Here is a 72,089-nt window from a genome sequence, read left to right as displayed (position 1 = left end):
TTAGAGGCCAAGATTAATTTTTCCTATCAACAGATTGAAAGTTTCTTTCAAATGAGTTGTTTCATGGCACCAACTGGAAAATGGAGTGTGGAAAACCCCTTCTTCTCTCACGTCCAGATATATTTTCCCAGCAATATTAGTGCCAATTTAGTTTTCTACCTCTTGATCCTTTTTTTTTTTTAAGTTTCTTAATTGCTTCAGAAATTAGGTGGGGAAGAGAGGTGCTATTTATTGGCCCCCTTGAGAGCTCCAAGAAACCAGTTAATTATGGACTGGATTGATGAAAAGGGGACTGTGCTCTGACTTGATAATAATGAATGTTTATGTGATGATCACAAATTATTTTCATTTTATTTTTTCAAACTGCCAGAACCAATTATTCCTCTGCCTTGTGCACTTCCCTGAGACACTGCCCTATTATTGTTGAGGAGGCCTTGATAAACATCAGATTTAGAGATAGCACCCTGATTAACCATGCCCTACAGTTATTATTGTTTCCAAGACTTTCCTTTGATGTGCATTGTACCAGGAACAGATGAACAAACCACATTTGGAATTGTTAAACTATTTCTCAAAATATTTTTCAAATTTTTAAAAACCAAAGTGCATTCTCATAAACACTCTTCCCATTAAAGCAGTGTGTGTTGTAAGAAAAAGTCTTTCCATATGGTTCTGATTCATTTACACTTAACTCATCAAAAAGTTGTTTGGGGAAAAAAAAAATACTTGATTGCCCAGTAAATTGTTTTGATCTTTTTATTTTAAAAACAGGATATAGTATCCAAAGTAAACAAAATCCAAAGTGGACAGTTAGTTGTCTGAATTCTTTTCTGTTGCTCTAGGCTTCAGTGTTCTATATTCAAGCATTTATGTTGACATCTATAAGCTAAACAATTACCAAAATCTTTATATATGTTCATTGCTCTCTAGAAAAATGTGAAGATGTTCTTCTTTATACCTCTGATATATAACTCCATGCTGAAAGTTTAGGTCAATCAATAAGCTAAATAGTTCAATTTATGAGGATGAACAAAGCCCTGGATCAGATAAATCCATTGCTAAAACATATGTTTTGATCAAAAAGCCATTGATGCATAGATTCTATAGAGTTTTACAGATGGAAACATAGTAATTTAGTCCAAAATTGCACTTATTTTGTCCTTAAGACTGAATTCAGGTTAACTAGTGAGTAGAATATCCCATGAGGACTTTATTTAACTTCCTTGAATAACTCATAACTTGGGAATGTAAATGTTATTGAGTCAGAAACATATTTTGCAAACTTGGAAAGATAACCAAAACTGTGATATTAAACTACACATCCAGAATTAATGATGACTTTAATACATTTCTGAAGTTTGATGTCTTCCAACTAAATAGGTCTCATTTCAGCTTTGCTATCTCGTGAGTTATCACAAAGAGATGTACTTTGTCATTACTGTAATATTCCATGTATGGATCAAATTACAATGAGTTATAAGCTTTAATATTTAGTAATAATTTAATAAGCATATGAGTATATTACTATTAACTTTTAAATATATAATGAATATATGAATTGATTCAATTTATAAGGTAAAATAATCTGTAATATCCAAGTGATTACCATGATACAGGCATATTACTAGTGGGCTATTAAAATTTCTTATATTCAGGTTGTTAAACATTATATTTCTCCAGATTACTTCTATCTTTAAAGAACACTCAGAAAAATGATATAGAAGTTGATAATAAAAATTATTTTCTCACCTAACTATAGATCAGTAATTTCCATGAAACAGGTCTGTAAAAATTTGCCTTCTAACAGATTTTTACTATAATTTAAAAATAATTGTTATGATAGCTATGAACTATTGAATGACTCTACATTTTTTTTAAATTCTCACAGTTACCTTACATTTTAGAAATACTGTCTTCATATTTTAGATGACAAAACAGAGGATCAGAGAGGTGGCACAACTTTCAAAGCTAGTAAGAAACCAGGTTCACATTTAAACCGAGTGACTTTTTCTAATGACCGAGTTTTTTCCATTGTAATATTCTCTCAAATTTCTTAAAATGAATCTGCAATAATGTTTTCTCTTGCAGAAACTATTACCTATTTTTACAAGTTACTCATGGCTAAAATTGAGTAACACAAAAATCTTTATAAATATTGAATCAAAAATTTGATTTCTTTCTTCAAAGATTTAGTTTCAGATTACTTATTATTAAAATACAATTAGATTACGGAAGTACCTCAGATTTTCTATAGAATGCCTTGCACTCACATAAAAAAAGCAGTAGAAAAGAAAACTACTGTTAAAAGGATTTAAAATGTGTGACATGATTTAGCTTTTGCAGATAAAATTATATGTAGGAAAATAAACAGAAATCAAATATGTGAAATTAATGGGAAAAATATAAAAGAACTACATTAGTTAGGAAATATTCCAGTTAGAAAATAAACACTATAGCCTCATGTTGCTCTTCTAGTATAAAATATGAGTTATGGCAGTAGGTCATCTTGCAAAAATAAAAATCACTTATTTTAATAGAAATTTTCTTTGGTCAGAACAGAATGCACAGCTCCTTTTGATTACAATGATATACTACCGTAGAAATAATGGATACCATATAATACTTGGCACGAAACTGTCAACTTTCATCCTCTAACTTTTATTTAGAAACCACAAACATTTAGAGTCAAAATGTATGAACTGATAGAAAAATCTGCTGTTGTGATTTATCAAAAAGTCTAGAATGAGGCAAACTTACAAAGCTAATGGTATCAATGGAGCATCTTAACTGTATTTCCTAGGGTTACCTGTGTATCTAACAGGAATCTACAAAAAGAGGAATCATGTGTGTACTGTCACCTTCACATTCACCTGATTCCAATGTTTGTCAGTCATCTGTTTCAATAGGAGGCTAATGATTCTTTTCATCCTCTTTTTTTTAAAAGGCTTATGAGCATTTATACCAACTGAACCATAGGCAAATAGGATTGTGATTGTATTGGATAAAAAAAAAAAGTGGTCAAGATAAACTACGATATCACATCTATACAATCAAGCTGTACAGAGAGAAATCTAAAACTATTATTTTAAATTAAAATAAATAAAAATACATTGTTAGTACCAATGAGTGTATTCCATAATTTATTGTATTTGCCTATGTGTAGAACATGCCACAGTACTAGAGAATCCCATTTTGCATACAAATTTGGCGGGGGGGGAGGGAGATTATCTCATCACCGAATTACTGAAAGCAATTTTGAGGTTTTTTGCGTTTTTTTCAATGTGTACCATTTTTTTGTGTGTTAATTCATTCTATGCTATACCTCTGCAAGAAATAATTTCCAGATATGTGATATCATCTAATAATCCTAAGCAAAAGTATAACATCATATGCCTAAAAGCAAACATTATTAATGCATATATATAACAAATACCAGAAAAAGCATGCTGACAATGGAATTCTCCTCGTACCTATAGTGTTCAAAACAATTATTGGCATTATTTACAGTAAATACATGCAGCAAAAAAAAAAACTATAAAACAACTAAATATGAAAACTAAAGAAGAATAGAAAGAAACAGTGAATATATCAGTAAAAGTGGTCAAAAGCAATAAAATAAATTAAACTTGAATGGACTTCTTTATAGAACATAAACAACATATGTAGACAAACATATCGGTAAAATAAATACGCACCGCATAAAGTAGTAATTGTGAACATTTTCAAATAACATGGTGATGCATAAAGTAAAAATGAATATTTCATTAAATGCCCACAGCAAGAAAGGATAAAATATAGAAACTAATTTAAGCCTAATGTTAGCTCATTGCTGCCATTATTTCACACAATGGATTATAATTATAGTCAATTTAAATCTAAATGAGATGGGTCAGGTAAACAGCATAGAATCTACCTCTCATCAGCTGTATGGCTCTTGGCTTGGTATTTTGTTAAACTAATCAGGACATAAAGTTCATGTCTTTACTGTGATTTTTTTATTTCTTTTTTTTTTTTACCATCTTCATCCTAAAAACATATGACCACTCTGTTCATTCAGGCCACACAAACGGTCACTCTTAAAACTTGGTATTCATTCTTAATATGGGTATACTATACGAATGACAATTTATGAAATAGTGTGAGAACAGCAGAGGAAAATGTAGAGAGGAAAATGTGTTTAATATGGCAGCAAATATAGATGTAGACACAGAATTAAATACTCAAATCTATGTAAAGAGTGTAACATCACAGCTGAATAATATTCCATGGTATGGCTATACGGCTGAGCCTTGAACAACATGCGAGTTAGGGATGCCAACCTTTACACAGTCAAAAATTCATGTTTAAATTTTGACTGCCCAAAAACTTAACTAACAGCCTGCTGTTGACCAAAAGCCTTATCAGTAACATACATAGTCGATGAACACATATTTTGTATGTGATATGTATTATGTACTGTATTCTTACAATAAAGTAAGCTAGACAACAGAAAATGTTTTTAAGAAATTCATAAAGAGAAAATACACTTATAACACTGTACTGTGTTTTTAAAAATCTGCATATAAGTAGACCCATAGAGTTCAAACTTGTGCTGTTCAAGATCCAACTGAACACCTTTTTTCAGTTTCAACTTTTTATGTAAATTTTAGTTAGTTAACATACAGTGTAGTATTAGTTTCAGGTGTAGAACTTAGTGACTCATCACTTACATATGACATCCAGTGCTCATCACAACCAGTGCCCTCCTTAATACCCTCATCCAGTTAGCCCATCCCCCTGCCCACCTCTCCTGCAGCAATACGTAGTTTGTTCTCTACAGTTAAGAGTCTATTTTGTGCGGGTGCCTGGGGGCTCAGTCAGTTAAGTGTCTGACTTTGGTTCAGGTTATGATCTCATGGGTTTGTGAGTTCAAGCCCCACACTGGGCTCTGTACTGACAACTCAGAGCCTAGAGCCTGCTTCTGATTCTGTATCTCCCCCTCTGTCTGCCCCTCCCCTACTCTCACTCTGTCTCTCTCTCTTAAAAATAATTAAAAAAAGGGGCGCCTGGGTGGCGCAGTTGGTTAAGCGTCCGACTTCAGCCAGGTCACGATCTCGCGGTCCGTGAGTTCGAGCCCCGCGTCGGGCTCTGGGCTGATGGCTCAGAGCCTGGAGCCTGTTTCCGATTCTGTGTCTCCCTCTCTCTGACCCTTCCCCGTTCATGCTTTGTCTCTCTCTGTCCCAAAAATAAATAAACGTTGAAAAAAAAATTTTATAAAAAAAAATAATAATAATTAAAAAAAAAAAGTCGATTTTGTGGTTTGCCTCTCTCTCTTTTCTTCCACTATGTTCATTTGTTTTTAAACACTCTTTTTATCTATTAACTTATTGAAGGACATCTTAGTTACTTCTAGTTTTTTGGTGATTATGAATAATGCTGCCATAAACATTCTTGTACCAGTTTTGGTATGGATGTAAGTTTTCAATCTATTTGGGTAAATACCAAGGAATGCTGGAACTGCTGGATTATATGGTAAAAGTAGGTTTAGCTATTTATGTCTTTCAAAGTGACTCTGTCATATTGCATTCCCACCAGCAATGAGAATTATTATTGTTCTGCATCTTCTCCAGCATTTGTATTGTTACCTTTTTAGAATTCAGTCATTCTCATAAGTATGGAGTAGAATTCTTCTCATTAGTTTAGTTTGATATGAAGTTGGTTTTATCTGAAATTAACATAACTACTCCAGCTTTCTTTAGACTAGTTATCATGCTATATCTTTCTCCATCTTTTTAACTTATCTGAGACTTTATTTAAAGTGGGTTTCTTGTAGAAAATAAATAGTTGGAACTTGTTTGCTTTTCTAAAATTCACTCTGACAAATCTGCCAATGAATTTATGTACTAACATTAATTCACATGTAAAGTATTGATACACTGAATTAATATATTTTATGTTTGCAACAATTTTCTATTCATTTCTAATTTTTATTTATTTTTCTTTTTTTGTTTGCTTTCTTTTTCTGGCATTTTAATTTTAATTGATAAATTTATGTGATTCCATTTTACCCCTCCTCTTAAAATGGCAATTACGCTTCTTTTAAAAAAATTCTGTAGTATCCCTAGAAAAGGTAATCGATATTTTTTTTTCAACGTTTATTTATTTTTTGGGACAGAGAGAGACAGAGCATGAACGGGGGAGGGGCAGAGAAAGAGGGAGGCACAGAATCGGAAACAGGCTCCAGGCTCTGAGCCATCAGCCCAGAGCATGACGCAGGGCTCGAACTCCCGGACCGCGAGATCGTGACCTGGCTGAAGTCGGACGCTTAACCGACTGCACCACCCAGGCGCCCCTGTAATCGATATTTTTAACTAATCTAACTAATTAAACTAATTTTTAACTAATCTAAGTCCTCTTTCAATAAACATTATGTCACTTCAAGTGTGGTACATGTACTTTTTAACAAAGTATTGCCAGGTTTTTCCTCTTCTCCCTTATTATCCTCACTTATCCATATTCTGTAATAATGTAATGTCATATTACTTTAAACTGTTATATTTTAGATTAATAACAAAATCAAAGATTTTATCTTCAATTATTACTTATTTGAGATTATTCCTTTCATTATGTAGATGTGACCTATAATTCTCAGTTTTCGTTTGTCTGAGAAAGTCTTCTCCTTTACTTTTAAAAGGATACTTTTGCTGGGTATAGAATTCTAGGTTTGTGATTTTTTTTTCTTTCAACACTGAGTTAAAGGGGAAATATTTCACTCTTTTCTTGTTTGCATGGCTTCTGAAAAGAAGTTCACTGTAATTCTTATTATTTTTCTCTTATATGTAAGGTGTGTTATTCCTCAGACTTCTTTAAAAATTTTCCCTTCAGTTTTGGTTTTCTGCAGTTTGGATATGATGTGCTGAGGTATAGATTCCTTTGCTACTTATCCTGCTTTGTGCTCTCTTAAATTTCAGGGTCTGGAATTTGGTGTATTTCATCAAGTTTGGAAATTTTCTGCTATTATTTTTTTCAAATATTTATTCTGTTTCTTTATTTCCTCTGCTGGTATCCCAATTATCCATGTTACATCTTTGGAAATTGTCACACAGTTCTTTGATGTTCTGTTCTGTTTTTATATTTCATTTTTTTCCTCTTTACATTTCATTTTGGAAAATTCCTATTGACCTAACTTTAAGTTCAGTGATTCAAGTAATAAGAACTTTGTTGAGTATCTGTTCACTTGTCTCTTCAGATTTGAGGGTGGCAGTTTGCCCTGCAAACAGTTCTCTGACAGGTCCAAGAAAAGTCATTTATGTTCAGTTTGTTTAGCTTTTTCTTATTCTAAGAAAGGAGGTGTTTTTTCTAAGCTTTTTACATTATGAAGCTGAAAGCAGAACTGATCTATTTTTTTTAATTTTTTAAAATTTTATTTATTTTTTAAAGAGATAGAGACAGAGTGCAAGCAGGGGAGGGGCAGAGACAGAGGGAGACAGAGAATCCAAAGCAGGCTCCAGGCTCTGAGCTGTCAGCACAGAGCCCAACACAGGGCTTGAACTCATGAAAGCAAGTTCATGACCTAAGCCAAAGTCCAACACTTAACCAACTGAGCCACCCAGGTGCCCCAGAACTGATTTATTTTTAAAGACAAGTAGATTGACCAAGTTGTCCATAATTGACCCTATCTACTCAGTCTTCCTAGATTCAAGAAATTCTTTGTTCTCCCAAATGTAAACATTTTTAGAATATAAAAATCAGGATCATTTCCTAACTGCCACTAATAGAGTTTTAAGTTTCAAAACAGGAGTCTTTTCTTGCCCTTTCAAATACATAAAATTATTTTGAGAAATGTTTATGTAATCTGGATAAATGACCTATATAGTATTCATAAGTAGAAAGAACTACAATAAAATATGCCTGAAGTAAAAAAGTCTTTGCATTTATTTCACTCTAGCAGCCAAGAGCAAATTATTTTAAAAACAGTATTTTAAATTTCAACTGGAGCCACTTGATGAATATCAACAGAGATACAAGTAACATAGCAAAGCAAAAGTCCATAAATCCAGCTTTCATCTATCAATTTCTTTTTTTTTAATTTTTTTTAACGTATGTTTATTTTTGAAGGAGAGAGAGACAGAGTGTGAGCAAGGGAGAGGCAGATGGAGAGGGAGACACAGAATCCAAAATGGGTTCCAAGCTCTGAGCTGTCCGCACAGAGCTCAACAGGGGGCTCAAACTCACAAACTGCGAGATCCATGACCTGAGCTAAAGTCGGTCACTTAACCGACCTAGCCACCCAGGTGCCCCTCATCCATCAATTTCTTATTCTTCTGTATTTCTTAAATCTACCCCCCAAAGATTTTTACCTTAAAAAAAAACCCTTGTCCTTTCCAGTCATAGAGAAGCTTCTTTTTCCTCCTCCCCATCCCATCCTTTGACTTATGTGTCTTTTACACCTTAGCCTCATCCAGTAATTATTGTCCAATAAAAAATAATACTACTTTCCCATTTTTATTTCTTCCAATTCTTGGGGTAGGAAGGAGCAGAAAGGAAAAAATAATATGCTGTGTATTTTTTTACTCCATTGCATATTTATAATGTTTTTCCCTCTAAAAACAATATTTTATTTTTTCAACTTACATTCTTCAAGGAAGTCAATTATCTCCCTTAAATAACTAGAACATAATTTTGCTATCATGAATCAGTATATAATATTCCAATGATAACATCAGCCGTTCATCCTAAAAATCAGTTTGACCTTACAATACTAAATTGTACCTTGCAGTAAGTCAATTCATCTAGTTACCTGGGAGTACATTTCAAGGACCTCACCATGATAGACCTGTCAAGAAGAATGTAGGTCAGATCAGATAATCCACAGAAACTACAAGGTGTTCTCTTATAGTCCAATGGGACAACAGGGAACTCTTTCTTCCATTTTCAATATAAAATTGACAATGTATTTTTTGTTTATCTTGTATCTTTGCCTCTGGCTTCTTAGACCTACATTCTCCAGTGCCCCCAAGGGCTCAGGCTCTCCAAATTTCTCCTACAGTCTCTGACAGAAGCAAATGTATGGCAATTGTCTCTGCCTTGTTGGGATCCATCAATCCCTGCCACAATTTCTATAATGGTGCCACACAATTCTCCTCAGGATTGAATAAGCCTTAGATGACTGCATAGTCCTTAAACGGGCCTTGAATACACTTTACATTTTTGTCCAAAACCCAGAGTTGAGTTTCTGTTTACATTTTTTTGTCCATAGTATCACAGAGGTTCTCTTCTACCTGTATACCTAAAATCCTTTCCTCAGATCCCACCAATATTTGAATCCTTGGCGCCCCTTGTATCGCCTACTTGACTTGGCCAATTCTTTTTCCTGGAAATAGAACTGGTTCTGAGGCAAGAGACATCTTACCAACTTTTTGCATATCTACTTTGATCCATTCCCCAATTCATGAGTATAAGTTCTGGAAGCTCCATCATGCTTTGAACTATGATAGAAATCATTTCTACAATGTTCATTTTGTTGTACTCTATGGCCTTAGGCAAAGTTCTTTTAGTGTTAGAGGTTAATGTGAAGTCCTTTTATAAATATAATATTGATTCTACTCAAAAACACTGTAATCATTTCACTGCCTTCTTTACTTTTCTTCATAAACAGTTTTGTTTTCACTTTCTCATATTCAAAGCATATGGATTATCTTAAGCATTATAACTAATAATATGCACTTGATGTTTTCATCACCAACATTAACTTGGCACAGCTTGCTGTCAGGACTCTTTTAAACTCCAATTTAGAGAATTAACATCTAAAAAAATATACATTATCTAAGAACATTCTATCATCTCATTTGTCTAGGTATGCTAAATTCTATTTTGCAAGCAGTTTATATGACCAGAAAGCTGTATACCTGGAACTCATTAACTTTCCTTGAGATATAAAACACCTTCAACAATCCAGATTACAGTGTTATATTCTCAGGTTTCATTGAAAGTCAATATAGAAAATAGTCCCCAAAATAATGTTTTGTATCTGCTTTAAAAGCATTCCTGATTAGGGGTGCCTGGGTGGCTCAGTCGGTTGGGTGACCAACTTTGGCTCAGGTCATGATCTCGTGGTCTGTGAGTTTGAGCCCTGCGTCAGGCTCTGTGCTGACAGCTCAGAGCTCAGAGCCTGGAGCCTGTTTCGGATTCTGTGTCTCCCTCTCTCTCTGACCCTCCCCCGTTCATGCTCTGTCTCTCTCTGTCTCAAAAATAAATAAACATTAAAAAAAAAAAGCATTCCTGATTTATTTAAATTAACAATTACTAGACATCTAGCAGGAACCAGATACTATTTAGGCATCAGTGATACAAAATAGTTAAAGTTCATTATTTACCTGTAAGGCATTAACAGCCAGAAAAGTAGTAGGGAGAGGGTGGGTGGGATAAAGGAGAAGAGAAAAGGTATTTAAACAAGTAGGTATAGGGGCGCCTGGGTGGCGCAGTCGGTTAAGCGTCCGACTTCAGCCAGGTCACGATCTCGCGGTCCGTGAGTTCGAGCCCCGCGTCAGGCTCTGGGCTGATGGCTCAGAGCCTGGAGCCTGTTTCCGATTCTGTGTCTCCCTCTCTCTCTGCCCCTCCCCCATTCATGCTCTGTCTCTCTCTGTCCCAAAAATAAATAAATGTTGAAAAAAAAATTAAAAAAAAAAAAAAAAAATAGGTATATTATACAATCTCCCTTCAATGATAGTTTATATGCTAAATAAGCTTTATTAATAATTTACTACATCCAATAAATTTGTTAAATTAATGAATATTCTCCCTTTCATTTAATAATGAGAAACTTATGCTCTCTGCCAGAAATCAGGTATCAGAGAATAGAACTTAATCACAAATCCAATGTATTTATTAGCCTCAGGATAATGAGTTTAAATTCCTCTTCATATACATTTACCATATATTTTATATAGCCTTATTTATATATATGATTAATCATATCATTTCTTAACCATAAAAAATACAAATAAATGGATATTTTTAGGCTTTCATTTAAATTCCAGTTAGTTAACATACACTATAGTAGCAGTTACAGTTGTACCATGTAGTGATTCAACACTTCTATACAACACCTAGTACTCACCACAAGTGAAAAATAATGGATGCCTAAAATTTATTCACAACTTTGATTTTAAATGTTATAAATTGCTCATTCTAACACACATGTAAATTGAAATGAGGGGTTCTAATTAATTACATATGTAACAAGACACAATTTGCATATCAGTTAAAAATTTTTTTAGGTTCTGTTTTAAACAAACCCTTCATTTGATATTAGCTCAAAATGGTAACTTCAACCTTGTCTTATAGTTTTTACTGATGTAGGACATCTTTCATTTAAAAGAACTTTGTAAACTAACTTCAGATAAATGTCCCAGAAATTAAGGATAGCTTATTATCACACATCAGATTCACATATCAATGTAATCATTATATTGTTTCCAATTTCACACAGTCAACCAGCCTCCAGAAAAAACAAAACCAAAAACATATTGGGGCAAATTTTAGGCAGTCCCCCCTTTTTAAAAGAATTCTACTGTCTGAGAAAATGTCAATTATATAATATAGTATAATCAACTGCAGTCACCATATTATACATTAGATCCTCAGACCTTAGTCATCTTATAATGGAAAATATGTGTATCCTTTTACCAACCTTTCCCCATTCCCCACACTCCCAGTCCCTAGCAACCATCATTCTACTATTTCTGTATTTGACATTTCTTTCTAGATCTCACATAAAAGCCATACCATGAGGTACTGGTCTTTCTCTGTCTTATTTATTTCACTTAGCCTAACACCTCTGGATTCATCCATGTTGTCACAAATAGTAGGATTCTCTTTTTTAAGGCTTAATAATTTCCAGACGTGAAGTGATATCTCATTGAGGTTTTGATTTGCATTTGAATTTGCCTGATGGCTTTTTCACACATCTGATGAGGAAGCCTGGGGCAAGCTGAGGGCAAAATACAGGCTAAGGGCACCACCACCACCCCGGCCCCGCCCCCCCAGAGGTGGATATATTCCTGGGACACTCCTGGCTACCCAAGAACAAAGGAAAGGGGTTTAAGTGCTTGCCATGGTAATGTGGTAAACTAAGGCAAATGAAAAATTAAATTCCCTTACTTCCTACAGCCCATTGACAAGTCCTTGAAACAGTCAGAGTGACCTCCCACTAGGAGCTCAGATGCCTGGATGATGAAACTTTGCTAGAGGCAAAAGAGAGTCTTAGTTTAACATTATCCCAATCTCAAGGATCCTGTAAATCTACTTCCTTTATCTCAATTGCCCCAAGATATATCGTGGCAATTATACTCCAAGCTTATGGCCCCCCAATATATATCTGAAGGGTCTCATGACTGAGGTTTTATTAAATGGTAATAAATGGTGTTTCCCTAGTAACAGCTAGCCCTTCAAGGTCCTGGAAACCTTGCTTCCAAAATACCTTAGAGATTTACTCTATCCCTGACCCCCTTCCAACCTGAGAGTACATAATGAGTTACCCATTATGACCCCAGTGTAGCTCATCCTGCCCAAGGGTTCTGTCCCTGTGCTTTAATAAAATCACCTTTTTGCATCAAAGACATCTTCAAGAATTCTTTCTTGGCCATCAACTCCAGATCACCCCACCAACACCCCAAAAATTCATCATATCTGTTGGCCATTTGTATGTCTTCTTTGGAAAAAAAAAAAAGTTATTCAGGTCCTTTGCTCATTTTTCAATTAAGTTTGTCTCTGTGTTGTTTTGTTTTGGTTTGTTTGCCATGAGCTATATGAGTTATATGCCATGACTTATATGAGTACCCTGTATGTTTTGGATATTAACTCCTCACTGAACCTGTGGTTTGCAAATATTTTCTCCTATTCTATAGGTTGACTCTTCCATATGTTGATGGTTTCCTTTGCTATACAGAAGTAAACCAGTGACTCATGAAAATTTCAACTATGTCAATTATCCATTATCTATGTTCTGTTCATTCGTTTTTAAAGTGGGCATTATATAAAAAAAAAAAACGTTGAAAAAAAAATTAAAAAAAAATAATAAAGTGGGCATTATATAGATATCATATAGGTATTTTATAAAGTTAAAAAAAGTATGGTAGGCATAATATTGGGAAAGAAAAATGATGGGCAAAAAAGTTCACTTTTCCTCTTGACCTTCAAATCCTTTCACTTTTACTAATGAAATGTAAAGAATGCTGTTCCTTTAGTCCATCTAAATAACAAAAGGAGGAAGTAAAGAAACAATGTACAGCTGTCTTTAAGGGAGTGTAATGAAGCCAAGGTACATTTACAATTTAATGTACTCCCTCCCTTTCCTTCAAAGATATTTAAAAACCACAAAAAGTTATTTTGCTTATTTATACTTAACAAATTCAATTACTATGTTTATTTACACAAAATGGATAAATGAATGCATAGAGTAACAGTGCATTCAGAAACAAGTCCACAGAATCACCTGCCACAACTCTTATTCAAAATGTAGCCCTGAATCCTGACCCGTACTTGCTAAATAATTATCTCTGGGCTGAAGCCCACCAACTTTCATTTTAACAAGTTTTCTGTATTTTATACTCACTATAATTTGAAAGCCACTGATTTAGACAATGAAGATCATAGATTTGTAGACAGTATATATATATATATTTCTTATTAAATATATGTGTGATAGCAACAATACTGAGGACACGAATGTTTTAGTCAATTTTTAAAATTTAGGTAAGATTTTTTTGAAATTATATTTTTAAGAAGTCCACAGATGAAAAGTGAATTTTAAAAAACTGGCAAATACACAAATTCGTTAACCTGCGTTAGAAACCAATCTAACAAATATTTGTATCAACTCAGTCTTCTTTTTAACTCTAAAATATATATATATATATATATATATATATATATATATATATATATTGTACAGGCTACATTTTAGCTACCAATCACACACACAAATGCACACAACACATGATCATACAAACTTATTTTTACTCTTAGTTGTATATATATCATTATGTCAATTTTACATTAAGACCAATAGCTTTATAATAGCTCCCTTGCCCATATGAAATCAGTGAATTAAGCAAAAGTTTTTAATTGTAAAAAACTATTAAATCATAACTTAATAGCCATTTCCCCTAACAAATATTAATTACCTCCTAGCTTAATGAAAATTAATTGCTATTCTGTCTTGACAATTACATTGTGATCAATCAAGTTTAAAGAACCTACAAGGGTCATTTGCTGTAATTCTATTGCAATTCATTAAATCGGCAACAGATGATAACCTTTAACTTAATCACATATTAGGGAATTCTAATGGTTGCTCTAGATGTCACTGTTTATACAAAAAATGATATATCAAATTGCCTCTTTTTCTTAGCTCAATTAAATTGCTTTGTCTTTACCAATATATTTCCAATTCTACTACTGTGCCTTGATACCTAAATTATTTACATTACATTTTTTTATGCAAAAATAAGCATCAGTGATTAAGGGAAAGTAATGCAGTTAATTGTCAAGCAGTAGAAAATAATAAATAGTTTAATGTGATAAAGTTTTTTTACAATAAACATTATATATCTCTTCAGAAATTTTTACTTCAAACAAGGAGAGATGAATTTACGTCCATTAGAAAAACAAAATAAAAAAGGTGGATAATACAACTGTTAGAAAGAATGAGAAAAGATGGGGACTATAGTAACTATGGGTAGGATTTTAAACCATAGGTCAATCTGGAAAATGCTCTATTTCCAGAAGCTCTGGGTGAAATTAAATATATGATATGACCAGTGATCTTACATTTGAATACTTATCCCAGAAAATTTGTACAAGATTCTTACAGTAGTGAGTACAAAAATGGTTGCTGAGCTACTGTTTGTAACAACAGCAAGTTTGGGGGCAACATCAGTGCTTAACACTAAAATGGATAAGTCAAGAATTAAAGAAAAAGAATAAAATATGACACTTTGGACTATCAAGTATAGAACTCTATTTATAGTACTATATAGGCATAATAGTGTTCTATCAATTCACTTATTACAAAATATATTATAAATTTTGTTTTTCTTTATGTTTGGGTAAATGCAGTTTCCTATCAAATTGAGAAAAATTGCCAAATGAGTTATTTTCACATTGCATTTTGTTTTACTCACTTTGAAACTTACTGTATCACAAAATAACCTATGCTTTCTCATCTGAAAGATTTGCTGATTTTTTTTCTTTTAATTGGTGTATGTTCTTTTTCCCCATTCTCTAAATAAGCAAATTTATCTATCCAGTAAAGTCAAGGTCAAGCCCAATCTCCTCCATGACTTCCATGACCCTGGTTTTTAATGACATTTCTTTACCTTAAACTTGTATGACACTAATAGACTATATACTACCTAATTTAAGTGTTAATACAATTGTTTTTTGTTTTTTTGTGTTTTTTTTTTTTTTTTTTTTTTTTTATCATTACCTCTTTTGTCCTCTACAAGACCTCTGATGAGTGGGACTGAAAGAGCGGACCTAGGCTGGCCGACTCCATTTAGTTCTGTGTTCTCCATCATGAGTGACTATTTCCCCGACATGGCCCCCTTTCCAGGAAAACCGCAGAAAGAAATTCCCGCTCAAACCTGAGACCACGCCTCCTCCCATTGAGTAACTTCCTGCTTACCAGTTCAAACTTCCTGTTCAAACCACGCCCGGAAACCTGTGCAACGGAACTCAGACCTTTCCCCAGCCAATCGGCTAAGGCCACGACCATCACCCCCCCAAACTGCCCCTAGATCCCAAAGCCCTTTGTGCTTTGAAACTCGCTCTCTGGCATCTCACCACTGCATCCGTGCAGGTAAGGGATTGAGCTGGAGCTAGCTCGAATAAAGGCTCTTTGCTTTTGCATCGGACTTGGCTCCCTGGTGGTCTTTGGGGATCACGAATTCTGGGCTTAACAGGACCAGATCTTTTGTTTCCTCTGTCCCTTACATTTAGTAGTGTAAGACTGGACATGTTATAAAAATTTTAAATGCCTCTTTACTCACCAATAAATATGTTTTTTTGTTCTAAATACTGTGGATATTTCAGTTAATAAAAAAAAAAATTTCTATTATCTTGAACTTCTGGAGGTAACAAGAGAGAAAATAGGTTCCAATAATGTATTCTATTAAAAATTCCTTTATGGATCTAAAGAGTAGCACATGACAAGTATAATCTATTCCTGGCCAGGGAAGTGATAGAGCAGATAAAGACAAGATATTAAAAGGAAGATTTAGCTTTGAAATTATACCAAGAACAGAAAATGAAAAAGGGGTACGAGCTTCCTTTTTCCCCTGACAGCTCTAGGAAGCTTGCCCCTGGAAAACTAAGAAGAACATTCCTTAACAAGCCTTATACACTCCCTATTTCCTTATGGATGCCTAGAATTCCTTTATCACAGAGATTAAGTCTTATTTCACAGAGGTAAAATCTTAAATAGAACAACTTGGATGATGTTTTTCACTGAAATGAATGCACATTAACTACAAAGCAACAACCATTCAATTATCAATAGTAAAAAATAAGAATGAACTTTAATATTTCTTTTAAATAAGAACACTTTTAGGCAAATGAGAATACTACTAATAATCATGGTACATCAACATGTATAAATCATGATTCTTCCAGGCAAACTGGGATAAAGTATTCCCAAAAATAACTTAATTTTCTGCTTTGTTAGTGGTAAGGGGAAAAAAACACACACACACACCTGTATCTATACATTTAAGACATACATTTGAGATAGCTCTTCAACTTTTGGGAAACAGAGAAGTTACGTACTAAGTTATACAGTAACATTTTGGCAATGTGTGATTAAAATACATACAGATTGACTTCACATGATTTTTATAAAGTGAATTTCATTCTCAAGGATTTGTTATTCGGCAAGCCAAAATTAAATAATATAAGCTTGAGTTGTACTAGTCAAATGAGTAAGCTTAACTCATTCATTGAAAATAATAAAGCAAAGCATGGATGAAGATCATATTAGACAAAGCATAATTCACACCCCAAAGCATTAACTACAACAACAAAAGCTTCAAATGCTGAAGGTTAGGATTCAGAATGAAGATGTTGTATCCATCAAATAATGCATCCAACACTTTTGTAGACTAGAAACTACAGGAAATGTGTGAAGAAATGGCAGCACAGGAAACATAGTTATTTAACACTTCATTTACAGCCCAATTCAAGTCAAGTGGTTAATAGCTGAATAAGAAGATAGAAGTCCTAAATGGCATAATTAATAAAACCTATTTTAACTGTAATAATAAAAGATAAGCTTTATTCCCCACTTCACAGGAAATATTAAAACTCTGAAGACTCAGAAAATTCTGTGAAGTAAAACTCATAAAAGCAAGATTACCTGATCAAAGTATAGTAAAACAAAAATAATATTCAAATATAAAAATAAAAGAAGCTTTGTCTACCTGGAAATGTTATGACTCTAGTGTATACTTTTTGAGTAAAACCCACTCTGTAACAAATTATCAGTAAACTGAATCCAGTCCTCTATTTACCTTGACCAAGTATGTAAATTGACCAAGTATGTTAATCCCAAGTATGTAAATTGACCAAGTACGTTAATCCCAAGAATGTAAATTTATGATAAGTCCATTGAAAACAGGAATAGAGGGGACTTTCTTAACCTGATAAAAAGCATCTTTGTGAAAGACCTAGATCTGCTATAAATAATGGTGAATGAATCACTAAATGCTTTTTGCCTAAGATCTGAAACAAGGTAAGGATGCCACTCTTATCACATATATTCAACATTGTCCTGGATTCCTAGGAGCTGCAATAAGGCCTAGGGAAAAAAATAATTAAAACTGTATTTTTGAAGATGATATGATTAATTACATAGTAAAATCTAAGTGACCGACAAAAAGCTACTAAAAATAATAAATTAATTTAGCATGTTCCCAAGATAATGTGAGAATGAACAATTAAATGAAATTTAAAAACAATTATATTTATAATACTATTAAAATCATGAAAAGCAATATTAAATACAACAAAATATATCTAATATCTATGCTGTGAAAACTACTAAACACTTCAGGGAACATTAAACACAGCTTAATTATTTGAAGATATACATAACTGTTCAAAGATTGGAAGACTAAATACTATTAGGGTATCAATTTTCTCTAAATTAACTTAACAGATTATGCATGATTCCAAACATAATCTCCATGTGTTTAAGGAAATTGACAAAATAAATCTAAAATTTATGTGGAGGGATGCCTGGGTGGCTCAGTTGGTTAAGTGTCTGACTCTTGATTTTGGTTCAGGTTATGATCTCAGGGTATTTGAGATAAAGTCCCAAGTTGGGTTCTGCACTGACAGTGCAGACCCTGCTTGGGATTCTCTCTCTCCCTTTCTCTCTGTCCCTCCCTTGAGCATGCATGTCACATTCTCTCTCTCTCTGAAAATCAACTTAAAAAAAAATAAAATATAATATAAATGTTAAAATAAAGAATGTAGAATAACCAAAACAACTTTGAAAAAGAATAGAGAACTATCACTATCTGATTTGAAGATTTACTCTAACTACAGTAATCAAGACAGCATGGTATGAACATAAAAATAAACATATAGATAAAAGTAACAAAACGGAAAATCCAGAAATGAACCTACACATATGTGGCCAGTTTGCTTTTGACAAAACTATAAAGGTAATTCAATTGGGTACAAATTTTTTTTCCCCAGCAAATGGTATTAAAACAAGTGGACAGCCATATGGAAGAATTAACATGTCCCTTTCTTAATGTCACCACAAAAGTTAACCTGTAAAATGAGATGAAACAAATATATCAAAATGTTCAAATTAGTGAATCCAGGTGAAGGTATAAGAATTAGTCATTGCTTCCTTTTTTCAACTTCTCTGTAGCTTTAAAGTTTTCAAAATAAAAATCTGGAGAAAATTTTCTGAGATAAATATGAAACATATTAACTTGTGTTCAATTTAGTTGCTTGGGAAAGGATGATCTATCAATTACTCTATTCAATATTTATGTGAAAGGCTTCAATATTAAAAATAAAATGATTAATAGAAATATTTAATAATATAGCTGTTTGTTAAGTAACCTTAACAATTAAATGCTGTGTTCATGGAGAGACTGATTATTTTATTAGTCCTTAGTATTTGAGTTGTTGCTTAAGTTAATTTGTTCTTTGCTATGAGGATATATAACTTGTTTATATACAACATTATAAATAGGTCACATTCTCTAAACTTCAAAGAGGCCTAAGTGGCTGTAACTTCTTATCTTATCATAACCATGAAAGTGCTAAGAAAACTTCAATAGGTTTGAAATTAAGTCAGTCCTTCATCTCTATTCAGATTGTGAGATTATTGAACCACACTAAATCCCATGACATTCTAAAACACTCTATTGCAGTTTTGCCAGAGATAAAGCCATTCACTATTCAGTAAAAATTTATCTGTTTTCATTTAAATCACAAAGCAATACCTTTCTTCTTTACTGTTAAAATCTTTCATCTTAGAAACTTAAAATGTTTTAAGAAGGACATGGTAGTATTATCCATCATAAAGAAAAGAGAAAGGAGGTGGAGATGGGCTTTCTCTATTTCAGAGTGTCTCCCTCAAGGCCTGATGCAGAGGCTAAACTCTGCGATCTCAACTGCTCAGAAGTGGTGCAAAGTTACACCCACTCCAATGCAATGTCTGTTGTGGGTTAGTATTCAGGTTTCAGTAAAGTTTCTCTTAAAGTTTACTTTTCTAGAAAGCCAAAAACAAACCAGTCTTTAATAAAAGGCACCATGGTTTTCAAACGTGGACTCTTAAACAGCGATACGAGAACGGTGGTAACGATGGTAAGGTACACGTTAAGGGAAAAGATGTGTGGGAAAAACACATGAGAAAAAATAAATAGGTAACAGTGTGCCCAGTTATTGCCAAATCAAAGTCGTTCACTGAGAAATGATCATTATGTTTCATGAAATAAAAATGAACAGAAACTCCGAAGAGGTTGTAAATGGTATGCTGAGCCATTTGAAACTTTGGAAATATAGGTCATCTGTAATGGTAAAGGGGTTTGTTTCTAAAATTTCTTTGTAAATCATTTGTTTAGAACTCAGAAGGCATTTCCCCACAGAAGCTGTATTATCCATGATGTCTTGAAGGTTAGGTTTCAGAACATGATCACACAAACCTGCTATGTCCCAAATGGATCTAAAATGTGATGCAACCTACAACCTCCTTTGCCACTACAGCTCAACACACAGTGCTCTGAGGTTTCTTACACTGTCACTGTAGGAAATAGGGGAAAGTCACACCTGAAAAAAGAATACCATACCCTATAAACTTGTTGCTGGCATCAGAATGGGACTTTATGTTAGAAATATCTATTGTGAAGACCAATGCTTACTGGGAAGGTCATTGTCTCAGGCCCAGTTCCCACACACACCTGTTTTCTGGGTAATGGCTCTCACCCAAAATGAAAGAAAGTTAAACTCAGGAGAGTCCGAGCCTGTACCGGGAAAAAGTCATCCACATGATAATGGTATCTGCATCCCCTCTACCTCCCAAATCTTTACAGTACTGTATGACTCGTTGGAGTTCTTTTTCCTATGTGGCCTTATCTTGGATGATATATTAAGTATTAATAATAATTACAAATTATCAATAAAAAATCAGTGATTAACAGCGATAACTAATATCCTTAATTATTAAATTTAATTATTAATAATGTACAAACTTTTATTAACAAACTGGTTACATTTTGTTGGGCACCTACACATAACAAACACTTAACTTGCCTTACTTTTCATCCTACGAAATCTGAAAAGGAAAATTTATTATCCCAGAAGTACAGAGGAGGAAACTGATGTTCAGAGAGATTAAAACTATAACTTTAGTCATTCTTCTCTAAACTGATTGAGATAGGATTTCTAGGTGAGATAGGATTTCTAGGTGAGTGAATGGTAATTACCTGCATGCCCTCTGTCCCCAACCCAACCTTTGTTCACTGACATTTCTAACATAAAATTTATATACGTATAGGCTGTTATGATTCAAGAGAGTTCGTTACATCCACTTCTCCCTGTCTGGGATTTAAATCAAATAATCAAATGAGGTAGAATATATATATATATAGCTAGCTTTATTACTGATACAGATCATAGCTTCTGGTGCAGCATCCCAAGGCTTAAGTATTGATCTTGTCTGCACCCCAGCATTAGACAGACTCACCCACAATGTCCCAGGCAGAGCTGCACAACCACAGGTTCTGCCCTGTAGGCTTTTATTTCCAAGCTTACCACATGGCCAGGAGCAGACCTGAGCACCTGCTCTATACTAACAGGTGGGTCCCAAAATGTGCCAAGAAAGGGGCTGGCAAAACAAGCCCAGTTCCAACTTCCAAAGTCACCAGGAAGGCATAAATGAGGGTAGGGGGGACATGAGGAGGGTTAACCTACTGGGTATTTCTCCAAAGGGAAGAAAATACCAGGACTAGGAATTACTAGGAATTAGTAACTCCTCAAACCAAAGCCACATGAATAGTAGTCAATCACAGACATAGTGATGGATCAAAGCATGAAAAATGCTAATCATTCTACTTATGAAGAAACCATTTACTGAATATCTACTTTATGGCAAGGACTAAGTTCACATCTGAAATTCAAAGCATAAGAAACATAGCATCTCACTTCTTATAGTTTACATTCTATAACTATGCAATGTATTAAAAAGAGAATTTAAAAAAATAATTTGCTATATTCAGCACAAATTAAAGATTGGCATTAGATTATTAGACTCTCTGAATAAAAGATTATTAGAATCTTTGAATTTGATTTAAATTATCATCAAGATAACCTCTATATCATTTTATACACAAACTATAATTTTGAGAAACAATAGACTACTTTAACTTCAATCAACTTCAATAATTCAATTCTTATCAGATGTCTTATATTCTTAATTCTTTCAAGACCAAAACTTTATTGTCTTTATAATAGTCTGGATTTTTTTTTTTTGCCTCCTAAACATGTTGATACGTCTCTATCAATGTCTAAACTCCACTTATTTAACATAAATACTTAAAGAGTTCTATAAAAGTGAAGAGTTGTATTTTGTTCCATTATTCTCTCCAAGATGGACTTCATTAGAACATGATTCTTTGGATCTTAGCCAAGCAACTGAGATAGAGATAAAATAGTATAACAAGAACCTTCTGGTTCTTTTACTAACAAGCACCAATCAATAGGATTATGCTAAATTTCAAGCTGTAGCAGGTCATATTTTATCAAGGTTTTACTACATTTACCATGAACAATAGCCCACTATGTAGGTATTTTTATTAGATCTCATAGTAGTGCTGTAAGCCTGGAAACTTTCCACCATAACACTCTTAACATAAATGTTGAAAATATTAATATGTTAGAAAAGCAAAATAAGATTATTTTCATAAAACTTCAAAAATATGCTGAAAGCATATATTCTTTAAAAATGTTTACTGTTTTATAAATGGATATTTGTACATATAACAGAAATAAATACAGTTGCTATCTGTTCGGTGCTAATAGTGACTGAATTTAGGGCCTTCCATGTATTATCTCATGTATTAACTTCATGATAGCCCTGTGAAATAGATACTATCTGTTTCATACATGAAGAAATGAACATAAAGGAAACAAAATGTAGCCAAAACTGAAATGTTTAAGTAATTGTTCAAAATCTGGAGCACTCTCAGTAGAGAACTCAGGGCTCACACTCTTAAAATATCCTGCCTCTAAAACTCCAACTGAATGAGAGTGCATATCCATATAAAGTTTCTCACATGCTGTTCACTGCCAATAAAAATAAATATAATATGTAATATGTTTGTATAACATACATTATATTATCTATTCCCATATAAAAATAAGCATATATAAATTATAGACACTCATACCTTATTTATAGACACGCTTATAGATGGATTTGAAACCATGAATTTCTCTGTAGATTTTTAGATATTCAGATTATACTAGATGCCTACTTATTTCATATAAATCTAAGCAGTCACTGCTACAAAATAAAAGCTTAATACCTCAAATACTTACACCAGAAAAACCAAAGCAGACTTAAAAGAAATTATATCATAATACATATATGCACACATACATACACAAATATATGTCTCCCATATAGCTCCTCTATTAACATTACTGATGAATTAAATAAAAGGATCAAAACTTACCATGAAATTAAGTCTACAGGAACTGGTGTGTACTGTGAAGACATAAATTATATATTCCTTTGAAATATGAATTATAAAATGAATATACAATATAGTTTCCTTTTGTATTACTTTTAACTCCCAAGTGAAAAGCAGGCAAAGGGTATAAATCCCAACTGGGTTCTTTTGGCTTAATAGCTCTCAAACTGCAGCATCCATCAGAACCACCTGGATATCCTGTTAAACTACAGATTGCAGACCCTACCCTTTGAGTTTCTGATTCATAGATCTGGATTGGGTCTGAGAATTTGCATGTCTAATCTGTTTCTCCATGATGCTCATGGTGCTGGCTAAGGGGCCATAATTTGAGAAATACTCTTCAGGAACTTAAAGGTATAATATCCGTCCTTACCCTCTCCCTTTACCTTCATCAGGTAGACGAAACCTCTAGGTACCCAATGCTCTGGAAGGATGTGAATAAGTGGGGATTATCATCAGCAGCAAGTAGTTTAAACAAAGTTGTTTTCTAAGAATCCCAATACATTACCTGGTTTCTAATAAAGCCAGGCATTGCTCAGGCCCTATCCAATACCAATTAAAACAACACCTCTGGGTGTGGAACTCAGGCACTAGTAATTCTAAAGCACCCCAAGTGATTCCAGGGTGCAGCCAAGTTTGAAAATAATCGATAGTGAGAAAATCCAGCAATGTCCGCACCAAGTGGAGGCAAGCCTACATATTGCAGAGCTTAAGGATATGAAGATTGTCAGTCTCAGGTCAGTTCACTATATATTGTTTTTTATATTAAATATATAAAATTTTATAGTTATTTATAACTGTAAAATCAATACCAAAGTGTTTTAACTTTTATAAATATAAATGTATTTATAATAAATTATGATTTCTCTCTTGATCTCTCTGTCTCTCCCTGTCTCTAACTTTTAAATGTTTTTTAGATCTCCAAATATAACCTAGAACTACAGATTGTGTTCTACATGCCCGTTTGGTACCATGACTAAGTTGGAAAGTGGTACATAATTTTTGAACATATAGAATCTAGTGTCTGGCATTAGGGGTTCAAATTTGGGTTCAGACTCGTTAGTTGTGTAACCTTGAGTAAGGTCTTCCAACTTTTGTTCTGTAAAAAGAACGCAATGACAGCACTTGTTTACTATGATCACTGTGTACATTAAATGAAATAATGTCTGGAGGTAATTAATATATAGGAAGGACTTGAACATAAGCTGTTCTATTATATTTTCTCTTTTCAAACTGGTTTGCCACTTACCTTAGTTAAAAAAGAAACAACCTTTTCCACAGTATTATCTGAAATCTATGAATAGATTATTTCTGTTGCATCTGCATTGAGTTTTGTTTAACAATTACAGACAAAAACTCATGCTGCTGCCTTTAACAGAAATTAAATGAATATGGTAATTAAAATGGGGATGACTTTGGCTAAGGGAGACTAGAGTCAGTTTATAAAGTAAATTCAGTCACAGAGACATAAAGTGAAGTTTCCTGAAGAGTACGTAAGAAATTTTATAAAATTAAGTTCTCAGACTTCTTTTGGCTCTCATTAATAAACATATTTCAACATAGTAATTGTTTATATCTTATATCTCTATTCGTTAAGCTAGATGTCACTAAATTCAAACATGCAACTTTTGATACACTCTTCACTCTGTAATTTTTTAAATTTATATTTATTATTTCTATGTGCAGCTTTCTAATTAACTGAACACTTTTGCATATCACACATATATTAGTTATGTCATAATAAAATAATTTGGTTGATCATACTGAGAAACTTCTACATCATCAAGTAATTTATTCACAAAACCTTCCTAGTTGTGTTATTCAATTGTTCACTCAGAGTTGAGAATGTATTTTAAAAATGTTCAAATGAAGGGGTGCCTCAGTGACTCTGTCAGTTGAGCGTCTGACTGTGGCTCACGTCATGATCTCGTGGTTCACGAGTTTGAGCTCCACATCGGGCTCCGTGCTGACTGCTGAGAGCCTGGAGCCTGCTTCGGATTCTTTGTCTCTCTCTCTCTCTCTACTCCCTCCCCTGCTCATGCTCTGTCTCTCTCTGTCTCTCACAGGTAAGTAAATGTTAAAAAAAAATTTTTTTAAATGTTCAAGTGTCATCTGTTACAAATAATTTCCTTACTTGGGATAATATTAATGATAATTTCCTTTATTTTTAAGCAAGCAATTCATACATATATTATAAGCGTTATTGCTCCAACAATATTTATTGATTGCCCTTTTATAGTAATGTTATATTTTTGTGTTAGAAACTTATAAAATAAAAATTTAGAAAACACTAAAATGAATAACATTAATATTCAATATATTTTGTTGAATTGCTACTATAGACAAGGTACTATAAAAGTAGTGAATAATTATGGTGAGATAACCTAAAAACTGGTTATCAGACTTTTACTGTAAAGGGCCAGACACTACACTTTTTAGGCTTTGTAAGGCATTTATAGTCTCTGTCATATTCTTTTTCTTCTTCAACAAAGATTTACAAACATTAAAAACCTTTCTTGGCTTGGAAGCCATGCTGGATTTTGGCTCATGAACTATAGCTGGTTGACCTGTGACCTAAAATGCTTTTAGAGTATATTACCATTAATACCACTGTGGTTTTTGAACCAAGATTTGAGTAATACCATCTGCAAATCTTCAACCACATTCAGAGAACATCCTTGAAAGTGACCAAGAATTGAAAATGGTTACAAGTCTGCATAATTAGTCCAGAATTGTGGAAACCCAGCAATTCACTAACATTGTATAATACTGTATAACACAATGGTAACACTGCCAGAATAAACATATAGAACACCTAAAATAGAGACAGCTGTGCATGATTTACTTTAGTTTTAGCCATAAAATTCAATATTATGTGCTAGGAATCTGAATTATGAGGCAAGGAATAAAAAGGCACAGGCTTCTAGTAATGAAGTGTCACCCACAGAAGAGAAAAATAAATGCAAATATTACATATACTTGAATGAAGACAATATTCAGTAACATACTATGCAATTATTTGTTCATGAATCCATACCCAAAAACATGCATAGTTTTAGTTTTAAATTTTTTTTTCAACGTTTTATTTATTTTTGGGACAGAGAGAGACAGAGCATGAACGGGGGAGGGGCAGAGAGAGAGGGAGACACCGAATCGGAAACAGGCTCCAGGCTCTGAGCCATCAGCCCAGAGCCCGACGCGGGGCTCGAACTCACGGACCGCCAGATCGTGACCTGGCTGAAGTCGGACGCTTAACCGACTGCGCCACCCAGGCGCCCCAATAGTTTTAGTTTTAAAAAACATGTATAATGACTTCTATTTTTATGTTGGAAACATTCCTCATACCTCAAAATATGTATCTTTTAAAATACAAGCCTCCATTATTTGGGATAGATTAAATTACACTATACTGATACAATATAAACATAGTATATGTGGTTGATAATATTCCATTTATAATGTTCTGGCTAGGCCAGTCAAAAATTGCTTAGCGATCTTTTTTTTTTTATGTTGCTTTTTGTTATTATTCTTTGAAAGATTTTTGAGAAAGTGATCATATGATATTTGTGTGTGAGTATATGTCTGTCTGTGTGTGTATGCTATCCATTCATATATTTTAAGAATCACTGAGCTTGAAATAGGATATTTTTTTTTCCTAAAAGACTGTCTTTACTTTTGCCTGGAAGCTTTAGTAGTGATTATCAATCTTCTATCCTAGGGAAGTGGGGGGGGGGGGGCGGGGGGGGGGGGAAGAATGTACTAGAACCATTTCAAGACCAATTGACTTTATTGCCTACGTACCAATTCTGCAGAATTGTTTGGGTAATGAAGCATAAGGAAGCTGCTGAGAAAGCACAGTAGGAATCCATCTAGAAAAAAAAAAATTAATATGAACTAAATCACGTCATCCTGGTATATTAAAGAATGCCATGAAGAAGTATGAAAGTGTGACCATGTCTTAACTGAAATTTTTAAAAAGCCAAGAAGTACATGTCTGCAATTATGAGAGTCAATTTATAGAACACAAAAATAAATAATGTATGATATGTAATATGTCACATTTATTACAGTAACTCATATTAAGTATTTTGATGTATACATATATAAATGTAAACTGCATATTAAAATACATATATGAAATTTGCTATTTTTGCCTTTGAAACATTTTCTAATCATTGAGCTCTGTCTTTAGGTCTATCAGTTGGAGACATTAATCTTATTGCTAGTTAAAAAATGACCAGTTAACCACAGTTTAGTGTTTGGAACTACTGGTTTAGCGTTCTACTGAAACCCCAGGAGGTAGCTACCGTGGATCAGTTAGAGCATTACTAACGGAAACAGGAAATAATCTGAGGGGATTTCTGTGCCTGCAAACTATTCTGCAATTAGAGCAGTTCTTTTACAGAGGAATTAAAAAGGAGGATGTTGAGGCACTAAAGAAGTACTGGTGATAAAGGGGGGAAAATTGTAGTCGTGCACTTAAGTACTGCATAGCAGTGCTTAGCAGATGCACTTAAGTACATCCCTAGCTCCTACTACACAAGATCTGTCAGTTATGCTCCCCATAGGCTTACTTACACAAAACATCTATCTAAGTGATAAAATAAACACATTTTACGTTTTATCATGAATTGTTCTCTTTGCTATTGTCAAATATATATTACCTAGCAGCTTCATTATGGAGATATTAAGTCAATTTTCATATCTCCACATCAGTGGGTTCATAGAAGCTCAACATGGCCCCTGTCTGTCTGATGAAGAAGCTGCCTTGACTAATCATTCCCATGTACTTGTGCTGTCATTTGTTAATTATTTGAACAGTACCTGCTATTTTGTTTGCTAGGATCTGTAGAGAAATATTTAAATATCCTACTGTCCAGGTATGGGGAGAAAGGCATGTAAAGCACAAGAATAAGGCTTACTTTAATAGAAGTATGCAAGAAAGACATTGTAGGCATAAGGAATGTTATTGGTAAATTTACCTACACAGCAAATACAAACTTTAGACAGAAAAGGATGCTTTAGATTAATCTTTAAAAATTGTAAGATATTTTCCTACATAAAAAAAGGAGGAATGAAAGAAAAATTGAAGTTTAGAAGTATCAGAGGATTAATATATTTGACTATTAAGAAACCTTATATTGCCTGGATAATTTTTTTTAGCTGTTCTGATATTTTGCTTTTCTAGTAATGAAAAGGTGAAAGGCTTTTCCAGTAAATCTAATTAGTATTAAGAAAAGAGCACAGGGGCACCAGGATGGCTCAGTCAGTTAAGTGACCCATTGGTCACTTGCGCCTGGGTGGCTCAGTCATTTAGCGTCCAACTGTTGGTTTATGATTAGGTGATGATCTCATGGGCTGTGAGACTGAATCCCATGTTGGGCTCCACGCCAAGTGTGAAGACTGGGATTCTCTCTTTCCCTCTCTCTCTGCCCCTCTCATGCTTGTGTGTGGGTTCTCTCTCTCTCTTTTGCAAAATAAATTAAAAACAAACAAACAAAAAACTTATTAAAGTTCACTTTTCAATGAAGACTTATGTAAAGACATTAAATTAGGTATTTTTAGTTTGAATCTCCTATAACAAAATTCATTTTGATATAGGACATTAACATGTAGAGAGTCTAAGAGATTTATTCCGCCAACACTGAAATGCAGCAAAACTCAAGAGGTTGATTATATAATGTATTTGCACGCTAACATATTTCTATCAGTATTACATAAATTGTTTCAGAAAAGAATGAGAGAATAATTTATCCAGTTTATAGTAAGCAACATATAAATTAATTTAATGAAAAAAAGTTATGATGCTCTTAAGGAAAAAACCCTCTTAACCTACAAAAAGTGAGACAGTTGTTGGGGATAAATCAGATATCTGATTAAAAAAACACCTTACATTTTCTGATACAAGCTATTTTTTCACTGCTTATTCTTCACTTGGGTGTAGTGAGTGAGTGACTGAAACTTAGCTGGCAGCGGGAGGGAAGTCTAACACGTGTTTTTTATGTGTCTATCATATAAATAATTTCTATTATGGAAATTGACTTCTCACTCATGCCTCTACTTGAAGAAAAAAAAAAAAAAAAGGAAAAATTGGCCTTAATGTATATGTACTATTCCACATAGCACATACCCACCAATGAATGGAATTCTATAAGTATGACCTTGAACTAGTACTCCCAAACACTAAGCTCTCGAAGTTTGCTTTATTTGAAACAGAACAAATTTGTTCTGTTCAATATTGCCATCTCAGACTTAACCAAAATGGCAGGCTTCCAGAAACATCGCACTGTGTCTCCTATTAGTCTGCACTGAGATACAGGGATGGCTGTGATTAGCAAGGGTGGGGATTGATAGTAAAACATGTTTCAAGAATTATATCAGATGCAATGGTTAATATTGGCTTTATCTTTAAATTTCCTCTTTTTAATTTGCTGAAAATCCAGGACCTAGTTTTATGCACTTCATCAAAATATTTTTCTTCTCTGTGAAAAGCTCTGCCTAGAATCTTTCCAAGAAACCAACAAATCCTTTAGTTAGATACAAAAGTGTTTTTAAGTTTTGTAAGAGAGAGACACATTAAGAAACATTACTACATATTAGATAAAGTATTTCTACATCTTCATGTCCAATGCTAGGGTTTGTTTTTCAAATTTGTAAGGCTTTTTTAAAAAAATTATGCCTTTAAATGCACAAACTATGATACTTCTATGAAGTAGAAGAAGATACTTCTTCATTTGTGTTTCAATAGAATCTCTTTTATGTTTTTATAAAATTGATTTCAAAAATCTGGTATTGAAAACCTATGACTTTATTTCTGACTCAATTCCTAATAAAAGTGTTTTTTTGTTTTTTTGGTTTTTTTCAGATTGGAGAACTGCTATATACAAATGGAAACAATATGTTTGAAATGAGATGATTCACTTCACTGTGTCCTCCATGTATTTTTGGAATGTGGACAATGATGTGATAAACTACTTTTTATGCTAATTCTCAGAATTCATATCCTCTTATATTTTCCACTGAAATGTCATCATTTTGTGATTTTTGTATAAAGTATGCAATAACCTTTTTTATCTCAGAAATAATATTAAGCTAAGTTAAAAACGTCACCTTCTTAGTGATGCAACAAAAAGTGAACAACTTATGAAACACATTTGCAATTTGGGCATTCTCTTCCAAACCATAAATTACAACTTTGTGACACTTATTTATAATAATTATCATGATTACAATTCGTTTTCTAAAACTCTCAAACTCAACAATTACTATTCAAACTAAAAAGCGTATGAGATAATTTAAATTAAGCATCTTACTGCTTTGTGAAAAATTATGGTTTTATATTTGGAAACATAAAAAACTGAATACACTCAAAAGTATTGGTGAGTAATTATCAGTGAAAAATCCTAGAATAAAGGCCCCAAAACTGTTATTTCCTTTACAAAATTATGCAATCATCAGGCTTGTTTTTAGTTGCCTTTTTCCGTATTTTCTGTATATTTCAACATAGAAATACCAATAGAAAAAACACTGATCTCGGTGTCTCTCCTCCAAATCAAGTATTTGCCTTAAGGAATATTGTAGATATTATTTAAGCCAAACGTTCCCCAAAGAATAGTCATTTTGTTTTACCTTAAGTGTGTAATTAAATATTGCTGCTTCTTATAACCGAAATAAAAGATGAGTTTGGGAAAGATTTGCTCGGCAGCCTAAATTTATAGCTATTGCCATAATAATTCTGTATAATGAGCCCCCTACAAATATCGATGACTCATTGATCATTTAGTCTCTCAGATCTGAGAGTCTATCAGCTGGGGTTTGCCCAATCCTCAGCAGAGAATCTCTGTTTCAGGCTGCAGTAATGAGGCAGTTCTTGTCACTGTGAATCTGTCTCTTGTCCTCTTCCTCATACCTGCTACTCCTCAAGGTAACAGGAGTACAAGAGAGAACATGGCCTATTGTACAAGGTGTTTTTTTGTTGTTTTTTGTGTTTTGTTTTGTTTTGTTTTGAGAGACAGACAGAGACACAGTGTGACAGGGGAGGGGCAGAAGGGAGACACAGATTAGGAAAGAGTAGGCTCCAGGCTCTGAGTTGTGAGCACAGAGCCAGAACTCCAACCCACACGCCTTGAGTTCAGGACCTGAGCCAGAGTTGGTCACTTAGCCGACTCACCCACCAGGTGCCCCTGTACAAGGGCTTTTAAAGGCCCCAGTTGCATAACTACTCACATCCCATTGGCTAAAGCAAAACACGTGGCTGAGCCTAAAGTGAAGGAGCAGAAAAGTACACTCCACTTTTACTAAGACAAATGGGAGGTTATACAACAAAGAGCATGGATACACAATAATGCAATTTACCAACGTAATAATGGAGCACGCTGACTAAACTTACATTTAAATTAAGTTATAACTTTGAGAATATCTCTTCTTGATCATAAAGACACAGACATTATGAACAGATTTATCAAAATATAAAGGTTCTCTGTATTAAAAATATTCCCTGAAATTTGAAAGCAAAGCCATTATAAAAGATGAAAGATTGGAGCATATTTGGTATGATAGGGTATTACAAAATAAAAAGAATAAAGATGTATGTCTCATTTTAATCATCTTTCACATACAGCTTTTCAGGAGTCTATCTTAGAAATTATTGCCTCAATAAAAGCTAAGCATTTATCACTTGACTAGGTAAAAATTATAATTTATGGTTTCTTAACTCCCCTTCTATTAAAATAAAACTAACTCATATTTCCTTTATCCCTTCTCAGTTTTGAAACAGTAATGTCTTGCTTCCAATTCTTTTTTTTTCCTGGATTTACAGACCCATAATTTCTACCGAAATCAGTGCTTCTGAATCCCCATTACATATTAGATTTACCCGAGGAGCTTTTAATGTTTGTTTTTGTTTTTTTTTAAGTTTACTTATTTTGAGAGAAAGAGAGTCAGAGTATAAGTGGGGGAGGGGCAGAGAGAGAGGGAGACACAGAATGTGAAGCAGGCTCCAGGCTCTGAGCTGTCAGCACAGAGCCCAACACAGGGCTCTAATTCACCAACTGTGAGATCATGACCTGAACCGAAGTCGGCCGCTTAACTGACTGAGCCACCCAGGTGCCCCCAGAAGGAGCCTTTAAAAAACAAACGAAACAAAATACAAAACACTCATGCCCAAAACGTAACCCCGAGAATTCTGGTTTAATTGGATTGAGTGGGACTTGAGCATGATTATTGTTTAAAAAGCTCATAGGTGATTTTAATGAACTGCCAGGACGGAGAACCGGTGAATCCGGCGTGTTCAATCCAGTGTGTAATTGTATAAATCTTTTGGTTGTAAATATACAATAACACCAAGAGTTGTCAAATTAAAAAAGAAAGGGAATGTGACATCTTATGCATCTGAATAATTCAGATTTGGGTTCAACTTGACCAAAAACTCAAATGATGTGTCCAAGCCTCACCTCTCTGATCTCTTAGCTCAGTGTGGGTACCATTCTCAACGTAACCCCATGATCACAAAATGACTGCAAGCCACTCTGTGGGTGGAGCCGCATTCCTCTCCATTCATATTCAATAAAAAAAGGAAACCTTTTCTCCCCAGGTATTGAAGAAAATACTGTTTTTCATTTAAGTCATATTGCCTTCCCTAAGTCAATCACTGTGGTCAAAACCATGAAATTATGCTGCTTGATTCAGGCCTAAATCCTATGCTTTACGCAAGAGCTGGGAGTAAAAACAGCCTCCCTTAAATGCAGGTGAACAAAGTTTGGCATCCTGGTACCATGAAAGTAGACTGCAGTGCCTTTATAGAGTATGCACAGTTGTATTTTTTTTAAAATTGTTTTATGTTTATTCATTTTTGAAAGACAGAGAGAGACAGAGCACAAGCAGGGGTGGGGCAGAGAGAGAGGGGGACACAGAATCTGAAGCAGGCTCCAGGCTCTGTGCTGACAGCTCACGCGGGGCTCAAACTGACGAACCACGAGATCATGACCCGAGTGGAAGTCGGATGCTCAACCGACTGAGCCACCCAGGCGCCCAGCACAGTTGTATTTAATAGAAGTTCACATTCATCTGTTATATATTGTGATATATAATTTATATTATGTAGTTACATCGTTCTAAATACAGAAATAGAATAACATTAGAATATGCAAAAATTATGAACTGTTGCAATATCAAAGTGTTAACACTAAATACTCAATAACATAAAAGGAAGTTCAATAAAATTAATTTGCCTTTCTGGCTACCAGTAAAATATATTCAGAAAATCCATAAAAAAGAAAAAAAGCCCTGTGGAACTATTTTATGATTCTTTCCAAATACTAATTATAGCTGATACCATATGCAGTTTAAAATAGACCCCGAATGACTGATGATTGACTGTTATAATGGAATTCCCAAAGTAGAAATAATCAGGAAAATAAAAATCAGAGTTTGACACACATGCTGTTTAATAATGTGCAAAATTGGCAGCTTTCAAACTGTGTTAGTACATGAGTCTAAATAAGAAAATTACAGATAATTTTGACAGTTATAAATTCCACAAACATGGTTTAAAGATGATGTAAATGTACGAATCATCAGGATACAGTGTCCACTAAACTGGTAGATTCCATGCTCCCAACATAAAGACATCATACAATCATTTCAGTTGATTTAATCTAGGCTTCACACAGGTCTAGAAAAATTATAGTTATTGTTTTGATGTAAGTTTAATTCTATACCACATAAGGAGATCTTCCCATATGTTAATATGTCTAGGTATATATTTCCAGTGATAATCTTAAATTAAAATTATCTTTTGAGTTAGAAAAAGAAAAAAATACTTTTTAATTTTAAATGTTGGCTCTGGTAATTGATAGGTCGATGATATAAGAATCCCATGAACTTAACGTTTTAAAATTAATTACCTTAAATTATACTTATCTATTCTATAATTTTTAAAACTTCAAACATAATTCATCTATTTTGAACTTAATAAGAACACAATATATTCATAAGTTATATCCCTGAATATTCAATTAAAAACAGACTTCTACTCTGTGTTCTTAATCAAAGGTTCAAAATGTTAACAAGTGTTAAGGTGACTAAACAGTGTGTAAGGACTCTATAATAGAGTAGAAAATGATAATTAAATACAATAAGAAAAATAAAATGTATTACAAGATGAAAATGAAACTAAAGTGATGAAGCTGAAGACAAAAAAAAAAAAAAAAGAAAAAACTAGTCAGGGCAGCAGAATATGGTAGAAATAGATTCTCATACATTCTAGAATTTCATAGAGTTTTCAGAAACTGTTTATAATTTTTAAAATCTAAATTTAACTACTTATCAACTTTGTACTATTCCAAAATTTTATAATTAGGCTCATTAAGTGATGAATCTGGAAATATGTTTATTGATGGTGTTCATTTATTTAACACATTTTTAACATTTGTTTTTTAAATGTTTATTTATTTATTTTTGAAAGAGAGAGAACAAGAGGGAGAGGGGCAGAGAGAGAGAGGAAGACAGAGAATTCCAAGTAGGCCCCACGCTGTCAGCACAGAGTCTCATGTGGGGCTCAAATTCACAAACCACGACATCATGACCTGAGCCAAAGTCGGACGCTTAGGTGCCCCCTATTTATTTAACACATTTTTTAACAGTTTATTTATTTATTTTGAGAATGAGCTAGCAACAGCAGGGGAGGAGGGAGAGAATCCCAAGCAGGCTCAAACCCATGAACCGTGAGATCATAACCTGAGCCAAAATCAAGAGTTGGCTGCCTAACTGACAGACCCACCCAGATGCCCCTATTTAACACATTTTTATTGAGTGCCTACTATATGCTAGTGGCTCTTCTAGGCAGTGAGGATAGGTATATAAGGTGTGACAAGTATAAAAGAAAAAGTTAAGCATACAAGGGAAATATAAAGTGTTCAGAGAGGGGTGGGTACTGAAAAATTATGTGGCAAGGCCTGAGAAGGTGACATTTGAGTCAAGACCTAAATGTGAAGAAATAATTATATGGATATTATTATGGACTGAAATTTTGACCCCCACAAATTCAACTGCTGAAGTCCAAAACCCCAATGTAACAGTGTTTGCAAATGAGGCCTTTGAGAGTAAATTAGACAGAGTTATGAGTGTGAGGCTCTGGTCCCATTAAATCAGCGCCTATATACGAAGATAGAACAGAAAGTTTACTTGTTCTCTCTCTGCAGTGCAGGGCACAGAGAGGAGGTGGTCATCTGCAAGCCAGGAACAGAGCTCTTACCAGAAACCACGTCAACTGGCACCTTGATTGTGGACTCCCCAGCCTCCAAACTGAGAAATAAATTTGTTTCTTAAGCCACCCCTTCTGTGACATTTTGTTATGACAGCCCGTACTGACTACTATTGATATGAACCATAGCACGCGGTGTAGTACATCATCCCTCGCGCTGAGAGTGGCTTTTGTGTGCCTGTGCTTGTAGAACAAGGAGGCCAAATTGATTAGATGTGTACTTAGATGTGCAGGAACAAAAAGGAGAGTGGTAGGGGGTGAGTTCACAGAGGTAATGGGGCTTATCGTGTGGACCCTTGAGGGTCACAGAAAGAATGTAGCTATTACTCTGAGTGAAATGGGACATCAAGGAGGATTTTGACCAGAATGGTGTGTTGTTAAAATATTAAGTAGAATTCTCATGGAACTACCTGGGCATGAAGATTTATATTTTGGCTGATTTTCACATGTAAATTCAATTTTTTCAATAATTACAGGGCTATTCAAACTACTCATTTCATAGTAGATGAGTTGTGGTAGTTTATACTTTTTGAGGAATTGGTTCATTTAATCTAAGTTATCCAATTTATGCAGGTAGAGTTATTCAGAGTATTCACTTATCCTTTATTGTCTGCAGTGTGTCCGTAATGATACCCCCTATTTCATTCCTGAGATGAGTAATTATGCATTCTCTTTTTTCCTCTATTCATCTAAATTTTTTTTCAACGTTTTTATTTTTTATTTTTGGGACAGAGAGAGACAGAGCATGAACGGGGGAGGGGCAGAGAGAGAGGGAGACACAGAATCGGAAACAGGCTCCAGGCTCTGAGCCATCAGCCCAGAGCCCGAAGTGGGGCTCGAACTCACGGACCGCGAGATCGTGACCTGGCTGAAGCCGGACGCTTAACCGACTGCGCCACCCAGGCGCCCCCCTCTATTCATCTTCATAGTATTCTATCAATGGTAGCACTCTTTTCAATGAGCCAGCTTTTTGATTGATTGATTTTCTCTCTCTCTCTCTCTCTCTTTTCTTTTTTGATTTCAATTTCATTAATTTCTGTTCTTCATTCTTCCTTCTGCTGGTGTTGACTTTATTTTGCTCTTCTTTTCTAGTTTCTGGGGAGGTAAAATTATTGTTTGGGACTTTGTCTCTTTTTCTATTGTAAGCATTTAATGCTATAAATTTCCCTCTCGGCACTATTTTAGCGGCATCCCACAGATTTTGATATATTGTATTTTTATTTTTATTCTGTTCAATATATTCTTTAAAGACTTTATTGGGGTGCTCGCTTCGGCAGCACATATACTAAAATTGGAACGATACAGAGAAGATTAGCATGGCCCCTGCGCAAGGATGACACGCAAATTCGTGAAGCGTTCCATATTTTTCAACTTGACAATAAATTTCATATATAAATAAAAATTAAAAAAAAAAGACTTTATTGGAGGGAGGCAGTTTCAGGTTTACAACAAAATTGAAAGGAAGGTACAAAGATTTCCCATATATCTCAAGCCCACAAACTTGTATAACCTCCGCCATTATCAACATGACACACAAAAATGGTGCTAATTTTACCATGAATAAAGCTGCATTGACACATCCCAGTCACTCCCAAGTCCGTAATTTACCTTACAGTTCACTCTTGATGTTATACATTAGATGAGTTTGGACAAATGTATGTTCAATATATTAAGTTTCCCTTGAGACTTCCTTTTTGATCCATGGATTAACTAGAAGTGTTTAATTTCAAGGGTTTAGAAAATTTCCTCATCTTCTGTTATCAATTTTTAGATTGATTACATGGTGGTCAGATCACATACTCTGTATGATTTATTTCCACGTTTGTTTTATGGCTCTTTTTTGAAGTTTGTTTTATGGCCCAGGATACGGTATATCTCAATATGTACTCCATGGACAATTGAAAGGAATGTGTGTGTTCTGCTGTTCTTGGTTGGAGTCCTCTATAAATATTGATTACATCATGTTGGTTAATGGTGGTGTTAGGTTCTTCTATATTCTCTCAGGGTCCAACGATAATTGTGAATTTGTCCATTTTTTTCAGTTCTATCAGTTTGTGCTTCACATTATTTTTCAGCTCTGTTGTCTGGTGCATACACTTTAGGATTGTTATAGACTTCTGTTGGATTGATCCTTTTATCATCATGTAATTTTCCCCTCTGTCCCTAGTGACTCTGTTTGTTCTAACATTAACTTTATATGACATTAATATAGCTACTCTTGCTTCCTTTTCATTGAGGTTTTAATGGTTTACTTTTTCCAGCCTTTTACTTTCAACTATGCATATATTTGAAGTGAATTTCTTATAGACAGCATCTAGTTTCATCAGGATTTTTCAATTCACTCTACAAATCTGTCTTTCACTTAGTATATTTAGACCGTTTAATTCAAAGTAATGCTCAATTCTGTCTTTTTATTTTCTTTGGTTTTGTATTTTGTTCCGTTTTTCATTTATCTGTTTTTCTTTCCTTACTATAGGTTAATGAACACATTTTAGAAGTCCATTTTGATGTGTATACAGTGTTTTGGAGTGTATCTCCTCATAATCTTTTTAAGTGGTTGCTCTACTATACTATATGTACATAACTTATCAAAGTCTATTAGTGACACGTTTCACTAGTTCAAGTATAGAATTCTTGCCTCCCTGTATACACCTCCCTGTTTATATTTGTCATAAATATTTTCTCTGTACACATTGAGAAACACATTAGATGGTTATAATTACTGTTTCAGCCATCAAACGTAAATGGGGAAGCTCAAGATGAGTTATTTATTCATTACATTAAGTCATATTTTTGCTCTGTATGTATTTTTCCTTCTTTCCCGATCTTCCCAGATTTCTTTTGTCATTTTAAGTGTCTGGAGAACATCTTTTAGTCATACTTTTAGAGTAGCTCTGCTAGAAATAAATTCTCTTTATTTTCTTTTATATGATAATGTCTTGATTTCCCCCTCATTCCTGAGGAATATTTTCACTAGATACAGAATTTTGGGTTAAAAATTTTCTTTCACCACTTAAAAAAATATAGTATCGCTGCTTTCTATATTCTATGGTTTCTGATGAGATATCTACAGTCATTTTAAGTATTTTTCTACTACAGGTGGGATTTAGCTTCTCTCTGGCTGCTTTGTTGTTCTTGATAAGTCTTCAAAGATTTACTATAATGTTTCTTGACATGCATTCCATTTGGCTTATCTTGTTTGGGATTTGCCTAGCTTCTATGATTTTTCCAAAATTTTGGAAATTTCAGCTGTTATTTTTTTAAATACTTTATCATCCTGATATGTTATATCCTTTATTTCTATGATAAAAGTGACACAAATGTTAGATATTTGGTCATAATGTTACATGTCCCTGAGGTTCTGTTCATTTCTTTCTCTATTGTTCAAATCAAGGTATTTCTATTGTTCTACTTTCAAGTTCACTGATTCCCTTTTCCTTTCTATCCATTCCTCTTGTGAGCCCATCCATTGAGGTTTTTATTGCTTTTTTGTTTGTTTGTTTGTTTGTGTGTTTGTTTTGGCTGGAACTTACTTACTTTACTTTCAATTACTTCAAGACTGCTATCAATGGCTCATTTAACCATTTGTATGATGAGTGCTTTAAAATCTTTGTCAGATGACTCTAACATCTGTCCTATCTCAGTGGCATCTGTTAGCTGTCTTTTCTCATTCAGTTTGAGATTTTCCTGGTTCTTGGTATAGCAACTGATTTTCTATTGAAACCTAGGCATTTTAGGTATTATAAGACTCTGGATATTACTTAAATCTGTGTGTTAGTACTCTCTGAAGCCAGTATGGTATGTGAAGGAGGCCCCTGCTTCATTACTGCCAGATGGAGTGGAAGTCCAGCTTCCAAATTCAGCCTCCATTGATCTTTGAGGTGGGAGAGGATCCTCATTGCTGCTGGATAAGGGTTGGAGTTTTGACTTTCTGAGAGTTCTCCATCGACACTGTGTTTGTATGTGTATTGGGAAAGGGGGATGATTTTATTACTGCTGAATTGAATGCCCTGATTCTCCATTAGGCCTCTTCTGACAGCATTCCAGTGAGAAATGGGGAGGATGCTTTATCACCACTGGATGGTGATAAAAGTCCACAGTCCCCATATAGTTCTCACTGATATCATGGAATGTGTGTGGGGATGATGATGTGGAAGGTGGGGGTAGAGGGCTCATTACTGATTGCAGGGATAAAAGTCCTGGCTTTCCACTTAGGCTTCTGATGCCACTCTGGTATCCCTGCTTGCCTTCTCTCTCTGATACCACCTTGGTATCCCCATGTGACCTTGGCTGGCATGGGTATGGTTGGGTCCACAGATTTTTAATTTTGATGTTTGGCTGGAGTAGATTCAATGTTGTCTGCCCCTTCCCTGGTCTAATGGCCTGAAAAAGTAGGTTTTACTTCGCTGTTTGTTTTTATGTTCCTGTTGGTGTTTCTGGGTTTCTTACTTCCAAAGATGCAGTCTCAAATATATGGGGCAGAAAGAAAACAGGGAAGTTACCACTATATTGTTTCTTGGGTCCTGCAAGATCTCTAGGTAGTTTCCCTTCTTCTCTCCACTTTTAAGAGTCTCCTTACATTTGTTTTACACAAAATATCCAGAAATTTTAGTTGTACTTAGTGGGAGCAATAGGAAAAACTAAGTCTTCTCCATTTTCCCAGAAGCGGAAATCCTCACATAGGTTAACCATTATTCTGACAGCTGGGGACAAATAAGAGGCAAGTATAGAATCAGGGCAAGTAGTCAGGAGGCTATTGCCATAATTTAGGGGGCTTAAATGAGCACAGTAACTTTGAAGATGATGAGATAGATATAGTGTTAAAATAAAGGAACCGGCAGCCAGAAGACTGAAATAAAATAGGGATGCACTCCCTTTGGAGATTCTAGGGGAGAGCCCATACCTCACCTCTTCTGCTGAGGAGCTGGCAGGGATGTATGCTAGCTATCTTTGGCTTATGGCCTTGTAACTCCAATATTTGCCTCCATTTTAACCTAGCCTGCTCCTCAGTGTATAATCTCTCTTCCTCTCTCTTACAAAGACACAGGTGATGGCATCTCTGTCCCAAATGCATAATGCAAAATATTTTCCTCATCTCAATATCCTTAAATTAGTTCATATGTCTATAAACTTTACCACGTAAAGTAACATTGACAGTGTCCAGGGTTTAGGACATTGGGCTGATCTTTGCAAGCTATTATCAGCCTACTACAACAGATGAAACACATAGATAAAATATGTTAGATTGTTATTAATTTATCAAGATATTAAATGAGACAATAAATGTTTTCTCAGAATTAGGGTTAAAGGGCAATGCTGAGAACAATGATGACAAGTACCCATTGCCAGGCTTGAAACAAGGACACAAAACCAGCCTCATTTTGTTTACATCACATCTCCCTGCTGGCCGGCATGGCATGATTGATGCTTAGAGGCCTGTAGAGAATCTTTAGACATCATTTGGAGGAAAACCTCTTTGACATACTTATGCTCCCGTGGCCAGATGAAGTAAGTGGAACGAAAACAATCAAAGAAGTGGGAAAGGTAACTGCCAAAAAGGAAAACTTACCTCGGCTGAATGTATCCAGAACTACAAAAATCAAAAGGCCCAGAGCTGCTGAGAGGCTGCAGCAGAGTAGCAAAGAACAACATGTCCCTTTAGCTTGGATAGCCTTTCCTAGAGAACACTGAAGCTTGTCAGTGTGACAAGGTTAGAAAGGAGAGGATAGGCAAACATGTGCAACATTTCTTGTGGGCCAGTTAGGAACTGCCGACCATGGCCTGGTAGAAAGCATCTTGAATGAATATAATCTGAGAGGAATGGCTGCCTCCTGGACTGTATGGGCAGCCCCAACAGAATATGTGTAAAGACCTGGAGGCAGGAGAAAGCAGGGGGGAAGCTAGAAGAGGCCAGACAGGGAGTGTATGTAACATGCACCGGGGAGAGGGAAGCAACAGTCAGAATCCAAGAACACAAGGAGGTGGAGCTGTCTCTCCCTCCAATCCTTCTCACCCTGCCCATCTCAGCACCCTTGGGAAACCAAGATCAGAAGAATGAGTTGTGAGAAATGAGAAAGTGGGTAAAGAAGAGCAAAAGTACATTCAAGGTGTACCATCCCCTATAACTGAGATGGGAAGGAGTCAGGCCTGAGCTACTCCAAATTTGATGTAAAATGGAAGTTTTTATTTAAGATGGTACTAGAATTTTTCATAAATAAAAATTAATGCTGTGAAAGGCTGTTAATACATGAAAGTATATGAAAACCTGGGAGATCTAATAGATGAGAAGAGATTCTAGAGGGTTTTTTTTTCCTGTGGGAATTCACTGAAAAGAATAAAAACAGTGTTTCCTAATTGTACTCTTTCAAGTTCAGATCTTTTTATAATGGATATATTAGTAACATATGGGCCATATTATAGGTGAATGAATATACTGTTTCCTCATCAAATCAATCAGTGAGTTGATTTAGAGCATCATGTTGAGTATAAACTACCTTAGCAATTTTGGATCAACTCCTGTCATGACCATATTCTCTCTCCATCCCTTCCTGCCTTGTGCTGATACTAAAAAGGCAATTCTCTCATCTCACAGAAGAAAGTTCATTTATGGAAGATCTTCCTCCATAGCAAAGGAAACACACAATCCCCTACGCCCAAACTGTCCCAAACTCATCCTATATAATTTCAGCATTTGCTGAAATGTATGCATTTGCTGAAATGTATGCTGAAATGCCAAAACTACTGTAGGGGCAACTATGAATTCAACTAAAATTGGAAGATACAAAGGATTTTCTCCCTTTCAAAATGTGACCACAGATCTGAGAGTAATTTTTTCCAGAGTTGGGAAAGGCTTAAATCTTTACAGTAGAGAGGACCCGTAGCCCAAACATTTTGCTGGATGAAGCAGTGGATGGAAAGAAGCTACTGCAACACAGAGAAAAAAGTTGTGAAGTAAGTATCTTGAGGTAGCAGAAGTCAGCAATCAAAATAAGCTTCGCTGGTGATTTGTGTGATTTGGGGACTGCAGCTGCCCATCCTGCCAGCTAGCCCAGGAAAGGTAGCCCAGCTGTTTCCAGTGAAGATCTGCAACAATGGGAATTCTGTTCTCTCAGAGACAGGAGGATTAGCTGCCAATGGTCCCAGTTGTGTGTAGGACCACACACAACTCAATTCAAACAAAAACCCAAAGTACAGCATTTGTGTGCCATGATGTTTGTAAAATTCTGAGCTAATCCCCTAAAGGAATATACCATTCGTGAAATAATTATAAATAGAGCAGTACCACTAAAGACTCTTTTTGGAAAATGACTTCAAAAATGTTCACTGGTCTCTGAGTTGTTTAAATAGCTGCCCATTTTATTATCTAAATTGCTCATAAAATATTTTGACTTTTTCCCTTCTGAAAATATGTTTAGAAGTAAAATTATAGGAACAATGACTGTTTCAGTTGATGGCAGTCCATGGGTGTGCCCAACCCACTCTCCATTATATGGTTAGCCTTTCCTTTGAACATTCATTTTTTTCATCCTCTGTTACTATTTAGGAATATAAAATTTGGCTCTATTTTAATTAATAAAATGTCTTTTTACAGAAGACTTGTCTCTCTTTGGAAAGAACCACATGCCTCAATATAAAAATGTAAAATGAACAATGCCGAAAAGAGAAGGTCGGATCTTTGGTTTGTTATATACTTGCTTAAAGGGTTTCCATGGGTCTCCGTGACCCACAGGAGAAAGCTCAAACCTTTTCAGTGCTTAAAAGCCCTCATTCCCACATCTCATCTTCAGTCACATCTCCACTGCTCCCTGCTTTTCCCTCTATAATTTGAAAAAGTAACTTTTCAGTTTTTCATAATTGTCGTTTTTTTATTCCTCTGTGGTTCATCAGATGCAATGTTCTCTGCCGGTAAAAAATGACTCTGCAAACTTCAATCCACCTAGCAAATGTCTGCTCATTTTTAAAGATCCAGCTCAAATTTCACTGTAAGTAAGCTTTTCTTGAGCAATTTCATGCAGAAATTCTGTATCATCCCTTAATGTTTTACATACTTTTATACTAGTCCTATCTTTTTACATACTTTTATAATAGTCCTATCACAGAGTATTCAAATGGATTGTTTATGAGTGTATCTCTCTTCAGTGAATTTTAAGTTCTTTGAAGACAAGTGTTCCTGAAAATCTATTTCCTAGGATCTCATATTGATCGCTTGCTATACAGTAGACATTAAGTAAAGATTTCTTATATTTATGAAAAACAATGTCTCAATGACTAATTTTTTATGACTTGGTACCAACCATCCATAGGTGCTGTCTCTCAGCCTACAGCCTGCCCCAATCCTGCATTTTGATCGGGGCTTAAAGCAGAAGATGGTCATGCATTTTGGTTGACTTAGCTCCTAAGCAAAATTGGAAAGCTCAGCTAAGAACTGCTTCAAAGCATCTCCTCGTTCCACTGTCCACATCCCTCTGTAACACCATCCTAATGACAACAACAACCAAGCAAACAGCAACAAAAAAAGTAAGCTATTACTAAAAACCAGAAACCTAGAATAAAAGACAAAAAGAGAGGGGGCTTTCTTTTTGAGACTGTTGTAAGCTGTGGGTAAATAATGACAAAGTATGTTATTACTGGTCCTTTTCATCAGGGCCTTATTCTTCTTATGCAAACGTTACAGTTTTATTGGCAATCAAAATAGTTCAGAGATATGTACAGAAACATGTCTCCTATACATATTTAATTCTACCTTCTAAAGTAACCAATTATCAATTTGGCATCTATCCCCACATATTTGCTTTTAATGTGTTAGGAGTGTATTTGGAATGCACTGCTTTTTTTTTTTTTTTTTTTTTTTTTGATATTGAGATTCCAATATGATTATGCAGCCTTCTTTTTTAGATTTTGCTTTCCTCTTCCTTTTCCAATTATGAACTAAAGTCTGAAACATGTCAGAACTAGCATTCCTAGAGGGTAGCTAATGTTTGATGACTTTCTTCCTCCTTAGCTAAACACTGAATGTGACGTATTTTGCCCCACTTTGCAGCTCTTCAGTCAAGCAGGAGATCAAATAGGATTATAATTTCTTCACTTCAAAGAATGCCATTTTACACAATAACAACTTGCAAAACTGAAACAAGTCTGATTAGGTTCTCTCCCACTCCTCCCATAACCCTGTTTCTCTTTCTTTCTTTTTCTCTCTATTTCTCACGTATATGCAAACACATGTTTACCTAGAGGCAGAAGCAATGTCTCTACTCTGAAGTTCACTCTTTGTCCATCTTCAATTTTTTTCAAAGGTGGTTCTACTTAAGGAATACTTTATTTAGTGAAGCACAGCTTACTAACTCATTCACCACAAGAAGGGACAATGCTTTTACCATGTTCCCCTTAATAAATGACATGTTGTACACTGTAAGTACCAAAGAAATATTTGTTGAAATGAATGACTGAATTTCACACCACATCCATCCTGCCTTAGCCTCCTTTACAGATTATGAAGTCCATGGTATTTTGATATTTATTTTCCTCCTTTGATGATGGTCATTGCTTAAAATATTTCTAATGAAGCCATGTTAGTTTCATTTAAAGCCATATAATTTATAATCAATGTTTGAATTTTACTTGGAAATTATGTCAGGAAGAACTTTATAAATATTTATATTTGACACAAAGTTTAAAATAACAAATGGGAAGAAGAAACAGCAAGTAGAAACAGCAAGTAGAAACTGCAGATCAATGGTGGTAGTGGTGGTCATACAACACAAGACACATTTTCTCACGCAAGCAGAAAGACACAGGCTTGAAAGATATTTATTTTCAGTTTATGTTCAGTCTTCCCATTTTTCCCTATGATTATACTCTCATATTTAGATTCCTTTTCTTTAAGTCTATGTTGTCTTTTACCATTATTTATATTCTACAGTGCTCCATTCTGCTTTCCACCCATTTTGCTTTCTACTTTTTTTAAATTCCTCCCCAAATATGTGCAAGATTTTTAAAAGTGACAGAAATACTGTCATATCAAAAATAAGTTAAACAATTACCTAATACTCATGTTTCATAACATAACAGACATGTCTATCATTTCCTCTTTCTTTTTATATATATTTGTGCCTTTGTAATGCAACTAAAGGTGGCAATAGAGGATTTTTTTTTAATGCTTATTTATTTATATTTGAGAGACAGAAAGAGAGGGAGTGCAATTGGGGAAGGGGCAGAGAGAAGGAGACAGAGAATCCTAAGCAGGCTCTGTGCTGTCAATGCAGAGCTCAGTGCGGGGCTCAAACTCACTCACAAACTGTGAGATCACGACCTGAGCCAAAATCAAGAGTCCGATATTTAACTGACTGAGCCACCCAGGTGCCCCAGAACATAAAGAGATTTAATTATTTTTTTCCCTAAAATTTCATTTTATAACTGAGGAAATTGAGACCCCAAAATGCCAAATATCTTATCGACAGTTATATAGTTAGTTTGAGCAGATCCTGAACTACAGACATGTCTACTGACATTCAGTCTGTGTTTTATCCACTACACTTCATTATCTTTCAAATAAATCCAGTATTTTTCCACATTCACTTAATTTGGTACCGTGGTTTAAGTTGATATTAATATTAGATGTTTGTTATAAAAATAAAATAATACATTTTATTAAAAGGTAATAGTTTGGCTGTATGTGTCACTAATAAGAAAAAACACAATCTATGATGTTCATAACTTTATATTTTGTAAAATAATAACCCAATATTTAATAACTTCAATACTGCCAGGCAAATACTAGTTTATCATAGTTTCTAAATTATGCCAATAAAATAATAATAGTTCTTATTAAACATGAAGGAAAGTAATAAGATATTTTTGACACATCCCTCATAGGCTGCAATGGAAAGAACCACACACACACACACACACACACACACACACACACACACACTGTTTTAAATTAATGCTCAGAGGTGCACTAGAAGTATTTTTATTATATAAAGCTCCAAACATTGGGACAAAAGAGAAGTCAACTATAAAAATAGATGATGTTTGTTACAGTTACCACTGGCATTTTTGAAATTATCTAAATTTTCTACACAATCTAAAGGAAGTGATTTACTTTATCATTTACTTTACTGACGAGTCTGTCAAAGATCTTATTCTAAATATTTTTCCCAATAGCATGACATAAATACACTTATTTCCTTCCGTGACCTCTACTGTTAAATTATCTAAGTTTACTAGAATATTTAACACAGCTCTTGGCTTCTTAGGAAGAAGGGGATGTTATAGCATCTGTTTAGAACTGTTTAGAACTATAAAACTTAATAACAAATTAGTTGTAAAATTTCAGTAAGAACTTGATTCTAACTTTAAAATCTTAAAAAGGGTTGCTTCTCCTTCCAAAATTTTAAAGTAGGCACCAAGTTCTTATTGAAATTTTACACATACACATACATATTCATATGCACATGTGTATATGTGTGTATATGTATATCATTAGTGGTAGCAGACCTAGACAGTAGACTTATAGCTTAGCAAAACCACCGTTTCCTTCTGCTAGGCTGTTTTGTCCTTTCCTGTTAACATCCTCAGTGCTTTATACTTTCTCAGCAATGGTTTTGACCTTGCCCTTTACGTTTTAAATCACAGCATGCACATGAGTACTAGTAAGGGCCACTAAAAACCAGAATTTGGTTTTTTTGAATGCTTTAAAAAATTAAAATGACTTAAATTACACATTAGCAAAGTATAGGTTTTGAGTTCACAGAAAACTGTGCTAAGAAATATTTTCCAGAAAAAGAAAATATGGAAGAAGATAAATTAAATATATACTGTAACCTCATGCAGACACTCAGGTATTGTTTTCTGATTTAATAGTAATAAAATCTATGCCAATAGCCCACAAAATATTTCGATAGAGACTTATTGCAATTTACAAAACTATGCGATTTTGTATATAGATTCAAGAAAGTTTCATTGCTGTATACATTTATTTGAGCATTTTACAATATGGAGTACAAGATACTTATCATGGATATTCAATAACCCCTTGCCTTAATAAAATAACATGATAGTTTCTTTTATCAGCACAGTGTAGGATTAATTCTACATGTAAAAACCAAATGTTTGTGAAAACATTTTTTAAAGAAGAAAGCGCTAATTCCAAGCAATTAAGTTTCTTCATTTGGTTATTCAGCAGATGTATCTTAACAATTAGACCGACTGGAAAAAGACTGGAAAAAGTTCAGTGCTCTTCAAATTGATGTTTACATCCTTTGAGAATGGGACAGGGTACTTGCTTGCTAGGAAGCTGCTTAAGTTTGGATTTGAGGTGAAAGTAGAAGAAATGTTCATGTATTTGAGGGCATTCTATGAAAACTGTCTACATATGTCTCAATTCGTAATACTACTTACTGGTAATACCTACCACTTGTCTTTTTTACCTGCTGATCACCATGTTAACTGCTCATTAGGATCATCTCATTTAATGCATACAACTCCTAATAAGCATGTTTTACATGAGAAAACTCTATTTCACATATAAGAAAACTGAGATTCAGAGAGGGTATGTATGGCAAGATCATATGTTGAGTGACAACAAAGGAATTTGATCACAGATCTCATGAACCCCCAACAGTAGTGTTTAATAGGAGAAAAATATAGGGGGAAGCATTAAAGCCACTAAAATACACAAATAATAGAAAAATAAGGCTAAAATTTGTGATTATTTTAGAACATGTGAAGAGGATAAAATTAATTCAATTACTTCAAGTAATTAATTCCAGCACTAATAAGGGACAATTCAATTAGAAGAGGGATAGTAAAGTCACCTTTCCAAGTGTCCTGTCTAGCCTACATTACGCTCAAAGATTCTATATGTATTTTAGAAAATAGAGATAAGAACCTGAAAATGTACACCATTTCATTTCTTTGTTATTACTCTCTTTCCCACAGAAAAACTAATACAATTTCTTAATGCTGGGGTCTTGTAAGGAACCAATCACTCTTTGAAGGAGGTAGAACAGCTTGTTTTCTCACCAATTCTAAATGGCAGAACTCATTAACCATTATGCAGAAACCATTATGTGCAAATGCTACACAATGGTAAGTACACATGTATCCTTAATTACTTATCTATAACAGATTTACATTGCCCTATTAGGGATCACTTTCTAGAATTCTCCAGCCATGAAAAGAATCCCACATATATTTCACTCAGCAATGGTTTGCCAACAGACTAGCTGGTATGTGTTGTGCTTGGTTAAGCATTCCCTTCTGTTTCTATTCTTCATAGTTTGGCAACTAAGCTTTAATGGTTGACATATGGAATTTACAATCAAAACTACCTCAAATGAGCTCTTTCAGTAAACCTTAATGAAGAATGATGCAATCCAAGAAGTACAAAAACATCTTGGACTCATTTTTTTTTTTTTTTTTTTTAGAAAACTATCAAAATACCAGCATTTAATGTGATTATAATTCTTCTACTTCCATAATTGAAATTAATTAACAGACAATAACAATTTCCAGACAGAAACATCAGGGCTGAAAGATATACTAAAACTGATACACAAGGTTTTCCATACTGGGTAGTAAGACAGTTAAAAATCACTTTTACCATGTTAGTGCTGACATTCCATTTTGATGCAACAAAGACTATGTTACTCATTTTGGACTTTAATGGTGATTCATTTGTTTTTCTTGAATATCCACAATAGAAAGGCTAATGAATTGGCTGACTTTTATCATGGCAACTGAACTCATTCACAATACAGGTAAAATACACAAACATGCACTTACACACATGATGGAAACTGTTGAGTTGAAAGAGACAGAGAGAGAGAGACAAAAAGAGAGCACAAGCCATGAGTATAACTGCTTATATTTTTAAACACTATACCTTAGAATAGAATAAGACCTCAGTTGTACGCATTTCAAACACATTCCTTCGTTTGATTTGAAAAATTTAGGCAGTGATAAAAAAAACTAATTTCTTCACATATGGAATCCACACAGAAACAAGCCCCATATTGAGAAAAAATATTTGGGAGACACATTTCTGATAAAGGACTCGTATCCAAAATACGCAAACAACTCTTAAAATTCAACAATATAAAGCTGATAACCCGACTAAAATATTTTCAAGATATCTGAGTACCAACAAAGATACACAGATAACAAATGAACACACGAAAAGATTATCAATATGATTTGTCATAGGGAATTGTAAACTAAAAAAAAAAAAAAAAAAAACAGTGAGATACCACTACATGCTAATTAAAAAGGCTAAAAGCTAGGAAACTGGCAATTTCAAATGCCAACAAGGACATGGAGCAACAGGAACTCTCATTCGGTGCTAGTGAGAATGAAAAATGACACAGCCGTTCTCAAAAATAGTTTGGCAGTTTCCTACAAAGCTATACAGAGTCTTACCATAAGATTCAGTAATGGTACTCCTGGGTATGTAATCAAATGACACAAAAATTGGTGCGTGAATGTTTATAACAGCTTATTTACAATTTCCCAAAACGGAAAGTAACCAAGATGCCCTTCAACAGAAGAATGGACAAGCAAACTGTGCTACATCTTTATAGTGGAATATTCTTTAAAAATAAAAAATAATCATCGGGGCGCCTGGGTGGCGCAGTCGGTTAAGCGTCCGACTTCAGCCAGGTCACGATCTCGCGGTCCGTGAGTTCGAGCCCCGCGTCGGGCTCTGAGCTGATGGCTCAGAGCCTGGAGCCTGTTTCCGATTCTGTGTCTCCCTCTCTCTCTGCCCCTCGCCCGTTCATGCTCTGTCTCTCTCTGTCCCAAAAATAAATAAACGTTGAAAAAAAAATAAAAAAAAAAATCATCAAGTAATGAACATATATTAGATGAATCTTAAATGCCTATTGTTAATTGGAAGAAGTCAGACTCAAAAAGATTACATATCCTATGGTTCCCTTCATGAAAATTTCTGAGAAGGCATACTAGAAAGGCACTAAAAATATTAGGATAGGCCAGAGGTTCTGGATAAGAGGTAGCACTAACAAGGTGAAACACAATGGATTTTTTTTTTAAAGATGATGAAACTATTCTCTAGAATACTGTAATTGTGGAGATAAGACATTATGCATTTGTCAAAATCAATTGAACTTTGCAGCACAGAGTGAACCTTAATATATGCAAGTAAAAACAATTAGGAGGGTGGGTGTCTCTCAAAATGGATGCAGAGAATGACAAAACCATCTGTCTTATAAAAAAACCTCACTGAAGAAATGTGGTAGACAGGTACTGACCTAAGTAACTCTGGAAAGGAATGGAGTCTTTATGACTAAAAGGAAAAAAAAAAAAAAAAAGCACTGCATTCTAATTGATACGGGTGTTTCCCACAGCAATATGCACTAGAAATTATTTTTCTGTCATGCACACGCATGCACACACACACTGCAATTGAACAATTAAGTAAAGCTAGGAAAATGGTACTAGCTCCTCATGGATAGAAAAAGGGGAGAAGGGAGAGGCTACTCATTAAATTAAAGGGCTCTGTCTCTTGAAGGAGAGGAAGAAAAGAGCAAGGGAAGGAGAGCAAGGATGCCTCTTTCTCTCTACTTTGGAATGAGATGAGACTTCATAGCATGTGACTACATATCTACTACATGTGTCTAGGGAAATGGACTGGTGAAAGATTAAGGTACACATGTGACAGAAGGAACCAGAAACTCAAACCATGGCTGAGCTGACTATGCTATGGAAATCTCTCTAGAACAAGCCACTGTCTGCCCCAAGAGGCAGAACCATAAGGTTAGAAGTTAGGCATAACACCTGTTAGAGTAAAGCAAGATGCTAGGGATCCCGGAGATGGTGGCAATGAAGGAACAACAGGAAACATGGAAAATATAGGCCTTGTACTACATGCTTCTATTAAAAACCACAGTGGTGGCAACAATTTAACAAAATAGAGTAGCTAAGATAATTTCTACATTATTTTTTATCTAAATTTATTGTATCCTTAATAGATTCCTGAGGTTCTGAGTGGCACTATAATATTTTGAATATATTTGGACTTTGTATCCAAACAACTGTGTTCAAAAACTTGCTCCATTCTAACTTTCATCATCTGTGAATGGAAAAAAGGCAAAAAATATTGATAAATCTATCATAGATTCCTTGTGAGAATTAAAAATGCATATACTAATAACAGTTCAGCCATCCTAGGATTATTATAAGAATTACATGTGTTGATACATATAAAACACTTAGAACTTGGACTTGCACATTTAAGGACTATATGCTATTTACTATTGTTTTTATCCTTTTCATCATCATCATCATCATCATCATCATCATCTTAATTATCTTCTGAGATACCGTTTTACTACCTGCAGTCTTCGTTTTATGCTGCCAGGCTTTGCTTCATACTGACACCAAAGTAATCATTTAGAAAGGCGATGTGAGTCGCACTGTGTGCCACTTTATGATTATCTGGGAAAAGTTAACTGACTTCAGCAAAAGAAAAGCGTGTTTATGTGGTTTCTTAGGCTATTCATGATTTATCTTCTGAGCATCTCTTCAGATTCATATCCTACCTCTCCCGCAACATGCATCTTCAAAGCTAGCCATAGCGAGCCTGTTGCTGCCCCCTAAACCCGCTACATTTCATCTTCCCTTTGTGTCCAGGGCAATGCTGCACTCTGCCTAGAAAGATATCCTTCAGCTGCTGGACCCTCGTTCTCATCCAGGACTCTCCCGAGACAGCGCTTCTCAGGAAGCCTTCTTACTCCTTTTCTATGTGGGCATATGTTTGTGTACCCCAGTATCATCTGCACATGCTTCTGATTCAGTTTTTATAACAGTATATTGCTCTTTTGGGTTGTCTGTGCCTAGAGGTTTAATGTATATTTAGGGATAAAACAAAGAAAGAGAGGGTCATGGTCTGAGGCCAGGATAATAGGGAATTAAAAATTACTACCATATAACTATGAAGCACTCAAGTTTTATAGAGCTTCAAAATGCCTTTTAAATCCTCCAAATTCAGTATGCAAAAAAAAAAAAAAAGAAGCACAATTATGTAATTTTTTTATATTAACCTAATTTTTTTTTTAAGTAAATGGGCAGCATTTGGTGGGACCTAGATTTTCCACCATTGGAGTTGGGAGGTTATATATAAACAATAGGCTAGAATGTTCTGTGTGGTAATAGATTAGAATTGGAAACATCAATATTAGCTCATGTTTAGCTTAATATGGATCCAGATGATTACATACAGAAATATTTATAGATATATGTTAGTATACACATATGTAATTCCTTATTCTTGCATATGAGAGGGCCTAGAAGTAATATCACCTCAGGAGCGGTGAGTACACTTAGCACCTGTCTCTTGTTTTGTAATTCATTCTCCAATAAAAGGAACAAGGGATCCTTAAAGAAATGGCTAATTCTAGGGGTGCCTGGATGGCTCAGTCAGTTAAGCATCTGACACTTTATTTCAGTTCAGGTCATGATCTCGCAGTTCATGAGTTCAAGCCCTTAGTCAGGCTCTGTGCTTACAGTGTGGAGCCTGCTTGGGATTATCTCTCTCTTTCTCTGTCCCTCCCTTGTACGTGCCATCTCTCCCTCAAAATAAATAAAAACTAAAAAAGAAAAAAAGAAAGAAAGAAATGGCTAATTCTAGGAGTGGGACAGGAAATATACAAGATGAACCACCTTGAACTGCCAGAAAGAAAATGCTACAAACAAAAACATATACACCATGATGGAATATCTCAAAGGGACACAGGAGCCATCTAAAAGATATGCTAGTTTATTTTTGACATGTATATGCATACATACATGTGTGTATTTGTGACACAACATAAAAAACTGGAAATCATTAAATATGAAGCTTCTTATAAAAAGCTTAATTTCCTAAAAAACTGTTTCAAATCTCTATGTTCTTTGAATACAGCCTGAGCTTCAGTACTTCTATCTCAGAAGGAAGTATCACATCAGATCGTATTAAAAAATAAAATTTTATAAGAAAGTCTCCTATACATAATTCCAAGTTTTACCCAACTTCCATTCTTCACAGTTCCCAGCCCCACATGAAATTCATACAATTATTTAAAACAAATTTCAATTCGAGAGGTATAAATTATTGAACAGAATATATTTAAAGCAATTTTCTAGAAATCTGTGGAGTAAGATTAGCTAGACAAATCGTATATCTGTATTTAGCTTAGTTTACATTTAAACATTTTTTTCCTAACAATAGCTGTTACAGAATTTATAGAAAAAAAAAGCACCTCATGGTATTGCAGGCAAAGGTAACTTAGTTGTTGTGTCTGAACTGTGCTTTGGGGGTCCTATTTAACATTTACAAATAAGCAAGATTTATCACCCTTGGTCTAACTCTCATTCTCAGGACAAATCCCCTGTAGCTATTTAGGCATTTCTAAGTGGTTTCAATTTGCATCTAACCATTTTCCCATTTAGAAATAGAAGTACGAGACCGATTATTTTGTTCACAGTATAAAGTCTAATTATATGATTAAATGATTATACCCTACAAAAATGTTAAAGCCCCAAATATGAAAAACCCGTACTCTTAGAGCTTCAATTTCAGTAAGATTTCTGTTGCGGGTACACAATGCTTTTTTAAGAAATACAATAGCATAACTCCGAATGCAATTAGAATTTTATTACCATCTGTAAGGTAAAATAGTGACTTAAAAGTCAGATCAGATTTCTATAATACCTAACTCTACAAAAATACTAGTCTGGAAGGATTGGCTCTATTCTTCAACTCATACATGAGATCATATTTCTGCAAAAACAAAAAGTCATATTGCCATAAGTTTATAACTTCTGAATTTTTGAAATATATTTTAAAGGACTGTTGAAGGGCAAAAAGGACGTTTTCTGGTTCTGCTACAAAAATGGAGGAGGGATCACTCACTGCTTTTCCAATCAAACGAAATGGCACAGCAGGGAAGATATTTCAGGCAAGAGAGTTTATCTGAAGAAACAGCTCCCTGATTAGAACAGTAGTGATAAATCAGCCACACAATGTTCTCTAGTGCAGAGCCCTGCTTTAGTCCCTCAAACAAACGGAAACTCCATTAGTCTTGAAGTAGTAGCTGATGGTACAATGAAAGAGAATTTGGTAATCCATAGAGTTTAAGGTATATGTGAATATTTTATTTCTTCTAAAGCTTTTTAAAAATAGTTTCTTCCCAGAAGTTTTCAACAAAAGACTTAAAGTTCATTCAAACACACCATAATATTTGAGTCTAAATATTTATAAATTTATTGTTTTTAATATAAGTGATTGACAGCATAAATCCTTGTTCTTTGAAGAGGTTTCCCAACAGAACCCAAATGATCTTCTAACAGAAAATGTAAAGTGTACCACAGAAAAACTTTTGGCTAGGCTAAAGATGTCAGGGCATGTCTCCATATACAAAGAGAAATTAAAATTCAGGAAATTATCCAGTTAGTTCATATATCATCCTCGGGGAGAAATATTTTTTAATTGCCTAACAAATTATTTATTTTACTTTGTTTATACCTGTGCAAGGAAGAAAAATGAGAAAAAAAGATGTGTTCTTCTTACCAGTTTGAGATATTTTTGTAAGAAATAAGGAGATACAGCTAAATTTATAGCTATTTCTCATTATAAAATATAAACAAAACTTACGTGTGCACTTAATGTTGCTATTATAATAAAATGTTTGATACTGGAGATTGAGAGTTATGATTTTTCCCTTGTTTTATTTTAACTTCTCACTGGTTTATAGTCATCCATTAACAAGTCTGAGATTGTTCCTCCATGGAAGGATCAAGCAAACAAATGGAGTGTTGCAGAAGACCCTCCTCTACCACAGGGAATGGCTAAACCTTCCTCACTCAATCATCTGTCTGCCTAACACAGGACCTGCAATGTATACAGCAACAGCCTCTCTCCTGACCCTATTGTCGAGACATGTCCCATTTAACTGATAAAGAGTTAAGTTTTCCAAGTGAAATAAAATCTTGATAGAAATTTTGTCACAGTATTTATATATTAGAAAGTAAAGCTTTAAAAACTGGAGAAGTGGGGCGCCTGGGTGGCGCAGTCGGTTAAGCGTCCGACTTCAGCCAGGTCACGATCTCGCGGTCCATGAGTTCGAGCCCCGCGTCAGGCTTTGGGCTGATGGCTCAGAGCCTGGAGCCTGTTTCAGATTCTGTGTCTCCCTCTCTCTCTGCCCCTTCCCCGTTCATGCTCTGTCTCTCTCTGTCCCAAAAATAAATAAACGTTGAAAAAAAAATTTAAAAAAAAAATAAAAAAAAATAAAAACTGGAGAAGTAAGCTATGATGGGGAAAGAGAGAAACAAAGGGAAGGATGAGTAAAGGACAGAATAAGAAAACTGGGCACTGAAGGTGACAGAAAGGAGAAAATTCACACCAATGTGTGAAAAAAAAAGATAAAATGCACCTCCAGTGGTAACCTTCTCCTCCTTTATAATGGCTTTAGTTTGCATTTTACTGTATGACGTAACAGTGAATTTATAACTGATAGGGCTGCCTGATGTCTGAGATTCTATTACTGGAGGAAAATAATGGCTACTTAGTACAGACTATGTGTCCCCATGCTGGATTGGTTTCAGCCTGTGCAATGTAAAGGAAGTAGCTTAAGTAACTTATGTAAGTCTTGAACTGTATATAAAAAGTTATCATTCCTAATTATTTGTTTTCCATTTCCCTGTGAGAGTTTCATTCATTTCCACAAAATCCATGTACTTGTACTGCCTTATCTTAGAAGGAGTATTCTTTCAGATACCATGGAAAGGCTCTGCATTTCACCTTGGTCAATGAAATTTGAACGTAACTGACATGTGTCTGGGTTGAGTAGAGGTTCTAAATACCACTGACTGGTGTTTCTACCAGACTACTTGTTTTTGTTGTTGTTGTTTTCCTTCTGTTATGAAAATATTATGTCCCCAAAAGAAGCTAATCTCTTAGCGTGGATTCTGAAACGAAGGCACAAGAAACAGAGCCTCACATAACACCTCCAAGTTATATGATCAAATATAACATGAATAGGCCTCTAAAATTTTGGGACTGATTGTTACCGCCATATAACCTAACAAAAACTTCCAAAGCAGAGTAGATTCCTCTGTTGGGTTAGGGGTTGGTTTGACTGACCTCAGTGATTTTACTTCCACAAATCTACTACTGTAATGTCTTTACAAGGAAATAAACAACTTAGAGAACTTTCACAAATAATAGGTTATTTTTCTTAGCAAAAATGCTGATGGTAACTTATATATAGGAATAAAACAACTATTTACAATAAAGTGAAAAATGGACCTCAGTTCATTTTGGCACTAGTGTGTATATAAATCATAAGCTAATAAGCAAATGAAATATATGAGTGGATCTCTTAGATTTCAAATAATAATTTTTTACAGCCAGTCACAATCTTGTGAAAGCCTCAAAAGACTCAGTATAAATTGTGTTTCATTTTTCATACAGATGAATGGACTTTCTTTTCCCATGTTCCTCATGGATGGAATTTTGGGAAATTAGTAGGGTTTAGGAGGCATAGGAGTATCAGTTTTGGTGCAAGTTTTATTACTGTGGGTATTATGTCACTATAATGATGTCACCAATTAAGAACAAATAAAGGCACATTAATTGGATGTATCTACATAAGACACTGGTCTGTTTTTGACAAAGATTTTTAAAGTATTTCAATGAACTTCCTGAAGTTCTGAAGTTCTTTTTCTAGGTCTTATAGGCAAGGTCGTCTTAAATTTTTGTGAGATCAACAGACTACACTTTTACTAACAAGGTTACAGGTAACAGATGAGAAAAGGCATGCTAATTCAGTTAAAATCCACATTAGCTACAGAAATAAGTCACCCAACTATAGCTTACAAAGGAATCAAAGAAATTGACTATGTAAGATAGAAAATAGAAACAAAAATTGTAAATTTCACTTCTTTAATTCAAAAACATAGTGTTTCTACAAAATTTAACATGTCCATTTAAAGATAAATCCCAGAACTCTATTTAAATGTCTTATATCTTTAAATAAATTTTTAAAAAACTCTGTTTTCCAGAAAGGTATAGAATTGAAAATTATTTAATAAAATCCACATGAATAGTGGCTCCATTTTTTTCCTCTTAATTGCACTTTGGTACTATAACATGAAAAATGAAATAGATGTTATGGACAAGTCATGTCAAAATTAAAACTAAATAAATTCCTTTCTCCCCCTCAATGATCTGGTTATTTTAGATAAAATTCTGTTTATGGCTCAAATCATTCAGGTAATTCCTTACACTGTATTCAATTGTTCCCTATTAACTACTAAAAACTAACTGGTAAGCCATGCTTTCAACACTGCTTTGATTTGTTCATCCTAGACTTCCAGTAGAAATTGGGTTACCACGGAGCAAATGAAGCCTGGTTTCAGGGCCCCTCAGATGTGACTCACTTCTATGGCTGAAGGGAGAAGCTCTAGTTTTGTCCCCACATGGTCATGTGTTATTTAACAATGTGCAAAATTAAGATATTTTAATGACAGTTAGTTAAGACAGCGTGTCTTTCCACTCAGACTTTTCCCATCCCATTTCTCATCACATTGGTTGGTTGTTGAGTGGCCAAAGGGATTTTCTTGTGATATTACATTCTTTTAAAAAGGGCTTCCAAAACTGCCTAAGACTATGGCTCTACAAAATCTGGATTTCACTTCTGGTTTCCAGTCATCGCTACAATTATCTCTGTATTCCAGCCAAACTGAGATACTGCTCTGTGACGGGAACCTGTTTACTTTTACACAGATAAATTCCAGTGTCATCTGAGATCCAAATTAAAAATTACATTCTGCTTGAAGTCTGCTCCTCATGCCTCAAATTTAAATAAACTTGTATTCTCAGAATAACCTCCATAGTAGTTTATTTATAGATTTTATCCAACCTACAATATTATGTATCCTCTGTAGAAAAAAAACTCACTGTAATTAATAATTTCATTTTTATAGCACCTAGAAGAGTAACTGACACATTATTAGATACTTGATGAATATTTTCTTAAAAGACTAAAAAAAAAACCACAAATGTGTTTTTATACTTTTGATTCTGCCTGAGTTAACTTGTAAGATTGGAATGGAGCCTCCAAATGAGAGAGCAGCCAGCTGGCACCCTGATTTGGGCCTTGCGAGATCCTGAGTAGAGAACCCAGTTAAAACATTCTAGACTCTTGTATGAACTTTTAATAAATTATCTCACAACTAAGTTTATGGTATTTGGTTATGTGGCAATATAAAATAGAAAAAGGAATCTTATTTCACAAAGCAGCCCAATTTGACACAGTTGATTATTCCCTTACAATAAACTTTGTTTTCTTTTTTCATTTTTTGTTTTTTGTGGGTTTTTTTTGTTTGTTTTGTTTTTTTTTTTTAATTTTAACTTGGCCTGTGTGTCACCAAATTCACTTGGCTTTCTTCCACCTCTCCTTGGCTATTTCTTCTCAATCTACTGACTGAATCTTTCCTTTCTTTTATGACATTTAATATTGGCATATCCTAGGCTTAGTATCTATTTCTCTTCACTATATCAACCCATTCTGAGTAATTACACCCAGCCTCATTTGAAAAGCAGCAGCAAAAAACCTCTATACATTTCATCTCCAGTCTTCTGTCTAAGCACCTCCTAAAAGATATCTCAAACAACATAAGCAAACACACTCAGCATCTTTTTGCCATAATCTGCTCTACCCATAATCATGCCTACCTTACGGTAGGTTCATTTTTCCAGGTGCTCAAGTAGGAAGCTTCAGAGTCTTTGATTCCTATCTGCTCCAAATCTAGCACATCGGCAAACCTTATTAGCTCCACACTGAAAATATATCCAGACTCTACTTCTCATCATCTCCACTGTGACCCCATTAATGACTGTATCAGCTTCCTAATTGGGTTCCTGCTCTGCCCTGGTCCACGCCACAGTCTATTTTTGAAACAACATCTGGAGTAATCCTTTCGAAAAGGAATTAAATTGCACCACTCCTATCTCAAATTTTCAACAGTTCCAAATTTTTCCAAAACCCAAAGTCCTTACAATGGCTCATAATATTTTCCAAGATCTGTTCCCATGGTAGCTCTATGACCCCATCCTCCTATACTCTTCCACTTGCTTACTCTACCTTGCCACAATACCTTCTTGATGTTCCTCATACAAGTCAGGTGTACAATTTATCATAGGGTCTTGACCCTGATCGGCTACTCAGAAGATCAAAAGACCCTTGTAGTAGGGAGCCACATGGCAAATTACCCTGTGTCCTTCAAGTCTTGCTCAAAGATAATTTTCATACAACTGGACAACCATATTGGGGCGCCTGGGTGGCGCAGTCGGTTAAGCGTCCGACTTCAACCAGGTCACGATCTCGCGGTCCGTGAGTTCGAGCCCCGCGTCGGGCTCTGGGCTGATGGCTCAGAGCCTGGAGCCTGCTTCCGATTCTGTGTCTCCCTCTCTCTCTGCCCCTCCCCCATTCATGCTCTGTCTCTCTCTGTCCCAAAAATAAAATAAACGTTGAAAAAAAAAATTTTTTTAAAACAACAGGTCTCCTTGCACCCTCTGGCACTGCTCAGTCTCCTTTAACCTTTTCTGTTTTGTTACCTCATACCAGTTATTACATATGGGCATGCATATTTATTTATTACATTTAATATTTATTGCCAGTTCTTCTCATTTGAATACAAACACTATACAACACAGATTTATATACATATGTTTACAAAGCTGTAAGTCTCTGGAATGTTTCTAGGCACAAAATAGGTAGCTAGTAAATAAATGTGGAATAATCATCAATTACTAATTTTTTTCTTTGAAAGAGAGAGAGAGACAGAGAGAGAGAGAGAATCTTAAGCAGGCTCCATGCTCAGCACAGAGCCTGACACAAGGCTTGATCCTACAAAACTGGGATCATGACTTGAGCTGAAATCAAGAATCAGATGCTCAACCGACTGAGCCACCCAGGTGCCCCATCGATAACCAAATCTTTAAGGTTAAGGAGGCTTCATCAAAGTAGAAAAGAAGAAAAGAATTCTACGTAAAATAAACAACTTGTGCAGATAGAAACATACAGAGATAAGAACATTATATTAAGCAAATCCCAAGTTGTTTTCTCAGACCAGAATGTCAGGATGTGAGACTAGAAAATTAGACTGAGGGGCCAGACTCTCAAAGTATTATTTGAAGGATCCTAAGGAGTTTGGACTCCATCTTACTGAGATAATTGATAGAAAAACCAAAGGGATATAGTCTATTGGACAATAGAGCAATTTTGCCTGGAATTTCTGTCCCCCTTTCCTTCAGTGGGAGGAGCTGCCCTTTTTTTTTAACTTCTTTTAAAATCTATAGATCCAATCAATGTAGACTTACAGCAATAAGGTGTTCTAAATCTCCTGAAAAGTTGCCACTCAAAATCAGATGATTTTATTCCTTCGGTTGTATGACCTTCCTCACACCAAGTCAGAGTTTGAGGGAGTAGACAATGTTCAATTTTGAATGTTTGACACATTTGGATATCTGATAAATAAGACATACCCAATCAATATAAATCTAATTCATTCCATGAGGTACTATTAGAACATACTGTTGGAGGGGCGCCTGGGTGGCGCAGTCGGTTAAGCGTCCGACTTCAGCCAGGTCACGATCTCGCGGTCCATGAGTTCGAGCCCCGCGTCGGGCTCTGGGCTGATGGCTCAGAGCCTGGAGCCTGTTTCCGATTCTGTGTCTCCCTCTCTCTCTGCCCCTCCCCCATTCATGCTCTGTCTCTCTCTGTCCCAAAAATAAATAAACGTTGAAAAAAAAATTAAAAAAAAAAAAAAGAACATACTGTTGGAAACATCTAGTAAACAAATGGGTACATACTTCTGGAGTTCTGGAGTATAAACTTAGCATCTTTTTTGATTCCATGGATATGAAACGCCTTTTGTTTCCAGCTTTACTGAGGTATGAGTAACAAACAAAAATTGTATATAGTTATGTTATACATGATAAGTTAATGTATGTGTATGTGTGTGTGTGTGTGTGTGTGTGTGTATGTGTGTGTGTGTGTGTGTGTGTGTGTGTATATATATATATATATATATATAATGTGAAATGATTATCACAGTCCTGTTAATGCACACATCCATCATCTCTTAGTACTTTTCTTTTCTTTTATGATAAAAACACTTAAGTTCTACTCTTAGCAAATTTCAAGCACACAATAAAGTATTATTACCTAGTCATTATAAATAAGTTCTGAAGATGAACTGTAAAGCATGATGCAAGGCATTTTTAAAAATTTTTTTTAATGTTTATTTATTTTTGAGACAGAGAGAGACAGAGCATGAACAGGGGAGGGTCAGAGAGAGAGGGAGACACAGAATCTGAAGCAGGGTCCAGGCTCTGAGCTGTCAGCACAGAGCCCAATGCGGGGCTCGAACTCACGGACTGTGAGATCATGACCTGAGCCGAAGTCGGACGCTTAACCGACTGAGCCACCCAGGCGCCCCAGTGCAAGGCATTTTTAAGGGAAAGTTAGATGGAAAGACAAGAAGGAACAGAATAATACCAGAATTGAAGGAAGGAATGGAGTGGAAGAATTATCAAAAGAATACCGACAAGGTAAAATCATGAGATTAGAGATAATCCAGGAAAGAATGATGTTCAGGTTATTTACATATATATACACACAGCTAATAGAGACTTCAAAGCAAGAATGGTAGTCATATAAGAAAAATATTATAGCAGCTAAATGAGATATATATTGAATGTTTTATTATATCTGGCACTGAAGATGTCACTGGTAATTTTAGTACTGCCAATTCCCTAGGAACAGATATCAAAAGTCTGAGATTTGCAGGCAAAAGGATTATTAGAGAGTATTACACGAAAAAAATACCTGTTAGGTGTCAGGGATTAAACAGAAAGAGATGTTGAATCACAATGTGACTGCAGCCAGTATTTTCAGGAATCCTAAAACTGGGATGTCCTTTCATAGTGGCCTTGCTTTTTGAAGCAAGCAGACTGGTCTTTATATCAGCCTCTCCATCTATAGTTCATGGGAGACAGGATGACTCTGGAGAGAAAGTATGATGTTGAGGTCAAATAGCTCTTAGCTCTCTTTGAATGAAGGCAATTTCCTTTGGTGAGAGGGACCTACCTAAGGGTTCTCTGCTGCCAACTCTCCCAGAAGCTGGGAAAATGAGTACCTCAGATCTGAACAGGAGACCTGGATCATGCCCCAGTGTATCCTACCACAGCAATGTTTTTGCAAATTTTTCCATCCATCAGAATCACCTAGAGGGGTTTTTAAAACAAAAATTCCTGGGCCTATTCTGATTCAGAATCGGAATTAAGGTCAGACCTGAGAATTTTAATTTTCACCATGACACAGGTGATGCTGATGCTGATATTGCTGTTCCAGGAACCACACACTGAGAACAAATGTGCTGCACTAATAACTCCAAGCATATGAGTGTATTAGTGGAATTATAGGCCAAAACCGGAAACAGACTTCTAGGTTGTTTTAATATTGAAAAGGACTGAGCACTTAATATGAGGAAGCCATCTCGCCATTGATATTTCTCAATAAGCTCTCCAGTCCTCACTCTGATCTCAAACCTGTTGTTACTCTAGCTCCCACACTCAGTAAATGTTCCCACGCAGCTGCCCAAGTGAAAAGTAGAGGTCATCTTTGATTACCCTCTTTCCATTTCCTTCCATAGCTATCCCATGGTTGAATTTTGCAGGACAAACCTCAAAACTCTATCTCAAATCAAATGACTTCTCTTCATATCTCCTACTAACACCAGCCTGATGCAGTAACTGCTCTTTCTTGCCTAAATTTTTCCAATAGCTTCTTAAAGATTCCTCAGCTTCTACTGACGCCCTTACAACACATTCTCCGATTGCAATCAGAATGATGTTTTTAAAATATAAGTCAATTTGTGCAAGTCCCTTGCTTGAAATGTTTCATTGTCTTCTCTTAGTAATTAATGTTTAAACTCCTTATCACAGCTTTCATGGCTATACTGCCTTTGATCTTTCCATCAACTATAATTATTTCCTTCCTAACTCAAAGCTTCCCTTTCTGCCTAGAATTTCTTTGTGTTTATATCAAATTTTGTGCCACTGGGAACTTACTAGTGGGAGGTTATGACTCAGCTATAGGATCTATCTGCTAACTTCACAAAAAAAGCAAATATTAAATTGAAACTTGGCAAGTGGTAACAATTGATGAATTCATAAAATGAAACATATGCTAAACAGGACACTAATGTGTGTGTATGTGTGTGTGTGTGTGTGTGTGTGTGTGTGTGTGTGTGTGTTGCTTTTTGCAGACTTAAATATTTTTCTTGGCTCACAGGATGAGTTGAGCATCCAAATTTAAGTGGATGGAAAGACAGGAATATGGGAGGAAAACAAAAAGTGTAGGCAGAGGTAACCAGGGTTTGAAGGAGCAATGACAGTTCAATGTCCAGTGGTTGGTATAGCACTGCTCATAAGGGAATTTAAGTGGGACCATCTGGAGTTGTGAGAAGGGTTATGAGATGGTATTTTTATATATACAGATCAGAGTCTAGGATAACATGATTATATTACAAAATGTGTCTTTTCAAGGCTGGACTTGGTTCTGAAAAAAGAAAACTTGTGTGTTCTGAAAAGAAATATTCTTGTGGAATATTTCTAAATAGCCTGACCACCAGCACATCTGTCCCCTTGCTGCCTTTTAGATCAGTAGACCAGAATGTAGTAAATCCTTCAAGACTAAAGTATGCTGGGTTAATCTATGGCAATGCAGTGTGTCACCATAGAACACAAGTTCCCTAACATATTATAGGGCCTCTTCTGAGGTTAAAAAACCCTGGATTCCTTCAAGTCATCATCCAGAGGAAGATTTATTCTTGTGAAACAGTGAAACTTATGTGACTGCACTTTTCTTAGCCACAATCATGAACATTCAAGCTTAGTTCCATAATATAGTTTTGTATCTCCAAATTTTGGAGTTCTCACATGATGATGGGTCAGCAAATTTAATTCTTTATCTTTTATTACACATGGGGAAAAAGTACCCTTCTAAAGTAACTTCTTCAAAAGCACAGCATTTTACTTCAGACTAGAAATAAATAATAAAAGTCAGTGACCCTTGCTTCAAAAGTATGTGGTAATGATAAATTTTGATATTGTTAATGAGCCCCTGTTAAAATCTAATAGTTTTAGTCAGAAATTTATTTTCCTTCCAGACTTGGATTTGATACAGTCTATATACGTTAGACATTTTGATGGTGTTGGTTATTAAAAACATAAAGCTGGTAATAAATTAACTACACAATAATAAGAATATTTTATTTTGCTAGGACCATGCTGTTAAGAACTTTTCTGTACTATGTTAGAGGAAGATAAAAAATTTCAGTATAGGTCATTTGACATGCATTGAATATAAATTAAAAATTAAATTTACTGTACTTTCTTTTATTGTTTAGATTTCCAAAGTAGCCTGCAAAATGGTTCCCTGAGAGCATTAAGAGGGAAAATACTTACAGTCTTTTCCAATGGTATATATGCAAAATATTACTTATCCTGTCTTAATCAGAAATCATATGAAGGGTTTAATCAAACTATGAGCAGTACTTTAGCATTCACTGAACAAGTGGACTTTGATTTTCAACAACCTGATCAGCAAATTTTAATTTATTTTTTTTTAAAAAAGGAACACATAGCTTCCAAATTTAGAGAGTATTTCCCAGAGAAACTTGCAGCACTCAGAGTAGCTTCCTTAGTGCTTAACTCTTTCATGGCAGTTTACAAGCACTCTTTTCCTTCTCAGCTTTTTTGAAATATATCCCTATAAAAAAGATGCATGCATAGTGTTTACATAACAATAATGAAACGCTCATCCATGTTTCCATCAGAGAGTTTTAGAAATAAAATTGTTATGATTTAAAGCCGCAGATATTCCTTCCTAAGTATGTCTTTCACCCCCTCCCAATCTCTACACTGACACTGCATTCTTCATCATTCCCTCCTGTCTTTATACACAATAGCCTTAGCAATTTTTAATGTAGTATGGACCATGTCACATATATGTGTATAGGTATATGTGTGTGTAATTATAAATAATATCTACTTGCTATTTACATAAATACATAATAATACATATACACATACAGTAACAATTATTTGCAAACATTGAGATTATTTAAAAATAAGGAAATAAACTCAGAGAGGTTAAACAAATTAAACTTAACTTTATGTATCTAAAATTAAAAGAGAACTCAACCCAGACCTTTATTTCTAAATCTATGGCCCTTTCCAATGATTCCATGAAGGGATAGGAGTTATTTTTAGTAAATAAATACTTGACAAAATGTTGCTATAAATTCAGTTGTGTTCTAAAATAAATCTTTACATTATTAAACACAAAATAGTAAGATATATATATATGTGTGTGTGTGTGTGTGTGCGCGCGCATATATATGTGCTAAATATTTTATTTTGTTCAGAATATGAGCGATGTTTGTCATGTATCTGAATTTAATCATCTCTTCCCATAAATGCAAAGCTCCCCCCCCAAAGTTCTTGACCCTCAATTTGGAAATATGACTCTAAAGTCTAATCCCTTAGTTTTAAGTTATTGTGACAATATAATGCAGCAATCCTTTGAGAAGACAGTCTCTTTATAGTAAAGTCCAAACCGGGATATCAAATTCTACTTCATATAGGAGATGCATCTTTCCAAAACACTGTATGTATTCATAAATCAGAAAATTCCAGGGACACCTGGGTGGCTCAGTTGGCTAAGCATCCAAAGCCTGATTTTGGCCCAGGTCATGATCTCAAGAGTTCATGGGATCCAGCCCCCTGTTGGGCTCCATGAGGACAGCGCAGCAGAGCCTGCTTGGGATTCTCTCCCTCCCCCCTCCCTGTGCTCACTCAGGGCACTCTCCCTCTTTCTCAAAATAGGTAAATAACCAGTAAAAGAAAGAGAGAGAGAGAGAGAGAGAGAGAGAGAGAGAGAGAGAAAATACAATTAAAAAAAAAAAAGAAAAATCTACAATAACCAAAACAGATTACAATGTTGTACTTCGTGCTCTCAGAGTCTCATTTTGCCTTTGGAAAAATAACACTAAACAACTTGACCCACCTAGTCCACCTTTAGTTGCTATACATGATTTCCAGGAGGCTGAAAGCTTCTCCCTTAAGTATCTTTGTGTCTTTTCTCTACCTGAGGGCTTTCCTCAGCACCAGGAAACCTTAAAAACACTTCCAAAAGCAACCTTAAGCCAACAGGGCTGTGGTGTTAGTGAACAAATGCCCAGACTTCTTCCTTCTCCCCTTCCCTCCCTACTTTCATACCTCAGTGGGAAGATTCTTTTTTTTTTCTTCAATTTTTAATGTTTATTTATTTTTGACAGAGAAAGAGAGAGACAGAGTATGAATGGGGGAGGGGCAGAGAGAGAGAGGGAGACACAGAATCCAAAGGAGGCTCCAGGCTCTGAACTGTCAGGACAGAGCCCAACCCGAGGCTCGAACTCATGCCCCATGAGATCGTGACCTGAGCTGAAGTCGGATGCTTAACTGACTGAGCTACCCAGGCACACCCTCACTGGGAGGATTCTAAGACATGTTTCACATGGCTTCCTACCAAGTTCCCAGCATGAACGGGCTCCAGCTGCCATTAGTAATAACGCATTCATAATACATGCTTTCTAGTCTTCTTTCTCTGGTAGAGCTCACCTTCACTTACTCTTTTGTACTACTTCCCAGGAGCACCCTCCTCCCAGTAATCCACTTGCAGTCAAGCCTGTTTTAGTGCCTGCCTTTGGGGTACTCAAATTAAGACTTCATTCTTGTTGTGGTTAACACCATTGTCATCATCATCATCATCTGTGTAAGTAACACTGATTAAGCACTTCATATGTGCCAAACATGATTCTAAATATTTGACACTTATTTATATATTGAGTCCTCTCTAAAAACTTTTGACACAGCTAGTGTCATCATTCTTAGTTAAAATGTGACACCAGATTTTGCATTAAGCCAATATGATATATCAGCTTAAGCTCTACTTCCTTTGTGAGTATACATGTGTAGTTTTTAGGAGACTTAAAACCATGCCTTTTCCTTAGATAAACCCGGTACATACATTTTCTTTCATCTTCACACCTAGCCCCACTCTGGTATTCACTCAAAGGAACCCAAACATTTCTGGGCCATACATTTGCAACACTACAAGTTCATTTTTGCACAAGTTCTAGAGTATTTTCAAGATGACAGGTATTTCCTGAAATAACCAGTCACATTGTATATATTGGTCTAATAAGCAGATCGTTCAAGAGAGGAAAACACAACTGAATGTATTTGTAAGATCCTAGATTTCAAGAATTCATAATAAAACACCAGGTAGATCTTGATAGGTCACATATGATTCTCATTTGGTAAATTTATTAAAGCAGTCTCTTTGATAAAATAATGCCAGGGGAGAAATGGGTTATTTGCTATACTTGGCTAAACTTTTAACTTACTGAACAGGATTAAGAATGAAACACACAATCAATAAATAATATATAGTTCAACAATGACTCTGTATCCATGTATTTACTGTTATTAAAATTTTATGTGAATGTATCATTATACAAAACCTATCTCTCTACATATGGGCAGGCATACTTACTAAAATCATAAGAACATATTTTAAATTATTAACCCAAAATGTTATTGCTGTCTTTTTTCCTCCCATTCCTCCCTTCAAAGGTTGCTTTGTTGTATTTTTAAAAAACACTAAAGGGGCACCTGGGTGGCTCAGTCCATTAAGTGTCCCACTCTTGATTTAGACTCAGGTCATGATCTTACAGTTCATGAGCTTGAGCCCTTCATCAGATGCTGCAGAGCCTGCTTGGGATTCTCTCTCTCCCTCTCTCTCTGCCCCTCCCCTACTCACTCTCTCTCTCTCTCTCTCTGTCTCTCAAAATTAATAAATAAGCTTTAAGAAAAGAAAAACCACTAAACAACTACATTTTTAAAAATGTATTTATTGTTAATTTCCAGTATGATTAACATATAGTGTTATATTAGTTTCAGATATACAATATAGTGATTCAACAATTCTATACATTACTCAGTGCTCATCATAAGTGAACTCTAAATGCCATTCACCTATTTCATCCATCCCCCACCCACGTCCCCTCTGAGAACCACAAGTTTTTTTCTCTATATTTAAGACTATTTTTTGTCTCTTTATTCATTTATTTCTTAAATTCCACCTGAGTGAAATCATATGGTATCTGTCTTTCTCTGACTTATTTCACTTAGTATTATACTCTATAGATCTATCCATGTTGTTGCAAATGGCAAGATTTTATTTATTATGGCTGACTAATATTCCATTGTATATATGTATCACATCTTTATCCATTCACCTATCAGTGGACACTTGGGTTGCTACCATACTTTGGCTATTGTAAATAATGCTGCAATAAACACCAGGGGTGTATATATCTTTTCAAATTAGTATTTCCACTCAGTAGTGGATTGTATGATAATTCTATTTTAAAATTTTGAGGAATCTCCATACTGTTTTCACGGTGACTGCACCAGTTCGCATTCCCACCATCAGCACATGAGGATTCCTTTTTCTCCACATCCTCACCAACACTTGCTGTTTCTTGTGTTTTTGATTTTAGCCATTCTAACAGGTATAAGGTGATATCTTGTTTTACTTTTGATATGCATTTCCCAAAATATGAGTGATGTTGAGCATTTTTCATATGTCTGTTGGCTATCTGTATTTCTTCTTTGGAAAAATGTCTGTTCACGTCTTCAGTCCATTCTTCAATTGGATTATTTGGGTTATTAATGTTGAGTTTATGTATTTTGGATACTAGCCCCTTACTGGATATGTCATTTGCAAATATTTCTCCCATTCAGTAGGTTGTCTCTTTGATTTGTTGATTGTTTCTTTTGCTATGCAGAAGCTTTTTATTTTGATGCCGTCCCAATAGTTTATTTTTGCTGTTGTTTCCCTTGCCTCAAGAGACATACATAGAAAAAATGTTGCTACGGCAATGACAGAGAAATTACAGCTTTTGTTGTCTTCTAGGATTGTTACAGTTTCAGGTCTCATATCTATATTTTTAATCCATTTTGAGTTTCTTTTAGTGTATGGTAAAAGCTGTCCAGTTTCATTCTTTCACACACAGCTGTCCAGTTTTCCCAACATCATTTGTTGAAGAGAATTTTCCCATTGCATATTCTTGACTCCTTTGTCAAAGATTAATTGACCTTATACTCATGGGTTTATTCCTGGGCTATTTTGTTCTACTGATCTATGTGTGCCCATACCATAGTTTTTTGATATCCAAGCTTTGTAGTATATCTTAAAATCTAGGATTGTAATACCTCTAACTTTGTTCTTTTTCAAGCTTGCTTTGGCTATTCAGCCTTTTGTGATTCCACACAAATTTTAGGATTATTTGTTCTAGTTATGCGAAAAATGCTGTTGGTATTTTGATAGGGATTGCATTAAATCTGTAGATTGCTTTGGGTAGTATGACCATCTTAACAATATTTGTTCTCCTAATCAATGGGCATGGAATATATTTCCAATTGTTTGTGGCAGCTTAAATTTATTTCAGCAATGCTTTACAGTTTTCAGAGTACAGATCTTTCACCTCTTTGGTCAAGTGCATTTCCTCTGTGTTTCATTGTTTTTGGTACAATTATAAATGAAACTGTTTTCTTAATTTGTCTTCCTGCTACTTCATTATTAGTGTATAGAAATGCAACAGATTTCTGTATACTGATTTTGTATCCTGAAGCCTTATTAAATTCATTTATCAGTTCTAGTAGTTTTTTTGGTGGAGTCTTAGGGTTTTCTATATATAGTATCATGTTACCCGCAAATAGTGCAAGTTTTACTTCTTCGTTACCAATTTGGATTCTGTTTATTTTTCTTGTCTGCTTGCTGTGGGTAGGACTCCAATACTATGTTGAATAAAAACGGTGAGAGTGGACAACCTTGTCTTCTTCTTGACCTTAGGAGGTAAGTTCTCAATTTTTCATCATTAAGTATGATGCTAGCTGTGGGCTTTTCATATATAGCCTTTATTATGTTAAGGTATGTATGTTCCCTCTAAACCTACTTTGTTGAGGGTTTTTATCATGAATGGATGTTGTACTTTGTCAAATGCTTTTTCTGCATCTATTGAAATTATCATATGCTTTTATCCTTTTCCTTGTTGATGTGATATATCGCAATAATTGATTTGCAAACACTGTACCATCCCTGCACCCAAGGAATAAATCCTAATTGATAATAGTGAATGACTTTTTAATGTACTGTTAGATTTGTTAGCTAATACTTTGCTGAGAATTTTTGCATTTATGTTCCTTAGAGATACTGGCCTATAGCTCCATTTTTTATAGTGTCTTTGTCTGGTTTGGTATCAGAGTGATACTGGCCCCATAGAATGAATTTGGAAGTTTTCCTTCCTCTTCATTCTATTCTGACATAGTTTGAGAAGAATCAGTATCAACTCTTCTTTAAATATTTGGAAGAAATCACCTGTGAAGCCATCTGGTCCCAGATTTTTATTTGTTGAGAGTTGTTTTGATTACTGCTTCAATCTCATTGCTGGTAATCTGTTCAAATTTTCTATTTTTTTCTGATTCAGTTTTGGGAGATTATGTTTCTAGGAATTTGTCCATTTATTCTACATTATCCAATTAGTTGACATATTATTTTTCATATTCTTTTATAATCCTTTCCATTTCTGCGATGTTAGTGGTTATTTCATTCCTGAGTAAAAAAAATTTTTTAATGTTTATTTCTGAGAGAGAGAGAGACAGAGCATGAGTGGGGGAGGTGTAGACAGAGAGGGAGACACAGAATCCGAAGCAGGCTCCAGGCTCTGAGCTATCAGCACTGACAGGGCTCGAACTCACAGACTGTAAGATCATGACCTGAACCGAAGTCAGACACTCAACCAACTGAGCCACCCAGGTGCCCCTAATTTCTGATTTTATTCGAGTCTCGCTCTTTCTCTCTCTTTTTGGTGAATCTAGCTAAAGGTTTATCAATTTTGTTGATCTTTTCAAAGAACCAGCTCCTGGTTTCACTGACCTGTTCTATTGTTTTTTAAGGTTCTATTTGGTTTATTTCAGCTCTAATATTTATTATTTCTTTGCTTCTACTAGTTTGGGGCTTTGATCTTTCTCTAGCTCCTTCAGGAGTAAGGTTAGGTCATTTGAGACTTTTTTTGCTTCCTGAAGTAGGCCTGTATTGTATAAATTTCCCTCTTAGAACAGCTTTTGCTGCATCTCCATGATTTTGGACACTTGTGTTTTCATTTTCATTTATCTCCATGTATTTTTTTTTTTTTTTTAATTTTCTCTTTGGTTTCTTGGTTGACTCATTCATTGAACCATGTTATTACACAACCATGTTTTGTGTTTTTTCCACATTTGTTTCCAGGGGTTGATTTCTAGTCTCATAGTGTTTAGTCCATTGACATTCAAAGTAAATATCAATAGGTATGTATTTATTGCCATTTTATTACTTGTTTTATGTGTTTTTGTTTGTTTCTTT

General features: G+C 35.0%; 1 non-coding gene across 1 annotated transcript; it reads left to right on the top strand.

The window, feature by feature from the left end:
• The first annotated feature begins 36,775 nt into the window (after positions 1-36,775).
• Positions 36,776-36,882, top strand: LOC121029040 (U6 spliceosomal RNA). The gene has a single exon (XR_005789548.1). It is a non-coding gene; the product is annotated as a U6 spliceosomal RNA (small nuclear RNA).
• Positions 36,883-72,089: the final 35,207 nt, after the last annotated feature.

Source organism: Herpailurus yagouaroundi, unplaced genomic scaffold, assembly GCF_014898765.1.
Source record: "Herpailurus yagouaroundi ecotype Mexico unplaced genomic scaffold, PumYag 100, whole genome shotgun sequence".
NCBI lineage: Eukaryota > Metazoa > Chordata > Mammalia > Carnivora > Felidae > Herpailurus > Herpailurus yagouaroundi.
Note: the sequence above shows the minus strand (reverse complement) of the source record. Positions and strands in the feature narration are given on the sequence as shown.